Genomic DNA, 60,806 nt, shown 5'->3' on the forward strand with positions numbered 1-60,806 from the left:
AAAGGACCTGGCTACACTCATACTGTCCCTGACCGTAAACAAGGATCATAGAGAGAAAAGGACCTGGCTACACTCATACTGTCCCTGACCGTAAAGAAAAAAAAAAGTCTGAACAGGATAGAGAGAAAAGGATACAAACTGTCCCTGACCGTGTCTCAACACGGTGTCTCAACACCATAGAACTCCATCATTATTCTCAAGATCACCTCAGTCCACTCTGCGCGTAACCGGACAATATGCTTGGTGCCACACCTTTCGTGGACACGGACAGTTCTGTACGGGGACGGGGACAGTTCTGTTGGGTGATAGCTAGTGATTTTTTGGGGGGTTGCCATGGATTTCAAGCAGGCAACACCATCAGGTCCAAACCCAAAACAAGGAAATTGGAGGAGACAGGAGTGTTGTTGTTTTTCAGATTGATGGTCCCCCACCAGCAGTCTCTTCCAGACTGCACTCCACAGACTGCAGAGGAACAGATTGATGGTCCCCCACCAGCAGTCTCTTCCAGACTGCACTCCACAGACTACAGAGGAACAGATTGAGGACCAATCTGGAGGGAACCTTGCTGCTAGACCATAGGAACCTCTGAGGCCTGATGACAAAATATGCAGGTTATATACAGTGGGGAGAAAAAGTATTTGATACACTGCCGATTTTGCAAGTTTGCATACTTACAAAGCATGAAGAGGTCTGTAATTTTTATCATAGGTACACTTCAACAAAAAACAAAAATCCAGAAAATCACATTGTATGATTTTTAAGTAATTAATTTGCATTTTATTGCATGACATAAGTATTTGATCCATCAGAAAACCAGAACTTAATATTTGTTACAGACACCTTTGTTTGCAATTACAGAGATCATACGTTTCCTGTAGTTCTTGACCAGGTTTGCACACACTGCAGCAGGGATTTTGACCCCTCCTCCATACAGACCATCTACAGATCCTTCAGGTTTTGGGGCTGTCGCTGGGCATTACAGACTTTCAGCTCCAAAGATTTTCTATTGGGTTCAGGTCAGGAGACTGGCTTGGCCACTCCTGTGTCTTGAGATGCTTCTTACGGAGCCACTCTTTAGTTGCCCTGGCTGTGTGTTTCGGGACCTTGTCATGTTGGAAGACCCAGCCACGACCCATCTTCAATGCTCTTACTGAGGGAAGGAGGTTGTTGGCCAAGATCTCGCGATACATGGCCCCATCCATCCTATCCTATCCTCAATACGGTGCAGTCGTCCTGTCCCCAAATAATTATGTTTCCACCTCCTTGCTTCACAGTTGGGATGGTATTCTTGGGGTTGTACTCATCCTTATTCTTCCTCCAAACACGCGAGTGAAGTTTAGACCAAAAAGCAAAATTTTTGTCTCATCAGACCACATGACCTTCTCCCATTCCTCCTCTGGACCATCCAGATGGTTATGAGCAAGGGGACCTTGCGTGGGCTGCAGGATTTTAATCCATGACGGCGTAGTGTGTTACTAATGGTTTTCTTTGAGACTGTGGTCCCAGCTCTCTTCAGGTCATTGACCAGGTCCTGCCGTGTAGTTCTGGGCTGATCCCTCACCTTCCTCATGATCATTGATGCCCCCACGAGGTGAGATCTTGCATGGATCCCCAGACCGAGGGTGATTGACCATCATCTTGAACTTCTTCCATTTTCTAATAATTGTGCCAACAGTTGTTGCCTTCTCACCAAGCTACTTGCCTATTGTCCTGTAGCCCATCCCAGCCTTGCGCAGGTCTACAATTTTCCCCGATGTCCTTACACCCTCTCTGGTCTTGGCCATTGTGGATAGGTTGGAGTCTTTTTGATTGAGTGTGTGGACAGGTGTCTTTTATACAGGTAACAAGTTCAAACAGGTGCAGTTTATACAGGTAATGAGTGGAGAACAGGAGGGCTTCTTAAAGAAAAACTAACAGGTCTGTGAGAGCCGGAATTCTTACTGGTTGGTAGGTGATCAAATACTTATGTCATGCAATAAAATGCTAATTAATTAGTTAAAAATCATACAATGTGATTTTCTGGATTTTTGTTTTAGATTCCGTCTCTCACAGTTGAAGTGTACCTATGATAAAAAATTACAGACCTCTACATGCTTTGTAAGTAGGAAAACCTGCAAAATCGGCAGTGTATCAAATACTTGTTCTCCCCACTATATATATTCAACAATAGGAACAAGTCAACTCATACCAGTTCTATGATCATTCTGGGAGGACAAACACAATAATAATGTGTATTTGTATATGTTTCTGAACTTGGTTTCTGTTGCTAATGATCTGTTGTTGGATGGTCACAGAGTAATTGCATAGCAGCTTCTGTCATTTCTGAAAGTTTTTTTGTTTAGATTGGATTTCCTTGAACATATTTTCTGTCTGTTTTATCTGTTATCAATAGATGGTCAAGGTATTGATTATCTATTATCAATAGATGGTCAAGGTATTGATGATCTATTATCAATAGATGGTCAAGGTATTGATGATCTATTATCAATAGATGGTCAAGGTATTGATTATCTGTTATCAATAGATGGTCGAGGTATTGATGATCTATTATCAATAGATGGTCAAGGTATTGATTATCTGTTATCAATAAATGGTCAAGGTTTTGATTATCTGTTATCAATAGATGGTCAAGGTATTGATTATCTGTTATCAATGATTATTATATTGCCAACCGCCTGTCCTAAAGGCCACGGTCGTAGTAGCATAAAAACATGTGAAGGACTACAACCTGAGGAGACGGTTTGTCCTCACAGCTCCTACAGGCCCTGGTGTACGAGGATGAAGTGCAGGTGGACAGCACTGCTTGGTCCTGGACAGCAGGAGGAGCAGAGGATGATGGGAAGGTTCACCTCAAGCAAAGGCTCTTTGTTCTCTTTGTGAAGAGAAGCGCTACATTGAGGATGATGTCTTCACTGTCAAGATGTTCCACTCACAGGAGCAGGAACTGATCGTGGAGGAATAACAACATTACACAGAGCAAGATGTTCCACTCACAGGAGCAGGAACTGATCGTGGAGGAATAACAACATTACACAGAGCAAGATGTTCCACTCACAGGAGCAGGAACTGATCGTGGAGGAATAACAACATTACACAGAGCAAGATGTTCCACTCACAGGAGCAGGAACTGATCGTGGAGGATTAACAACATTACACAGAGCAAGATGTTCCACTCACAGGAGCAGGAACTGATCGTGGAGGAATAACAACATTACACAGAGCAAGATGTTCCACTCACAGGAGCAGGAACTGATCGTGGAGGAATAACAACATTATACAGGCAAGATGTTCCATACAGGACAGGAACTGATCGTGGATTACACAGAGCAAGATGTTCCACTCAGAGGAGCAGGAACTGATCGTGGAGGAGTAACAACATTACACAGAGCAAGATGGATTTTGTCTTGGGGCAAGAGTTGTCCTTGCTGGAAAGCTTGATGAGCTCCAGCAGGCAGAAGGACAATTTGAATTGTTCAGATGGGGGTTTATTGAGGACAGAAACTATGATGTGGAGGACATCCAGGAAGTGGATGATGACTATTATGATGATGACGACAACAACGATGGTGATGTTGATGGAGGAATAGATGAATGAGGCTGAGGGTGATGACTACAACAACGATGGTGATATTGATGGAGGAATAGATGAATGAGGCTGAGGGTGATGACTACAACAACGATGGTGATATTGATGGAGGAATAGATGAATGAGGCTGAGGGTGATGACTACAACAACGATGGAGGTGATGAATTGATGGAGGAATGATGGAGATGAATGAGGCTGAGGGTGATGACTACAACAACGATGGTGATGTTGATGGAGGAATAGATGAATGAGGCTGAGGGTGATGACTAGAACAACGATGGTGATATTGATGGAGGAATAGATTAAACCTATGACACAATGTTCTCACTACAGTTGAGGACTCTTACTGTGGTGGACTTTATTGGATAAATAGGTCTGTAGGCTTTTAGCTGGGGTTGAATATTCCTCAGTAAACTGGGGAAACAGCTTGATTGTGCTACTAGAGACTTGTAATGAGTAGAATAAGAACATATTTGATTGATCAGAAAGTTTATGTCCACATGCCAAGACATCAGGCTTTAGGTGAGCTTAAAACCTCAGTTTTCACTGTCTGAACGCCTGAAACACTACATGGGCTGGTTGAATATAACGAACTACTTTATATTATAACAGTTTATGTCCACATGCCAAGACATCAGGCTTTAGGTGAGAGCTTAAAACGCATCAGTTTTCACTGTCTGAACGCCTGAAACACTACATGGGCTGGTTGAATATAACGTTACTCATCATATAGGCCAGGCTACACATATTCACATACAGCAGACAGGCCTACAAGTTGTTGACATTTAAAGGAGATGTTCCTTCATGGAGACTCACAGTAAACACTACATGGGCTGGTTGAATATAACGTTACTCATCATATAGGCCAGGCTACACATATTCATATACAGCAGACAGGCCTACATGTTGTTGACATTTAAAGGAGATGTTCCCCCTTCATGGAGACTCACAGTAAACACTACATGGGCTGGTTGAATATAACGTTACTCATCATATAGGCCAGGCTACACATATTCATATACAGCAGACAGGCCTACAAGGATGTTGCGAATTTTCTTAGCTTTTTGTTAAAAATCGCGCAACATTTCAGCGCCCTGCTATTCATGCCAGGAATATAGTACATGCATATGATTAGTGTGTGTGGATAGGAAACACTCAGACGTTTCCAAAACTGTTTAAATCACGCCTGTGCCATTTACAGAACGTGCGTTTCGTCAAATAGTGCATGAAAATCTGTTCACTGAAAATGGAAAAATATATTCTTCCGCTACGACAGGCAATTGTTAAAAGTGAACAGAATTACATAGAGCCGAGTTTTCATTGGCTACAGCTTCCCCAGCTTGTCTAGAGTCACGTCATTTGTTGCGCAATTGATTCTTGGTCTAACCGAAACAAAGGAACTCCTTTCCTACTGTCCCCGCCCAGATTTTGGTTCGACTTTTTCAAGACAGCAATTTTTCCACAGGCAAGCTAATCTTTTCACATTGCCTCTTGAGGATTTTTATCGCTTATTAACGTGTACTAATACCTAAAGTTGCATTACAAAAGTATTTCGAAGTGTTTTGTGAAAGTTTATCGTCGACTTTTTGAATTTTAAAAAATGACGTTACGATATGAAACGCAGTTTTTTTTTCCGTTGATCACACAGTCTACATATAACGATATCTAGGCTATATATGGACCGATTTTGTCACGAGTGGCGCTCGGCGGTCGTCATCACCGGCCTATTAGCTGCCACTGATTGTCTTTCCTCCCCCTCCTTGTATGTTTATTGGTAGCACCTGTTTAGGTATGATTAGTTTGTCTTTATTAGACAGCCGGCCCGCCTGGTTGTTGTGCGGGATTATTTCAGTGTAACCTTCGGCTCTGTTGTAGAGGTACGTGTTAGTGCCTGGTCGTGACTTTTCCGTTGTACATTTTTCATTCCCTGTGTTTGGGGTGGTTACTATTGTGAGTACCCTGTGGTGCGTTGGTGCAATTAAAGACGCACAGCATTGCACTCTCTGTCTCCTGCGTCTGACTCCACACCCACGACACCAGCAGCATTACAGATTTAATCGAAAAAAAAGACCCAATAGTGATTATGGGACATCTAGGAGTGCCAACAAAGAAGATGGTCAAAGGTAATGAATGTTTTCTATTTTATTGTGCGGTTTGTGTATCGCCGAATATGCTAATTATTTTGTTTACGTCCCCTGCGGGTCTTTTGTGGTGTTACATGCTATCAGATAATAGCTTCTCATGCGTTCCCCGAAAAGCATTTTACAAATCTGACTTGGTCGATAGATTCACAACGAGTGTAGCTTTAATTCAGTATATTGTATGTCAATTTTAATGAAAGTTTGAGGTTTATCAACCTCTATGGTGGCGCTCTTGAGCATTTCTGCTGATTTGATCCCCACAGCGGGAGCACTTCTCTAACAAGATATAGGAAATGTTCCCCCTTCATGGAGACTCACAGTAAACATGGGCTGGTTGAATATAACGTTACTCATCATATAGGCCAGGCTACACATATTCATATACAGCAGACAGGCCTACAAGTTGTTGACATTTAAAGGAAATGTTCCCCCTTCATGGAGACTCACAGTAAACACTGCATGGGCTACATATGTCGGCTTAGTCTGAAATGACCTTTACATTTCGATGGCCTTAGTCTGAAATGACCTTTACATTTCTATGGCCTTAGTCTGAAATGACCTTTACATTTCTATGGCCTTAGTCTGAAATGACCTTTACATTTCTATGGCCTTAGTCTGAAATGACCTTTACATTTCTATGTGTCTCAGCTGGGATTCTTTCTGAATGTTCTGATTAATCCATTATTGTTGCTCCATCGTTCTTTCGTTGGAATCACAGCTACATTTTAGTTTGTAACGTGGGATTCTTTTAATGTATGTAACAACAGTTCTCTCATCAATAGCCAGGGAAACAACAGTTCTCTCATCAATAGCCAGGGAAACAACAGTTCTCTAATCAATAGCCAGGGGAACAACAGTTCTCTCATCAATAGCCATGGAAACAGCAGTTCTCTCATCAGTAGCCAGGGAAACAACAGTTCTCTCATCAATAGCCAGGGGAACAACAGTTTTCTAATCAATAGCCAGGGGAACAACAGTTCTTTCATCAATAGCCAGGGAAACAACAGTTCTCTCATCAATAGCCAGGGAAACAACAGTTCTCTCATCAGTAGCCAGGGAAACAACAGTTCTCTCATCAATAGCCAGGGGAACAACAGTTCTCTAATCAATAGCCAGGGGAACAACAGTTTTTTCATAAATAGCCAGGGAAACAACAGTTCTCTCATCAATAGCCAGGGAAACAACAGTTCTCTCATCAATAGCCAGGGAAACAACAGTTCTCTCATCAATAGCCAGGGAAACAACAGTTCTCTCATCAATAGCCAGGGGAACAACAGTTCTCTCATCAGTAGCCAGGGAAACAACAGTTCTCTCATCAATAGCCAGGGGAACAACAGTTCTCTAATCAGTAGCCAGGGAAACAACAGTTCTCTCATCAATAGCCAGGGGAACAACAGTTCTCTAATCAATAGCCAGGGGAACAACAGTTCTCTCATCAAAAGCCATGGAAACAACAGTTCTCTCATCAATAGCCAGGGAAACAACAGTTCTCTCATCAATAGCCAGGGAAACAACAGTTCTCTCATCAATAGCCAGGGGAACAACAGTTCTCTCATCAGTAGCCAGGGAAACAACAGTTCTCTCATCAGTAGCCAGGGAACAACAGTTCTCTCATCAATAGCCAGGAGAACAACAGTTCTCTCATCAATAGCCAGGAGAACAACATTTCTCTCATCAATAACTAGGAGAACAACAATTCTCTCATCAATAGCCAGGAGAACAACAGTTCTCTCATCAATAGCTAGGAGAACAACAGTTCTCTCATCAATAGCCAGGGGAACAACAGTTCTCTCATCGATAGCCAGGGGAACAACAGTTCTCTGATCAATAGCCAGGGAAACAACAGTTCTGTCATCAGTAGCCAGGAGAACAACAGTTCTCTGATCAATAGCCAGGGAAATAACAGTTCTCTCATCAGTAGCCAGGAGAACAACAGTTCTCTGATCAATAGCCAGGGAAACAACAGTTCTCTCATCAATAGCGAGGGAAACAACACTTCTCTCATCAATAGCTAGGAGAACAACAGTTCTCTCATCAATAGCCAGGGAAACAACAGTTCTCTCATCAATAGCCAGGGGAACAACAGTTCTCTCATCAATAGCCAGGAGAACAACAGTTCTCTCATCATAGCCAGGGAAACAACAGTTCTCTCATCAGGAGAACAACTGTTCTCTCATCAATAGACAGGGGAACAACAGTTCTCTGATCAATAGCCAGGGAAACAACAGTTCTCTCATCAGTAGCCAGGAGAACAACAGTTCTCTGATCAATAGCCAGGGAAACAACAGTTCTCTCATCAATAGCCAGGAGAACAACCGTTCTCTCATCAATAGCCAGGGAAACAACAGTTCTCTCATCAGTAGCCAGGGAAACAACAGTTCTCTCATCAATAGCCAGGGGAACAACAGTTCTCTAATCAATAGCCAGGGGAACAACAGTTCTCTCATCAATAGCCAGGGAAACAACAGTTCTCTCATCAATAGCCAGGGAAACGACAGTTCTCTCATCAATAGCCAGGGAAACAACAGTTCTCTCATCAATAGCCAGGGAAACAACAGTTCTCTCATCAATAGCCAGGGGAACAACAGTTCTCTCATCAATAGCCAGGGGAACAACAGTTCTCTCATCAATAGCTAGGAGAACAACTGTTCTCTCATCAATAGCCAGGGAAAAAACAGTTCTCTGATCAATAGCCAGGGAAACAACAGTTCTCTCATCAATAGACATGGAAACAACAGTTCTCTCATCAATAGCTAGGAGAACAACAGTTCTCTCATCAATAGCCAGGGAAACAAGAGTTATCTGATCAATAGCCAGGAGAACAACAGTTCTCTCATCAATAGCCAGGGGAACAACAGTTATCTCATCAATAGCCAGGAGAACAACAGTTATCTCATCAATAGCCAGGGAAACAACAGTTCTCTCATCAATAGACAGGGAAACAACAGTTCTCTCATCAATAGCCAGGGAAACAACAGTTCTCTGATCAATAGCCATGGAAACAACAGTTCTCATCAGTAGCCAGGAGAACAACAGTTCTATGATCAATAGCCAGGGAAACAACAGTTCTCTCATCAATAGCGAGGGAAACAACAGTTCTCTCATCAATAGCCAGGAGAACAACATTTCTCTGATCAATAGCCAGGGAAACAACAGTTATCTCATCAATAGCCAGGGGAACAACAGTTCTCTCATCAATAGCCAGGGGAACAACAGTTCTCTCATCAATAGACAGGAGAACAACAGTTCTCTGATCAATAGCCATTGAAACAACAGTTCTCTCATCAATAGCGAGGGAAACAACAGTTCTCTCATCAACAGCCAGGGGAACAACAGTTCTCTCATCAATAGCCAGGGAAACAACAGTTCTCTCATCAATAGCCAGGGGAACAACAGTTCTCTCATCAATAGCCAGGGAAACAACAGTTCTCTCATCAGTAGCCAGGAGAACAACAGTTCTCTCATTAGCCAGGGAAACAACTCTCATCAATAGCCAGGGAAACAACAGTTCTCTCATCAATAGCCAGGAAACAACAGTTCTCTCATCAATAGCCAGGGAACAACAGTTCTCTCATCAATAGCCAGGGAAACAACAGTTCTCTCATCAATAGCCAGGGAAACAACAGTTCTCTCATCAGTAAGAGAACAACAGGGAAACAACAGTTCTCTCATCAGTAGCCAGGAGAACAGGAGAACAACATTTCTCTGATAGCCAGGGAAACAACAGTTAGCCAGGAGAACAACTCTCATCAATAGCCAGGAAACAACAGTTCTCTCATCAATAGCCAGGGGAACAACAGTTCTCATCAATCATCAATAGCCAGGGAACAACAATCAATAGCCAGGGAAACAACAGTTCTCTCATCAATAGCAGAGGAAACAACAGTTCTCTCATCAACAGCCAGTTCTCTCATCAACAGGGAACAACAGTTCTCTCATCAATAGCCAGGGAAACAACAGTTCTCTCATCAATAGCCAGGGAAACAACAGTTCTCTCATCAGTAGCCAGGGAAACAACAGTTCTCTCATCAATAGCCAGGGAAACAACAGTTCTCTCATCAATAGCCAGGGGAACAACAGTTCTCTCATCAATAGCCAGGGAAACAACAGTTCTCTCATCAGTAGCCAGGAGAACAACAGTTCTCTCATCAATAGCCAGGGAACAACAGTTCTCTCATCAATAGCCAGAAACAACAGTTCTCTCATCAATAGAGAACAACAGTTCTCTCATCAATAGCCAGGAGAACAACAGTTATCTCATCAATAGCCAGGGAAACAACAGTTCTCTCATCAATAGACAGGGAAACAACAGTTCTCTCATCAATAGACAGGGAAACAACAGTTCTCTGATCAATAGCCAGGAGAACAACAGTTCTATGATCAATAGCCAGGGAAACAACAGTTCTCTCATCAGTAGCCAGGAGAACAACAGTTCTCTGATCAATAGCCAGGGAAACAACAGTTCTCATCAATAGCCAGGGAAACAACAGTTCTCTCATCAATAGCCAGGGAAACAACAGTTCTCTGATCAGTAGCCATGGAAACAACAGTTCTCTCATCAATAGCCAGGGAAACAACAGTTCTCTGATCAATAGCCATGGAAACAACAGTTCTCTCATCAGTAGCCAGGAGAACAACAGTTCTATGATCAATAGCCAGGGAAACAACAGTTCTCTCATCAATAGCCAGGAAACAACAGTTCTCTCATCAATAGCCAGGAGAACAACATTTCTCATCAATAGCCAGGGAACAACAGTTCTCTCATCAATAGCCAGGGGAACAACAGTTCTCTCATCAATAGCCAGTTCTCTGATCAATAGGGAAACAACAGTTCTCTCATCAATAGCCAGGGAAACAACAGTTCTCTCATCAATAGCCAGGAAACAACAGTTCTCTCATCAATAGCAGGGAAACAACAGTTTCTCATCATCAACAGTTCTCTCATCCAGCCAGGGGAACAACAGTTCTCTCATCAATAGCCAGGAAACAACAGTTCTCTCATCAATAGCCAGGGAAACAACAGTTCTCTCATCAGTAGCCAGGGAAACAACAGTTCTCTCATCAATAGCCAGGAAACAACAGTTCTCTCATCAATAGCCAGGGGAAACAACAGTTCTCTCATCAATAGCCAGGGAACAACAGTTCTCTCATCAATAGCCAGGGAAACAACAGTTCTCTCATCAGTAGCCAGGAGAACAACAGTTCTCTCATCAATAGCCAGGGGAACAACAGTTATCTCATCAATAGCCAGGAGAACAACAGTTATCTCATCAATAGCCAGGGAAACAACAGTTCTCTCATCAATAGCCAGGAAACAACAGTTCTCTCATCAATAGACAGGGAAACAACAGTTCTCTGATCAATAGCCAGGAGAACAACAGTTCTATGATCAATAGCCAGGGAAACAACAGTTCTCTCATCAAGATCAATAGCCAGGAGGAGAACAACAGTTCTCTCATCAATAGCCAGGGAAACAGTTCTCATCAGGGGAACAACAGTTCTCTCATCAATAACAGAGGAAACAACAGTTCTCTCATCAATAGCCAGGGAAACAACAGTTCTCTCATCAATAGCCAGGAAACAACAGTTCTCATCATCAATAGCCAGGGAAACAACAGTTCTCTCATCAATAGCCAGGGAACAACAGTTCTCTCATCAATAGCCAGGGAAACAACAGTTCTCTCATCAATAGCCAGTTCTCTCATCAGTAGGGAACAACAGTTCTCTCATCAATAGCCAGGGAAACAACAGTTCTCTCATCAATAGCCAGGAGAACAACAGTTCTCTCATCATCAACAGCCAGGGGAACAACAGTTCTCTCATCAATAGCCAGAGAACAACAGTTCTCTCATCAATAGCCAGGGAAACAACAGTTCTCTCATCAATAGCCAGGGAAACAACAGTTCTCTCATCAATAGCCAGGAGAACAACAGTTCTCTCATCAATAGCCAGGGAAACAACAGTTCTCTCATCAATAGCGAGGGAAACAACAGTTCTCTCATCAATAGCCAGGAGAACAACAGTTCTCTCATTATCTCTCATCAATAGCCAGGGGAACAACAGTTCTCTCATCAATAGCCAGGAAACAACAGTTCTCTCATCAATAGCCAGGGGAACAACAGTTCTCTCATCAATAGCCAGGGAACAACAGTTTCTATGATCAATCAATAGCCATCAATAGCCAGGGAAACAACAGTTCTCTCATCAATAGCCAGGAGAACAACAGTTCTCTCATCAATAGCCAGGAAACAACAGTTCTCTCATCAATAGCCAGTTCTCTCATCAATAAACAACAGTTCTCTCATCAGTAGCCAGGAGAACAACAGTTCTCTGATCAATAGCCATGGAAACAACAGTTCTCTCATCAATAGCGAGGAAACAACAGTTCTCTCATCAATAGCCAGGGAAACAACAGTTCTCTCATCAATAGCCAGGGAAACAACAGTTCTCTCATCAATAGCCAGGAAACAACAGTTCTCTCATCAATAGCCAGGAAACAACAGTTCTCTCATCAATAGCCAGGGAACAACAGTTCTCTCATCTGTAGCCAGGGAAACAACAGTTCTCTCATCAATAGCCAGGAAACAAAATAGCCAGGAAACAACAGCTCTCTCATCAATAGCCAGGGAAACAACAGTTATCTCATCAATAGCCAGGGAAACAACAGTTCTCTCATCAATAGACAGGGAAACAACAGTTCTCTCATCAATAGCCAGGGAAACAACAGTTCTCTGATCAATAGCCATGGAAACAACAGTTCTCTCATCAGTAGCCAGGAGAACAACAGTTATATGATCAATAGCCAGGGAAACAACAGTTCTCTGATCAATAGCCAGGGAAACAACAGTTATCTCATCAATAGCCAGGGGAACAACAGTTCTCTCATCAATAGCCAGGGGAACAAACAACAGTTCTCTGATCAATAGCCCTGGAAACAACAGTTCTCTCATCATAGCCAGGAGAACAACAGTTATGATCAATAGCCAGGGAAACAACAGTTCTCTCATCAATAGCCAGGGAAACAACAGTTCTCTCATCAATAGCCAGGAGAACAACAGTTCTCTAATCAATAGCCAGGGAAACAACAGTTAGCTCATCAATAGCCAGGGAAACAACAGTTCTCTCATCAATAGCCAGGGTTCTCTCATCAAACAGGGGAACAACAGTTCTCTCATCAATAGCCAGGGAAACAACAGTTCTCTCATCAATAGTTCTCTCATCAGGGGAACAACAGTTCTCTCATCAATAGCCAGGGAAACAACAGTTCTCTCATCAATAGCCAGGAAACAACAGTTCTCTCATCAATAGCCAGGGGAACAACAGTTCTCTCATCAATAGCCAGGGAAACAACAGTTCTCTCATCAATAGCCAGGAAACAACAGTTCTCTCATCAGTAGCCAGGAGAACAACAGTTCTCTCATCAATAGCCAGGAAACAACAGTTCTCTCATCAATAGCCAGGGAAACAACAGTTCTCTCATCAATAGCCAGGGAACAACAGTTCTCTCATCAATAGCCAGGGAAACAACAGTTCTCTCATCAATAGCCAGGGAAACAACAGTTCTCTCATCAGTAGCCAGGGAGAACAACAGTTCTCTCATCAATAAAACCAAATGAACAACAGTTCTCTCATCAATAGCCAGGAGAACAACAGTTCTCTCATCAATAGCCAGGGAAACAACAGTTCTCTCATCAATAGCGAGGGAAACAACAGTTCTCTCATCAACAGCCAGGGGAACAACAGTTCTCTCATCAATAGCCAGGGAAACAACAGTTCTCTCATCAATAGCCAGGGAAACAACAGTTCTCTCATCAGTAGCCAGGGAAACAACAGTTCTCTCATCAGTAGCCAGGGAAACAACAGTTCTCTCATCAATAGCCAGGGAAACAACAGCTCTCTCATCAATAGCCAGGGAAACAACAGTTCTCTCATCAATAGCCAGGGGAACAACAGTTCTCTCATCAATAGCCAGGGGAACAACAGTTCTCTCATCAATAGCCAGGGAAACAACAGTTCTCTCATCAGTAGCCAGGGAAACAACAGTTCTCTCATCAATAGCCAGGGGAACAACAGTTATCTCATCAATAGCCAGGAGAACAACAGTTATCTCATCAATAGCCAGGGAAACAACAGTTCTCTCATCAATAGCCAGGGAAACAACAGTTCTCTCATCAATAGCCAGGGAAACAACAGTTCTCTGATCAATAGCCAGGAGAACAACAGTTCTATGATCAATAGCCAGGGAAACAACAGTTCTCTCATCAGTAGCCAGGAGAACAACAGTTCTCTGATCAATAGCCAGGGAAACAACAGTTCTCTCATCAGTAGCCAGGAGAACAACAGTTATATGATCAATAGCCAGGGAAACAACAGTTCTCTCATCAATAGCGAGGGAAACAACAGTTCTCTCATCAATAGCCAGGAGAACAACATTTCTCTCAATCAACAGTTATCTCATCAATAGGGAAACAACAGTTCTCATCAATAGCCAGCCAGGGAACAACAGTTCTCTCATCAATAGCCAGGGGAACAAACAACAGTTCTCTCATCAATAGACAGACAGGGAACAACAGTTCTCTCATCAATAGCCAGGGGAACAACAGTTCTCTCATCAATAGCCAAATGAACAGCCAGGGAAACAACAGTTCTCTCATCAATAGCCAGGAGAACAACAGTTCTCTCATCATAGCCAGGGAAACAACAGTTCTCTCATCAATAGCCAGGGTTAAACAAAACAACAGAACAACAGTTCTCTCATCAATAGCCAGGAAACAACAGTTCTCTCATCAATAGCCAGAGGAAACAACAGTTCTCTCATCAATAGCCAGAAACAACAGCCAGGGAACAACAGTTCTCTCATCAATAGCCAGGGAAACAACAGTTCTCTCATCAATAGCCAGGGAAACAACAGTTCTCTCATCAGTAGCCAGGGGAACAACAGTTCTCTCATCAATAGCCAAATGAACAACAGTTCTCTCATCAATAGCCAGGAGAACAACAGTTCTCTCATCAATAGCCAGGGAAACAACAGTTCTCTCATCAATAGCGAGGGAAACAACAGTTCTCTCATCAACAGCCAGGGGAACAACAGTTCTCTCATCAATAGCCAGGGAAACAACAGTTCTCTCATCAATAGCCAGGGAAACAACAGTTCTCTCATCAGTAGCCAGGGAAACAACAGTTCTCTCATCAGTAGCCAGGGAAACAACAGTTCTCTCATCAATAGCCAGGGAAACAACAGCTCTCTCATCAATAGCCAGGGAAACAACAGTTCTCTCATCAATAGCCAGGGAAACAACAGTTCTCTCATCAATAGCCAGGGAACAACAGTTCTCTCATCAATAGCCAGGGAAACAACAGTTCTCTCATCAATAGCCAGGGAAACAACAGTTCTCTCATCAATAGCCAGGGGAACAACAGTTCTCTCATCAATAGCCAGGAGAACAACAGTTATCTCATCAATAGCCAGGGAAACAACAGTTCTCTCATCAATAGACAGGGAAACAACAGTTCTCTCATCAATAGACAGGGAAACAACAGTTCTCTGATCAATAGCCAGGAGAACAACAGTTCTCTCATCAATAGCCAGGGAAACAACAGTTCTCTCATCAGTAGCCAGGAGAACAACAGTTCTCTGATCAATAGCCAGGGAAACAACAGTTCTCTCATCAATAGCGAGGGAAACAACAGTTCTCTCATCAATAGCCAGGGAAACAACAGTTCTCTGATCAATAGCCATGGAAACAACAGTTCTCTCATCAATAGCCAGGGAAACAACAGTTCTCTCATCAGTAGCCAGGAGAACAACAGTTCTCTCATCAATAGCCAGGGGAACAACAGTTCTCTCATCAATAGCCAGGGGAACAACAGTTCTCTCATCAATAGCCAGGGAAACAACAGTTCTCTCATCAATAGCCAGGGGAACAACAGTTCTCTCATCAATAGCCAGGGGAACAACAGTTCTCTCATCAATAGCCAAATGAACAACAGTTCTCTCATCAATAGCCAAATGAACAACAGTTCTCTCATCAATAGCCAGGAGAACAACCGTTCTCTCATCAGTAGCCAGGGAAACAACAGTTCTCTCATCGATAGCCAGGGGAACAACAGTTCTCTAATCAATAGCCAGGGGAACAACAGTTCTCTCATCAATAGCCAGGGAAACAACAGTTCTCTCATCAATAGCCAGGGAAACAACAGTTCTCTCATCAATAGCCAGGGAAACAACAGTTCTCTCATCAATAGCCAGGGAAACAACAGTTCTCTCATCAATAGCCAGGGGAACAACAGTTCTCTCATCAATAGCCAGGGGAACAACAGTTCTCTCATCAATAGCCAGGGAAACAACAGTTATCTCATCAATAGCCAGGGAAACAACAGTTCTCTCATCAATAGCCAGGAGAACAACAGTTCTCTTATCAATAGCTAGGAGAACAACTGTTCTCTCATCAATAGCCAGGGAAACAACAGTTCTCATCAATAGCCAGGGGAACAACAGTTTTCTCATCAATAGCCAGGGAACAACAGTTCTCTCATCAATAGCCAGGAGAACAACTGTTCTCTCATCAATAGCCAGGGAAACAACAGTTCTCTGATCAATAGCCAGGAAACAACAGTTTTCTCACCAATAGCCAGGGGAACAACAGTTCTCTCATCAATAGCCAAATGAACAACAGTTCTCTCATCAATAGCCAGGAGAACAACAGTTCTCTCATCAATAGCCAGGGAAACAATAGTTCTCTCATCAATAGACAGGGGAAATGCTCAGCCTGACTGAGCTCCTCCAGAACAATCCTATGCACATCATTCATCACCACGGACACAGCGTCCGGCTGTTGACGCAGACAGGGGCACCTGTTTGACAGACAATATGATGCCATAGACTTGTCTGTAGCCAATTCCTCCCAAACTGTCACCATGTGCTTTTTAAATAGCTCTGCGTCTGTGAAGGGCATGTTGTGTTTGGTTAGAACCCAGATGCTTTAAGGAAGCACTTGTGACCTGTTGTTGTTGGGTCAGGCCATGAAGGAGGATTCTACTGCCGTGTTTGTAGCTTGTAGTTAATGCTTACATTTTTCTGCGTCGAGCCTCTGTCTGGGGAGGGAAGTCCACTTTGAAAGTACCATGCTTAAGATTCATAATGCCGACTGAGATTGAATTCTTTGCAAACAGTGACATTTTCATTGCAAACAAGACACTGGCTTGGCATTAGAGAAAGATGGTTAGATGAATGCATATCTCTCTGTCTGTTAGGAGATATATGGTTAGATGAATGCATATCTCTCTGTCTGTTAGGAGATAGATGGTTAGATGAATGCATATCTCTCTGTCTATTTGGAGATAGATGGTTAGATGAATGCATATCTCTGTCTCTTCCCCTGTGCTGCTCCACCAGTACACTGGGTTCCCCTGTGCTGCTCCCCCAGTACACTGGGTTCCCCTGTGCTGCTCCACCAGTACCCTGGGTTCCCCTGTGCTGCTCCCCCAGTACACTGGGTTCCCCTGTGCTGCTCCCCCAGTACACTGGGTTCCCCTGTGCTGCTCCACCAGTACACTGGGTTCCCCTGTGCCCCTCCACCAGTACACTGGGTTCACCTGACCTGCTCCACCAGTACACTGGGTTCCCCTGTGCCCCTCCACCAGTACACTGGGTTCCCCTGTGCCCCTCCACCAGTACACTGGGTTCCCCTGTGCCCCTCCACCAGTACACTGGGTTCCCCTGTGCTGCTCCACCAGTACACTGGGTTCCCCTGTGCTGCTCCACCAGTACACTGGGTTCCCCTGTGCCCCTCCACCAGTACACTGGGTTCACCTGACCTGCTCCACCAGTACACTGGGTTCCCCTGTGCCCCTCCACCAGTACACTGGGTTCCCTGTGCCCCTCCACCAGTACACTGGGTTCCCCTGTGCCCCTCCACCAGTACACTGGGTTCCCCTGTGCTGCTCCACCAGTACACTGGGTTCCCCTGTGCCCCTCCACCAGTACACTGGATTCCCATGTGCCCCTCCACCAGTACACTGGATTCCCCTGTGCCCCTCCACCAGTACACTGGATTCCCCTGTGCCCCTCCACCAGTACACTGGATTCCCCTGTGCCCCTCCACCAGTACACTGGGTTCCTCTGTGCTGCTCCACCAGTACACTGGGTTCCCCTGTGCCCCTCCACCAGTACACTGGGTTCCCCTGTGCCCCTCCACCAGTACACTGGGTTCCCCTGTGCCCCTCCACCAGTACACTGGGTTCCTCTGTGCTGCTCCACCAGTACACTGGGTTCCCCTGTGCCCCTCCACCAGTACACTGGGTTCCCTGTGCCCCTCCACCAGTACACTGGGTTCCTCTGTGCTGCTCCACCAGTACACTGGGTTCCCCTGTGCCCCTCCACCAGTACACTGGGTTCCCCTGTGCCCCTCCACCAGTACACTGGGTTCCCCTGTGCCCCTCCACCAGTACACTGGGTTCCCCTGTGCCCCTCCACCAGTACACTGGGTTCCCCTGTGCCCCTCCACCAGTACACTGGGTTCCCTGTGCCCCTCCACCAGTACACTGGGTTCCCTGTGCTGCTCCCCAGTACACTGGGTTCCCCTGTGCCCCTCCCCCAGTACACTGGGTTCCCCTGTGCTGCTCCACCAGTACACTGGATTCCCTGTGCCCCTCCACCAGTACACTGGATTCCCTGTGCCCCTCCACCAGTACACTGGGTTCCTCTGTGCTGCTCCACCAGTACACTGGATTCCCCTGTGCCCCTCCACCAGTACACTGGGTTTCCCCTGTGCTGTTCCACCGAACACTATCAAGCTAACGAACGTTGCTAAAAAAGTAGTGTGGACTAGAGCTGTTTTTCCCCACCAATCAACACACAGAGAAATAAACAAAGATTTATAATTTAGTAGAGATTTTGCTGATTTTATGAACTTAATCAGATCTGGAAAAAAATATTGTCACTGAATGTATTATGTACTAATCAATGTTGTTCCATTTGTAGTGTAGACCTCTTCATTGTGCTAATATTATATGATAATTATGTTCATTTGTAGTGTAGACCTATTCATTGTGCTAATATTATATGTTAATTATGTTCATTTGTAGTGTAGACCTCTTCACTGTGCTAATATTATATGTTAATTATGTTCCATTTGTAGTGTAGACCTCTTCATTGTGCTAATATTATATGTTAATTATGTTCATTTGTAGTGTAGACCTCTTCATTGACATGATGACATGATGACATGATGACTCCTTGCTGTCCCCAGTCCACCTGGCCATGCTGCTGCTCCAGTTTCAACTGTTCTGCCTTACTATTATTCGACCATGCTGGTCATTTATGAACATTTGAACATCTTGGCCATGTTCTGTTATAATCTCCACCCGGCACAGCCAGAAGAGGACTGGCCACCCCACATATGCTCTCTCTAATTCTCTCTTTCTTTCTCTCTCTCGGAGGACCTGAGCCCTAGGACCGTGCCCCAGGACTACCTGACATGATGACTCCTTGCTGTCCCCAGTCCACCTGACTGTGCTGCTGCTCCAGTTTCAACTGTTCTGCCTTATTATTATTCGACCATACTGGTCATGTATGAACATTTGAACATCTTGGCCATGTTCTGTTATAATCTCCACCCGGCACAGCCAGAAGAGGACTGGCCACCCCACATAGCCTGGTTCCTCTCTAGGTTTCTTCCTAGGTTTTGGCCTTTCTAGGGAGTTTTTCCTAGCCACCGTGCTTCTACACCTGCATTGCTTGCTGTTTGGGGTTTTAGGCTGGGTTTCTGTACAGCACTTTGAGATATCAGCTGATGTACGAAGGGCTATATAAATCAATTTGATTTGATTTGATTCATTGTGCTAATATTATATGTTCATTATGTTCTGACCCACCGACTTTAACTCAGAAAACAATTGTCCCGAAGCCAAACCTAGTTGACGAACCCTGTTTTATGGTATTTCATGGCCTTTACTGGCCAACTGCTGTTATGTTTATGATATACTATGGTGTTGTGTCACTAGACTTTGACCAGATATTATTACATCCAAAGATCAACTGAACCTAGAACATAGATACAGAGACACTTGTCATCAGGAAGGTTCTCTCTCAGCACAACGGAAAATATCTCAATGACTTGACATGTTCTGCTTGTGAATTCAGGCTACAAGGTAAGAATCTTCCCAGGGATTATTGTAAAGTGTGTAGAGAAATTCAATGTCTGGTGTTATTTTAGTATAGTGAATGACAGTAAAACACTCAGATCTAACAGTCCATTTCACCTGGGACAGCTACGTGACATTTCAATCATACAAAATGGCGCTAACTGGGTTTAGTCAAGTCACATTCAATAACATGTTGTTCATATAGCTAACTGGGTGTAGTCAAGTCACATTCAATAACATGTTGTTCATATAGCTAACTGGGTGTAGTCAAGTCACATTCAATAACATGTTGTTCATATAGCTAACTGGGTGTAGTCAAGTCACATTCAATAACATGTTGTTCATATAGCTAACTGGGTGTAGTCAAGTCACATTCAATAACACATTGTTCATATAGCTAACTGGGTGTAGTCAAGTCACATTCAATAACATGTTGTTCATATAGCTAACTGGGTGTAGTCAAGTCACATTCAATAACATGTTGTTCATATAGCTAACTGGGTGTAGTCAAGTCACATTCAATAACATGTTGTTCATATAGCTAACTGGGTGTAGTCAAGTCACATTCAATAACATGTTGTTCATATAGCTAACTGGGTCTAGTCAAGTCACATTCAATAACATGTTGTTCATATAGCTAACTGGGTGTAGTCAAGTCACATTCAATAACATGTTGTTCATATAGCTAACTGGGTGTAGTCAAGTCACATTCAATAACATGTTGTTCATATAGCTAACTGGGTGTAGGCAAGTCACATTCAATAACATGTTGTTCATATAGCTAACTGGGTGTAGGCAAGTCACATTCAATAACATGTTGTTCATATAGCTAACTGGGTGTAGGCAAGTCACATTCAATAACATGTTGTTCATATAGCTAACTGGGTGTAGTCAAGTCACATTCAATAACATGTTGTTCATATAGCTAACTGGGTGTAGTCAAGTCACATTCAATAACATGTTGTCATATAGCTCATATAACATGTTGTTCATATAGCTAACTGGGTGTAGTCAAGTCACATTCATATAGCTAACTGGGTGTAGTCAAGTCACATTCAATAACATGTTGTTCATATAGCTAACTGGGTAGTCAAGTCACATTCATATAACATTTGTTGTTCATTCAAGTCAATTCAATAACATGTTGTTCATATAGCTAACTGGGTGTAGTCAAGTCACATTCAATAACATGTTGTTCATATAGCTAACTGGGTGTAGTCAAGTCACATTCAATAACATGTTGTTCATATAGCTAACTGGGTGTAGTCAAGTCACATTCAATAACATGTTGTTCATATAGCTAACTGGGTGTAGTCAAGTCACATTCAATAACATGTTGTTCATATAACATATGATACGATTCGTATATTGTGGTTATTTAGTATCATAGTTCTAAATCATCTTTCAGAATATCAGAACATTTGTTGTTTTCTAAATTCCAATGAGCTCCTGCTTCCTGTGTAATTTGGTATGAAACCACTGAACAGACTTTTCTTAACATTAATATTATGAACTGAATTCAGTAACAGCATCATAATATCATACCTGTTGAACACACTAGAATGAGAGAAATTATTATAAGAGAAAGTGAGACATTATTATTATTAATAATATTACTATGTTTATATTGGTATTATTTGTATTAGTTATCTATTAATTATATCACCTGACTGTTTGGATGTGTCTGTTAGTAAATGTTTTATTTCTAAGAGATAATGCATCAAATAGAACAATTGACCTTCAATAATTAATTGTCACTGTGTTAACCACAACCAACATGCTGGATCTCTGTTTAGGGATCAGTGCTCTAAAATGAGTCTCTCTGGAGAGAAAGAGGAGGGGGGCCCTGCCTCTAAAAGGAATGTCTCTGGGGAGAGAGAGGAGGGGGGCCCTGCCTCTAAAAGGAATGTCTCTGGGGAGAGAGAGAAAGGAGGCCCTGCCTCTAAAAGGAATGTCTCTGGGGAACATGGCACCAAATCTAAGAGGTGAGAGGACCATTTGTTAAAGATTTTATGAATTGTTTATATCCAAAACACAATGTCCACCATCTTTTCACAGTTGTGTTTTTTCATTTTACATTTACATTTAAGTCATTTAGCAGACGCTCTTATCCAGAGCGACTTACAAATTGGTGCATTCACCTTATGACATCCAGTGGAACAGCCACTTTACAATAGTGCATCTAAATCTTTTAAGGGGGGGGTGAGGGGGGGTGAGAAGGATTACTTTATCCTATCCTAGGTATTCCTTAAAGAGGTGGGGTTTCAGGTGTCTCCGGAAGGTGGTGACTCCGCTGTCCTGGCGTCGTGAGGGAGTTTGTTCCACCATTGGGGGGCCAGAGCAGCGAACAGTTTTGACTGGGCTGAGCGGGAACTGTACTTCCTCAGTGGTAGGGAGGCGAGCAGGCCAGAGGTGGATGAACGCAGTGCCCTTGTTTGGGTGTAGGGCCTGATCAGAGCCTGGAGGTACTGAGGTGCCGTTCCCCTCACAGCTCCGTAGGCAAGCACCATGGTCTTGTAGCGGATGCGAGCTTCAACTGGAAGCCAGTGGAGAGAGCGGAGGAGCGGGGTGACGTGAGAGAACTTGGGAAGGTTGAACACCAGACGGGCTGCGGCGTTCTGGATGAGTTGTAGGGGTTTAATGGCACAGGCAGGGAGCCCAGCCAACAGCGAGTTGCAGTAGTCCAGACGGGAGATGACAAGTGCCTGGAATAGGACCTGTGCCGCTTCCTGTGTGAGGCAGGGTCGTACTCTGCGGATGTTGTAGAGCATGAACCTACAGGAACCTTGATGTTAGTTGAGAACGACAGGGTGTTGTCCAGGATCACGCCAAGGTTCTTAGCGCTCTGGGAGGAGGACACAATGGAGTTGTCAACCGTGATGGCGAGATCATGGAACGGGCAGTCCTTCCCCGGGAGGAAGAGCAGCTCCGTCTTGCCGAGGTTCAGCTTGAGGTGGTGATCCGTCATCCACACTGATATGTCTGCCAGACATGCAGAGATGCGATTCACCACCTGGTCGTCAGAAGGGGGAAAGGAGAAGATTAATTGTGTGTCGTCTGCATAGCAATGATAGGAGAGACCATGTGAGGTTATGACAGAGCCAAGTGACTTGGTGTATAGCGAGAATAGGAGAGGGCCTAGAACAGAGCCCTGGGGGACACCAGTGGTGAGAGCACGTGGTGAGGAGACAGATTCTCGCCACGCCACCTGGTAGGAGCGACCTGTCAGGTAGGACGCAATCCAAGCGTGGGCCGCGCCGGAGATGCCCAACTCGGAGAGGGTGGAGAGGAGGATCTGATGGTTCACAGTATCGAAGGCAGCCGATAGGTCTAGAAGGATGAGAGCAGAGGAGAGAGAGTTAGCTTTAGCAGTGCGGAGCGCCTCCGTGATACAGAGAAGAGCAGTCTCAGTTGAATGACTAGTCTTGAAACCTGACTGATTTGGATCAAGGAGGTCATTCTGAGAGAGATAGCTGGAGAGCTGGCCAAGGACGGCACGTTCAAGAGTTTTGGAGAGAAAAGAAAGAAGGGATACTGGTCTGTAGTTGTTGACATCGGAGGGATCGAGTGTAGGTTTTTTCAGAAGGGGTGCAACTCTCGCTCTCTTGAAGACGGAAGGGACGTAGCCAGCGGTCAGGGATGAGTTGATGAGCGAGGTGAGGTAAGGGAGAAGGTCTCCGGAAATGGTCTGGAGGAGAGAGGAGGGGATAGGGTCAAGCGGGCAGGTTGTTGGGCGGCCGGCCGTCACAAGACGCGAGATTTCATCTGGAGAGAGAGGGGAGAAAGAGGTCAGAGCACAGGGTAGGGCAGTGTGAGCAGAACCAGCGGTGTCGTTTGACTTGGCAAACGAGGATCGGATGTCATCGACCTTCATTTCAAAATGGTTGACGAAGTCATCTGAAGAGAGGAGGAGGGGGGGGGGGGGAGGATTCAGGAGGGAGGAGAAGGTGGCAAAGAGCTTCCTAGGGTTAGAGGCAGATGCTTGGAATTTAGAGTGGTAGAAAGTGGCTTTAGCAGCAGAGACAGAAGAGGAAAATGTAGAGAGGAGGGAGTGAAAGGATGCCAGGTCCGCAGGGAGGCCAGTTTTCCTCCATTTCTCGGCTGCCCGGAGCCCTGTTTCATCAGAAATTAAGGCTGATGGGTAAAATATTACTGTTTAGACATTTTACTGAGAACATCACAGCAAGATTAAACTAATATTATTCTCTAGATTCTCCCATTTTAATTTGCACCATAAAGCCCCACAGTGGAGGTGTCATAATACCCATAACACCTAGCGGTCAAACAGGGAAATGGTTCCAATAGTTTTATAGAGCCCCACAGTGGAGGTGTTATAATACCCATAACACCTAGCGGTCAAATAGGGAAATGGTTCCAATAGTTTTGTAGAGCCCACAGTGGAGGTGTCATGATACCCATAACACCTAGCGGTCAAATAGGGAAATGGTTCCAATAGTTTTGTAGAGCCCCACAGTGGAGGTGTTATAATACCCATAACACCTAGCGGTCAAATAGGGAAATGGTTCCAATAGTTTTGTAGAGCCCCACAGTGGAGGTGTCATGATACCCATAACACCTAGCGGTCAAATAGGGAAATGGTTCCAAAAGTTTTATAGAGCCCCACAGTGGAGGTGTCATGATACCCATAACACCTAGCGGTCAAATAGGGAAATGGTTCCAATAGTTTTGTAGAGCCCCACAGTGGAGGTGTCATGATACCCATAACACCTAGCGGTCAAATAGGGAAATGGTTCCAATAGTTTTATAGAGCCCCACAGTGGAGGTGTCATGATACCCATAACACCTAGCGGTCAAACAGGGAAATGGTTCCAATAGTTTTATAGAGCCCCACAGTGGAGGTGTCATAATACCCATAACACCTAGCGGTCAAATAGGAAAATGGTTCCAATAGTTTTATAGAGCCCCACAGTGGAGGTGTTATAATACCCATAACACCTAGCGGTCAAACAGGGAAATGGTTCCAATAGTTTTATAGAGCCCCACAGTGGAGGTGTCATGATACCCATAACACCTAGCGGTCAAACAGGGAAATGGTTCCAATAGTTTTTCCAATAGAAAACATGAGCTGGAGCACACCCAGATATTTTTTTATGTGGAGGTTCTAGCTAACGGCTAATAAACTATAAGATATAAATAATAAATTGAGTCGCACTCCATATACTGTATAAACTCCATATATAAACTCCATATACTGTATAAACTCCATATATAAACTCCATATATAAACTCCATATATAAACTCCATATATAAACTCCATATATAAACTCCATATATAAACTCCATATATTAACTCCATATATATAAACTCCATATATAAACTCCATATATATAAACTCCATATATAAATATATATAAACTCCATATATAAACTCCATATATAAACTCCATATATAAACTCCATATATAAACTCCATATACTGTATAAACATATATAAACTCCATATATAAACTCCATATATAAACTCCATATATAAACTCCATATATAAACTCCATATACTGTATAAACTCCATATAAACTCCATATACTATATAAACATATATAAACTCATATAATAAACTCATATATAAACTCCATATACTGTATAAACTCCATATATAAACTCCATATATAAACTCCATATATAAACTCCATATATATAAACTCCATATATAAACTCCATATATAAACTCCATATATAAACTCCATATATAAACATATATAAACTCCATATAAACTCCATATATAAACTCCATATATAAACTCCATATATAAACTCCATATATAAACTCCATATATAAACTCCATATATAAACTCCATATATAAACTCCATATATAAACTCCATATACTGTATAAACTCCATATATAAACTCCATATACTGTATAAACTCCATATATAAACTCCATATATATAAACTCCATATATTAACTCCATATATAAACTCCATATATAAACTCCATATATAAACTCCATATATAAACTCCATATATAAACTCCATATATAAACTCCATATATAAACTCCATATATAAACTCCATATACTGTATAAACTCCATATATAAACTCCATATATAAACTCCATATATAAACTAAACCATATATAAACTCCATATATATAAACTCCATATATAAACTCCATATATAAACTCCATATATAAACTCCATATATAAACTCCATATATAAACTCCATATACTGTATAAACTCCATATATAAACTCCATATATAAACTCCATATATAAACTCCATATAAACTCCATATATAAACTCCATATATTAATATATAAACTCCATATATAAACTCCATATATAAACTCCATATATATAAACTCCATATATAAACTCCATATATAAACTCCATATATAAACTCCATATACTGTATAAACTCCATGTATAAACTCCATATATAAACTCCATATATAAATATATAAACTCCATATATAAACTCCATATAAACTCCATATATAAACTCCATATATAAACTCCATATATTAACTCATATATAAACTCCATGTATAAACTCCATATACTGTATAAACTCCATGTATAAACTCCATATATAAACTCCATATATAAACTCCATATATAAACTCCATATATAAACTCCATATATAAACTCCATATATTAACTCCATATATGTCATGTATAAACTCCATATTGTATAAACTCCATATTAAACTCCATATATAAACTCCATATATAAACTCCATATAATTACTCCATATATAGCAAACTCCATATATAAACTCCATATACTGTATAAACTCCATGTATAAACTCCATATATAAACTCCATATATAAACTCCATATATAAACTCCATATATATAAACTCCATATATAATTGTGTTTCAGCATCATAATTACTAAACCAATGACAAACAGAGAGGGGTGTGTCATAATGTCATTAAGTCATAATTATTAAGTTAATTAGAATTAATTAGTGAAACTGTTTTAAAAAACGATAGTTTATAACATATTGAATATATTAGAATATATTGTACATCATATTAGCATCAACATACATTATTGTACATCATATTAGCATCAACATACATTATTGTGCATCATATTAGCATCAACATACATTATTGTACATCATATTAGCATCAACATACATTATTGTACATCATATTAGCATCAACATACATTATTGTACATCATCATATTAGCATCAACATACATTATTGTACATGACATTAGCATCAACATACATTATTGTTGAGTTCAATTTCACCTATTTAATTGTTCCCTATTTCAGTTCATGTTTTGTTCCATGTAATCTTTTGGTTCTTAATGCATAATAAGCATCATCACCAGGAGGAACATATTGGATGCTGATCTGGTCAGCTGTCGAAAGAAGATATCAATTTAAACAGAGAATTGTTCATCAGGGCCTGAGATCAAAGTCAATATTCACACCACTAGGGGTCAGTGTTTTTAGGATATCCAGCAAAGCCTCCCTTTGTTTGTTACCTCCTCTGTAGTAGTAGGATCTCCATGTTACCTCCTCTCCTCTAGGAGGATCTCCATGTTACCTCCTCTCCTCTGTAGAAGGAGGATCTCCATGTTACCTCCTCTCCTCTGTAGAAGGAGGATCTCCATGTTACCTCTCTCCTCTGTAGAAGGAGGATCTCCATGTTACCTCCTCTGTAGAAGGAGGATCTCCATGTTACCTCCTCTCCTCTGTAGAAGGAGGATCTCCATGTTACCTCCTCTCCTCTGTAGTAGGAGGATCTCCATGTTACCTCCTCTCCTCTGTAGAAGGAGGATCTCCATGTTACCTCTCTCCTCTGTAGAAGGAGGATCTCCTACCTCCTCTGTAGAAGGAGGATCTCCATGTTACCTCCTCTGTAGAAGGAGGATCTCCATGTTACCCTCTCCTCTGTAGAAGGAGGATCTCCATGTTACCTCCTCTCCTCTGTAGAAGGAGGATCTCCATGTTACCTCCTCTCCTCTGTAGAAGGAGGATCTCCATGTTACCTCCTCTGTAAGGAGGATCTCCATGTTACCTCCCCTCCTCTGTAGAAGGAGGATCTCCATGTTACCTCCTCTGTAGTAGGAGGATCTCCATGTTACCTCCTCTCCTCTGTAGAAGGAGGATCTCCATGTTACCTCCTCTGTAGAAGGAGGATCTCCATGTTTCTCCTCTCCTTGGTAGAGCAACATGCTCAACGCCACACTTATAGACCACCAGTGGGGGTTACTTGAAGAGGTGTGTGATGTGTTTTCTGATTGTAGAATATGCCAGTGCTTTTTCAGGATTGCTTACATTTTCTCCCAGTACTTGGTAAACTTGGTGTAAAAGACGGTTGTTGTTTTAAAGTAATTCCTCTCTTGGTTTTTGAGATATTTTCATCATTGCAGCATCAAGAGTTTTGAGTTTTGTCCTTGTAGCCTCTAGTCCTTCCTCTCATTTTGAATTTATCTGTCTTGCTTTTTGCATTGCTGTCAAAATCCAATCGTTTTTCCACCATACAGTTTCCTCTGGGGGAATTGTAGAAACACTGAAAATAAGGGATGTTTCGTGTAGGGTGGTTATTTTTTTAATTAACTAGGCAAGTCAGTTAAGAACAAATTCTTATTTTCAATGACGGCCTAGGAACAGTGGGTTAACTGCCTGTTCAGGGGCAGAACGACAGATTTGTACCTTGTCAGCTCCGGTGTTTGAACTTGCAACCTTGCGGTGACTAGTCCAACGCTCTAACCACTAGGCTACACTGCCGACCATGAAGCATCAGTTATAGGCTACAAGTAGCAATATGATGGACCATGAAGCATCAGTTATAGGCTACAAGCAGCAATATGATGGACATAAAATAGCATACAACTACAGACTATATGATTGCCATAATTTTCTAAAATGGTCTCTCATTAGAAATGGTCATTACTTTAGTTAGCTATATATCTCATATTAGGGCTGTGTTGATTTGGGAGAGCAAAAAAATAGTGATTATAGCAGGTATTGAACCCCGGGTAAATAATCACTAGTCAGAACCTCAACCTCAGTATACATTCATTATAAAAATCATCTTAATATCTGATATTGTGAATAAACAACCTCGGAGTGCGTCTTCCAGTCTCTAAAAATGGTCTCTCATTACTTTAGTTAGCTGTATATCTCATATTAGGGCTGTGTTGATTTGGGAGAGCAAAAAAATAGTGATTATAAATTGAATCCCATAATAATCAAGTCCCTCAACCTTAGTATAATACATTATAAAACATAATATTAATATCTCAACATGTAAACAACCTCGAATAGAAAAGACAAAGTGCGTCTTCCAGCCCTCCAATAAATTACATAATTCAACCCTCCCGGTTAGTTTACCTCAACATGCCCCCGGAGAAGGCAGAGTAACGACACAAGCTTTTTAGCGGGGCTGAGTTGACTATTAGCGAGAGAAGGCAGAGTGGCTCGATGCTGGTTGATAAATTTGACAGTGAATGTACCTGGAAAATATATTTTCTAGACCAGAGGTGACTAAATTCCTTTTCAGGTTTATTGATAATTGTTATATTAATGAAGTATCATTTCAAAACATGAGCATAAAACCAGGTAATAATAAACATGAATCATCATTATATTACTTCACAGTAATCTGTTAAATGCTTTTTCAGTCCTTCCTCTTGTGTTAGCAGTGTGGAAAGGGACAGAAAGAAGCACACAGGAGTTTTCCTGTGAGGGGAGTGGTGGTGTATCCAGGGAGAACTAAACTAATCTTCTGAAATGTCATTTGTGTTCTTAATCTGCCATCTATTGGAATTATGTCGCATCTGCAGTAGTACCGAATAATGTGTAATTATTTACTAAAGTAGTAATTACTCAGAATTGCAAAATACAAAATGTTCTAGTTCATTTTACCACTTACAAAAAATAAAAATAAAATAAAAATAACCATTATAGCTTAAAAACAGACAATTCAAATGACATCAACTAAAAACACCATACATTTAGATAATTAATTATATATTATGTATATTATATATACAGTATATCAAAAAAGTGAGTACACCCCTCACACTTTTGTAAATATTTGAGTGTATCTTTTCATGTGACAACACTGAAGAAATGACACTTTGCTACAATATAAAGTAGTGAGTGTACAGCTTGTATAACAGTTGTGTCCCCTGAAAATAACTCAACACACAGCTATTCATGTCCCTGGCAACAAAATGTCTAAGTGAAAATGTCCAATTTGGGCCCAATTAGCCATTTCCCTCACGCTGTCATGTGACTCGTTAGTGTTACAAGGTCTCAGGTGTTTGTAAGGCTTCCTTCTGGGACGACAGCCATGCAGACCAATTTGATGCAGTGTATGGCATATGGACCTATGAGGAAAATTACAGGCCTCTCTCATCTTTTTAAGTGGGAGAACTTGCACAATTGGTGGCTGACTCATTTTTGCCCCACTGTGTGTATATAAATATATATATTTTTTAATGAACATTATCTGCCAAAGCAAAGCCCTGTAGACAAAGAAGAGCTCTGTACCAAAATATTCAAAGGACATTTGCTCAAAAGTGACGTTACAAGTTTATCATCTTTCAAAGCAGAATGACTTTCTCATTGCACATCAACTGTAGTGTATGATATACCAAAGCTAATTTGCAAACATTTCTGTAAAGTGATATATAGCGTTTTGGTATAAAACTCTTCTCAAGTTTCCATATCTGAGCTCAGAGGAGATGAGAGATGTAATGTTTGTCTCTGTTGTGTTGAAGACCAATCAAGCAGGAGAGACCAGCCTCCCCTGTTCCCAGCTGTGTGTCCATGAAGAGTGACCGGTCTATGGATGCTCTTATATACTTTGGAGAGGGAGACTTTTCTACTGAACAAAGGTAAGAAGAACTCATGGGTCCTGGTCAGTGAGTTAAACAACACTGTCTCTAGTCATTTCTCCTCCCATTTTCCCATTTATTGTTGTTGTTTTCATAATCCATAGGCTAATCCTTTTGTCCATTTGCATAGTCCTAAAAAAATATTAAACAAACACAACATTCCCTCCCTCTGTGTGTGTGTGTGTGTGTGTGTGTGTGTGTGTGTGTGTGTGTGTGTGTGTACTCCCTGGATGAGGAGATGTAATCTCATGTTTTGTCCACAGAAACCAACAGGAGAGATCAGAGTCAGAGATTCTCAGTGGTCAGTCTTCCCAGAGTCATCAAACAGACCTGGCCTCCATATTCAGTGTATGTGGTCCTGTTATGTACATTTGTTTCTTGTTTACCTCAAGTAAAGTTGATCTGTCAATCATTCATTAATGTGTTAATGAGAAGCATTTAGTCTCTTGCTTAACTTATTTACTTTATTTATTTCAGTTGCTTGAAAAGAAAATGATGACATTTGTGAAGAACGAGCTGAAGCTGTTCAAGAGGAATCTTAGTCCAGAACTCCCAGAAGGCTTTGAGAGTCAGAAGCAGGATAAGGAAGTGGTGGACCCTGAAGATGAGAAGCAAGAGAGCAGTGCCAGAGAGGGGGCTCTGAAGATCACACTGCACATCCTGAGGAAAATGAACCAGAAGGAGCTTGCTGACACACTGGAGAAATGTAAGATCTGTCTGCCTCATGTTGAATGATGTTTTATAACATTTAAAAGCTGTAGCTAAAGTACAGCTAAAGTAGCTGTGTAACTCAATGATATTGTAGCAGCCTTAACACAACACCTAGTGACCTCATTAGTAGCAGCAGTGATGTGTTGTGGTGATTAATTTAGAGAGGAGAGAGAAAGAGAGAGGAGAGAGACTGATATTAATAATACCATCAATAATACCGATAATAATATAATAATAACAATAATAATAACACCAGTCTGGAATGGATTATGAAAACATTGATAGTTATTAAAACAGACGTTATATTAAAATCCTCTGTGTTATTTCTAGATTCAGATGAGCTTGCTGTGATTTGCCAACGTGAACTCAAATCTAATCTAAAGAAGAAGTTTCAATGTGTATTTGAGGGGATCGCTAAACAAGGAAACCCAACACTTCTCAATAAGATCTACACAGAGCTCTACATCACAGAGGGTGGAACAGGAGAGGTCAATAATGAACATGAGCTGAGACAGATTGAGACCACAACCAGGAAACAAGCAAGACCAGAGACTGCAATCAAATGTAATGACATCTTCAAACCCTTAACTGGACAAGACAAACTTATCAGAACTGTGCTGACAAAGGGAGTCGCTGGCATTGGAAAAACAGTCTCTGTGCAGAAGTTCATTCTGGACTGGGCTGAAGGAAAAGCAAATCAGGATGTCCAATTTGTATTTTCATTCCCTTTTCGGGAGCTGAATTTGATGAAAGAGGACAAACACACTTTAATTGAACTTCTTAATCACTTCTCAATGGAAACCAAACAATCAAGAATCTCCAACTACGACAAGTACAAAGTTCTGTTCATCTTTGATGGTCTGGATGAGTGCCGACTGCCCCTAGACTTCCAGAAGAACAAGATCTGTTGGGACGTCACAGAGTCAACCTCAGTGGATGTTCTGCTGACAAATCTCATCAGGGAAATCTGCTTCCCTCTGCTCTCCTCTGGATAACTACCCGACCTGCAGCAGCCAATAAGATCCCTTCAGGGTGTGTTGACCAGGTGACAGAGGTACGAGGGTTCAATGACCCACAGAAGGAGGAGTACTTCAGGAAGAGATTCAGTGATGAGGACCTGGCCAGCAGAATCATCTCACACATAAAGACATCAAGGAGCCTCCACATCATGTGCCACATTCCAGTCTTCTGTTGGATTTCTGCAACAGTCCTTGAACACATGCTGAAACATAAGAGAGAAGAGATGCCCAAGACTCTGACTGAGATGTACACACACCTTGTGGTGTTTCATACCAAACAGAAGAATGAAAAGTATTTTGGGAAAGAAGAGACAGGTCCACACTGGAATAAAGAGAGCATTCTGTCACTGGGAAAACTGGCTTTTCAACAGCTTGTGAAGGGCAATCTGATTTTCTATGAAAAAGACCTGAAAGAAGCTGGCATTGATGTTAATGAAGCCTCAGTGTACTCAGGATTGTGCACACAGCTCTTTAAAGAGGAATGTGGGCTGTACCAGGACAAGGTGTACTGCTTTGTTCATCTGAGCATTCAGGAGTTTCTGGCTGCTGTATATGTGTTCCTCTCATTCATCAACAACAATGAGAATCTAATGGCCAAAACTCAATCAAACGTCAGGAAACTTTCTGTGGGGAAAGCCTAAAGTTACTAAATTTACTGTCTACAAGAGTGCTGTGGATAAAGCCTTACAAAGTGAGACAGGAAACCTGGACCTTTTCCTCCGCTTCCTTCTGGGCCTCTCACTGGAGTCCAATCAGAAGCACTTACGAGGTCTACTGACAAAGACAAGAAGCAGCTCACAGAGCCATGAAGAAACAGTCAAGTACATCAAGGAGAAGATCGGGGAGAATCCCTCTCCAGAGAGGAGCATCAATCTGTTCCACTGTCTGAATGAACTGAATGACCATTCTCTAGTGGAGGAGATCCAAAGCTACCTGAGATCAGGAAGTCTCTCAAACCCAAACTGTCACCTGCACAGTGGTCAGCTCTGGTCTTTGTGTTGCTGACTTCAGAAAAGGAGCTGGATGTGTTTGACCTGAAGAAATACTCCAGATCAGAGGAAGGTCTTCTGAGGCTGCTGCCAGTGGTCAAAGCCTCCAGAGCTGCTCTGTGAGTAAATAAAATGACATATAAGAACTAATCATCAGGAAGAAATATTCATTATAAAATATTACGTATTGAATAAATGCATTGATTTTCACATTAGTATAACAATATGACCATACAATTCTAGGAGACGGAAGATGAATCTATATGTTGTTTGAGAGAATAAACCAAATGCATCTGCCATTGTCCTTCTACACTACTGGTGTTAAATTAACAGTGTGTTTGTGAAGTCATGATGATCTCTTTGTCAGGCTGTCAGGCTGTGGAGTCACAGAGGAAGGCTGTGCTTCTCTGGTCTCAGCTCTGAGTCAAACCCCTCACACCTGAGAGAGCTGGATCTGAGTAACAATGACCTGAAGGATTCAGGAGTGAAGCTGCTCTCTGCTGGACTGGGGAATCCCCACTGTAAACTGGAGACTCTGAGGTCAGTATTCCTGTAGTTGGTCAACAAGTGATAACTGTTCACCAGATCCACATGTGTTTACCAGACACACATAGTCCACACCATATGTGTTTGGACAGTGAAGCTTACAGTTTTAAATGTGGTGCTTTGCTAAATCTGATTCCTCACTGTCTGTCTTCTGACTGATACTGCTTTTTAAACTGGTCTGGTCAGTCTACTATAATATTTGTAATATGCATCTGTCTATCTGCAGGCAATACTTTGATCATTTGTTATTTTTTATGATGATACACTATTTTATGAATAGATATGAAAGGTTTCAGGACACTGATATATCTGAATATGTTGAAAAAATATACTGCCACTATTTTCACCACCAAAGAATAGCAGTGTGATTTTAATATGATTTGACTCTTTGCAGGCTGTCAGGCTGTCTAGTCACAGAGGAAGGCTGTGTTTCTCTGGTCTCAGTTCTGAGGTCAAACCCCTCACACCTGAGAGAGCTGGATCTGAGCTACAATCACCCAGGAGACTCAGGAGTCAGACTGCTCTCTGCTGGACTGGAGGATCCACACTGCAGACTGGAGAAACTCAAGTATGTAGAGGGTTTATGTCAATGTTCATATCAGACATGTTTGACTTATCAGGCTAGTTAAGACAAACATTCTGACCACCACTTGGACAAAGTTATATGCTGACTGTGTGATGTTATATGTTTGCGTGTCTCCAGTGTGTGTGTGTGTGTGTGTGGCCAGTGTGTGTGTGTCTCCTGTGTGTGTTAGATACTGACACACTGGACTCACACACAAAGGAAACACAAACTAGACACACACACAATGAACACACACATACTCACAGGACATTCTTACCAATGATTGACCCTGTGTGTGTGTCCAGTGTGCATGTGTGTGTGTCCAGTGTGTGTGTGTGTCCAGTGTGTGGGTGTGTATATGTTCAGGTGTATCCCTCAATGACTGTCTGTTCTTCTGCTTACCGCTACAGTGTGGAACATGGTGGAGAGAACAGAATGAAACCTGGACTTAGAAAATGTGAGTGTTGACTGCTGTGAAGAATATGACTAAGAATAAGTCTTAAATCAAGTTAAGTCAAAGTCAAAGACCTCCATCATTACTGACTTGGTCATATTAAATATCAGCTGTAGTTCTACAGAAGCAGAAATCAGGGACACCAAAGTTTACAAAGAGTTTATTTGACTGTGTGTGTGTGTGTGTGTGTGTGTGTGTGTGTGTGTGCGTGTTCATGTTACATTGGAAATGTGTGTGTGTGTAATTAATGGGAATAAGTGTGTTTTATATTACCATACAGTATAACATATGATCATTCAACAATTCTCAGGTTACCTTAACTTCTCCTTTTGATACCTAGAAACATCTACATTAAATGAATTAGTGAAAAGTGAGTTAACATTCTAATGTGAATGATGATGATTTCTAATATTGTGTCTGGTTTCATCCATCAGATGTCTGTGATCTCACACTGGACCTAAACACAGTAAACAGACTCCTCTCTCTGTCTGAGGAGAACAGAAAGGTGACATGGAGGACAGAGGAGCAGCCATATCCTGATGACCCAGAGAGATTTGAGGACTGTGACAGGTGCTGTGTAGAGAGGGTCTGACTGGGCGCTGTTACTGGGAGGTAGAGTGGAGTGGGAGAAGGGCTGTATAGGAGTGACATATAAAGGAATCAGCAGGAGAGGAGGGGTTAATGATTGTGGTCTTGGTTGGAATGACAAGTCCTGAGTCTGATGCTATGACAACCGTTACTCTGCCTCACAATAATAATCCCACTACCATAGACATCCCCTCCTCCAGCTCCCACAGAGTAGGAGTGTATCTGGACTGGCCAGCCGGCACTCTGTCCTTCTATAGAGCCTCCTCTGACACACTGACCCACCTGATCACATTCACCTCCACATTCACTGAGCCCCTCTATCCAGGGTTTGGGGTTTGGGATGATGGCGACTCAATGTCCCTGTTAAATAAAACCTGTAAATACATTGCCATGGTAACAGTGATACAAACACACACACACACACACACACACACTGGACACACACACACTGGACACACACTAGACACACACACACACACACACTGACACACACACAGACTGGACACACAAACACACAGACACACAAACACACACTGGACACACACACACACTTCCTATAATAGTGAGGACCTTGACACAGGACCTTGACCTTCAAATGAGGACACATCACTGATAGAAATGGAACACTGGACAACAGACACATCATTCCAGCACCAAGTGGACACAACCACAGAGGTGAAAATATTACAGAATATTCTGCAAATGTTGATGAAGACACAATCCACAAAACAACATGCAGTCTTTCCACAAGACACACTGGACAGTTATAGTGTGACGTTATGAGTTGACAAGTAACACAGAACATACACACTTGTTTTTATACTGTTTTAGATGGATCCTCTGTTTATCATCTTGTTTTATACTGTTTTAGATGGATCCTCTGTTTATCATCTTGTTTTATACTGTTTTAGATGGATCCTCTGTTTATCATCTTGTTTTATACTGTTTTAGATGGATCCTCTGTTTATCATCTTGTTTTATACTGTTTTAGATGGATCCTCTGTTTATCATCTTGTTTTATACTGTTTTAGATGGACTCTGTTTATCATCTTGTTTTATACTGTTTTAGATGGATCCTCTGTTTATCATCTTGTTTTATACTGTTTTAGATGGATCCTCTGTTTATCATCTTGTTTTATACTGTTTTAGAATCCTCTGTTTATCATCATACTGTTTTAGATGGACACTCTGTTTATCATCTTGTTTTATACTGTTTTAGATGGACCTCTGTTTATCATCTTGTTTTATACTGTTTTAGATGGACTCTGTTTATCATCTTGTTTTATACTGTTTTAGATGGATCACATCTTGTTTTATCTGTTTTAGATACATCATCTTGTTTTATACTGTTTTAGATGGATCCTCTGTTTATCATCTTGTTTTATACTGTTTTAGATGGATCCTCTGTTTATCATCTTGTTTTATACTGTTTTAGATGGATCCTCTGTTTATCATCTTGTTTTATACTGTTTTAGATGGATCCTCTGTTTATCATCTTGTTTTTTACTGTTTTAGATGGATCCTCTGTTTATCATCTTGTTTTATACTGTTTTAGATGGATCCTCTGTTTATCATCTTGTTTTTTTACTGTTTTAGATGGATCCTCTGTTTATCATCTTGTTTTATACTGTTTTAGATGGATCCTCTGTTTATCATCTTGTTTTTATACTGTTTTAGATGGATCCTCTGTTTATCATCTTGTTTATACTGTTTTAGATGGATCCTCTGTTTATCATCTTGTTTTTATACTGTTTTAGATGGATCCTCTGTTTATCATCTTGTTTTATACTGTTTTAGATGGATCCTCTGTTTATCATCTTGTTTTATACTGTTTTAGATGGATCCTCTGTTTATCATCTTGTTTTATACTGTTTTAGATGGATCCTCTGTTTATCATCTTGTTTTATACTGTTTTAGAACTCATTTATCATCAATACTGTTTTAGACATCCACTGTTTATCATCTTGTTTTATACTGTTTTACACAATAACTGTTTACATCTGAACAAACATACACACTTATCATCACATAAACTGTTTTACACTGGATCCTCTGTTTATCATCTTGTTTTATACTGTTTTAGATGGATCCTCTGTTTACATCTTGTTTTATACTGTTTTAGATGGACACTCTGTTTACATCTTGTTTTATACACACATCCTCTGTTTATCATCACGACATACACAGATCCACTTTATCATCACACACAGACACGCACACACAATGGACACATCATCTTGTTTTACACCCTGGACACACTGTTTATCATCAAGTTTTATACATTTTAGACACATACTGTTTATCATCTTGTTTTATACATGCTGGACCACTGTTTATCATCTTGGACACACACTGGGCACACTGTTTACATCTTGTTTTATACTGTTTTAGACACACTCACACACAAACTGTTTTAGATGGACACTTTACATCACATACTGTTTTAGACACACTGTTTATCATCTTGTTTTATACTGTTTTAGATGGATCCTCTGTTTACATCTTGCACACACATGGATCACACTGTTTACACTTGTTTTATACTGTTTTAGATGGATCCACACACTTGTTTTATACTGTTTTAGACAAACACACTGTTTATCATCACACTGTTTTAGAAACACACACATCTTGTTTTACACACATGGATCCTCTGACATCATCTTGTTTTATACTGTTTTAGATGCATCCTCTGTTTATCATCTTGTTTAATACAAGACTCCTTTGTTTATCATCTTGTTTTATACTGTTTTAGATGGATCCTCTGTTTATCATCTTGTTTTAACATTTTAGATGGACTGTTTATCATCTTGTTTTATAGTGTTTTAGATGGATCCTCTGTTTATCATCTTGTTTTATACTGTTTTAGATGGATCCTCTGTTTATCATCTTGTTTTATACTGTTTTAGATGGATCCTCTGTTTAAACAATTTCTTACAATAACACTGTTAAAATACCAATTTGATAATTTGTTGAGTGTTTTTTTTATGTTGAATAACAAATTGTACAATTATATATATATATGCTCCATAGTTGTACAAGTATACAAGGATATATTGTACTTTTCATAATTAAACATACTTGAAACAAGAAAAAGCATGTTACTTGTGAAAACAGTATGGTTATTGATTCTTCATTGCCTCTGCCAGTCACAGGTTGATGAATTTGACCTGGAGGCAGGTTGATGTTTGTCATGAATCTTGACCTGGAGGCAGGTTGATGTTTGTCATGAATCTTGACCTGGAGGCAGGTTGGCAGGTTGATGTTTGTCATGAATCTTGACCTGGAGGCAGGTTGATGTTTGTCATGAATCTTGACCTGGAGGCAGGTTGATGTTTGTCATGAATCTTGACCTGGAGGCAGGTTGATGTTTGTCATGAATCTTGACCTGGAGGCAGTTTGATGTTTGTCATGAATCTCGACCTGGAGGCAGGTTGATGTTTGTCATGAATCTTGACCTGGAGGCAGGTTGATGTTTGTCATGAATCTTGACCTGGAGGCAGTTTGATGTTTGTCATGAATCATGACCTGGAGGCAGAACTGTGTGATTTCCTCTAGATATGCCAGCTACAAAGTCAAAATTGGCTGTGAAAAATAATGTTGTTTTATGGTCTTAATTTAAGGGAAGGATTAGCAGTGTGGTTAGGATGGAGGTTAGGATTGAAATCTGATTTTTTTTACTTGTGTGTGTGCCACCTAGTGACCTCTTTGCTGAACTGCCTCCAGGGCAAGATTCATGACAATAAATGCCAACCTGCCTCCCAGTCATCCCGTCCTTCCTTATCTTTACAAGGCTGCAGAACATGCAAACTAGTGATGTGGGGGTTCTCTCATAACCCTCAGTCCCCAGGTGGGTAGATGGCAGGTTGAATAAAGAGAAGCTAGTGATGTGGGGGTTCTCTCATAACCCTCAGTCCCCAGGTGGGTAGATGGCTGGTTGAATAAATAGAAGCTAGTGATGTGGGGGTTCTCTCATAACCCTCATAACCCTCAGTCCCCAGGTGGGTAGATGGCAGGTTGAATAAAGAGAAGCTAGTGATGTGGGGGTTCTCTCATAACCCTCAGTCCCCAGGTGGGTAGATGGCAGGTTGAATAAAGAGAAGCTAGTGATGTGGGGGTTCTCTCATAACCCTCAGTCCCCAGGTGGGTAGATGGCAGGTTGAATAAAGAGAAGCTAGTGAAGTGGGGTTCTCTCATGAATCCCTATTCCCTCCATTGGAATAAACCCTCCCCATTCCTCCATTGGAAGTGTAAATGGCAGGTTGAATCCCCATTCCCTCCATTGGAAGTGTAAACTTCTTTATTGGAATCCCCATTCCCTCCATTGGAAGTGTAAACATACTTTACTGGAATCCCCATTCCTCCATTGAAGTGTAAACATACTTTATTGGAATCCCCATTCCCTCCATTGAAGTGTAATACATACTTTACTGGAATCCCCATTCCTCCATTGAAGTGTAAACATACTTTAGCCAAATACATTTAAAGTCAGTGTTTCACAATAACTGACATTTAATTATAGTAAACATTCTGTCTTAGGTCAGTTAGATCACCACTTTATTTTAAGAATGTGAAATGTCAGAATAATAGTAGAGAAATGATTTATTTCAGCTTTTATTTCTTTCATCACATTCCCAGTGGGTCAGAAGTTTACATAAACTCAATTAGTATTTAGTAGCATTGCCCTTTAAATTGTTTAAACTTGGGACATATGTTTTGGTTAGCCTTCCACAAGCTTCCCATAATAAGTTTGGTGAATTTTGGCCCATTCCTCCTGACAGAGCTGGTGTAACTGAGTCAGGTTTGTAGTCCTCCTGCTCGCACACACTTTTTCAGTTCTGCCCACAAATTTTCTATGGAATTGAGGTCAGGGCTTTGTAATGGGCACTCCATTACTTGACTTTTTGCCCTTAAGCCATTTTGCCTGGGGTCATTGTTCATTTGGAAGACCCATTTGCACCAAGCTTTAACTTCCTGACTGATGTCTTGAGATGTTGCTTCAATATACCCACATACTTTTCTTCCTCATGAAGCCATCTATTTTGTGAAGTGTACCAGTCCCTCCTGCAGCAAAGAACCCTACAACATGATGCTGCCATCCCCGTGCTTCATGGTTGGGATGGTGTTCTTCAGCTTGCAAGCCACCCCCTTTTCTTCCAAACTTAACAATGGTCATTATGGCCAAAGAGTTCTATTTTTTGTTTCATCAGACCAGAGGACATTTCTCCAAAATGTACGATATTTGTCCTCATGTGCAGATGCAAACCGTAGTCTGGCTTTTCTATGGTGGTTTTGGAGCAGTGGCTTCTTCTTTGCTGAGTGGCCTTTCAGGTTATGTCAATATAGGACCCGTTTTATCATGGATATAGATACTTTGTACCTGTTTCCTCCAGCATCTTCACAATGTCCTTTGCTGTTGTTCTAGGATTGATTTGTACTTTTCACACCAATTGTGGGTGTCATAGAGAATGATTTGAGATGGAGCTTCCGGTCTGCATTCCATATATAGTACACACACAGTACTATGTGGCTCTGGTAAATAGTATTGCCCTGTGGGGTGTCATAGAGAATGATTTGAGATGAAGCCATATAGACTAATCTCTCCTTTTCTTTCTCCGTTGCTTCACAGGAAGTTGTCATGGAAATTCTAACCAGAAAGGAAGAGAGAGACTGTAGATTCCTCCAAAGATTGGCAAAAAGGGATCTGGTTAATAATCACACAACAGGTGCAACAGTCAAAAGCCCATCAAACAAGAGTTGAGTCTCAGCTTTTATAGGAAAATACAAACTCTTTTGTTTCTGTGGGAGTTTAGCCGGTGTGTGAGGTCATGGTGGGGGCAGAGCGTACAAACAAGTGATAAATACCGTTTTCTTCTTTGTGCTGATAGAATTGTAGCTGCTCTTCCAGCTAGCCTCTGTTATCTTCATATCTCCACCAGCTAGCCTCTGTTATCTTCATATCTCCACCAGCTAGCCTCTGTTCTCTACATATCTCCACCAGCTAGCCTCTGTTATCTTCATATCTCCACCAGCTAGCCTCTGTTATCTACATATCTCCACCAGCTAGCCTCTGTTATCTACATATCTCCACCAGCTAGTCTCTGTTCTCTACATATCTCCACCAGCTAGTCTCTGTTCTCTACATATCTCCACCAGCTAGCCTCTGTTCTCTACATATCTCCACCAGCTAGCCTCTGTTCTCTACATATCTCCACCAGCTAGTCTCTACATATCTCCACCAGCTAGCCTCTGTTCTCTACATATCTCCACCAGCTAGTCTCTGTTCTCTACATATCTCCACCAGCTAGCCTCTGTTCTCTACATATCTCCACCAGCTAGTCTCTCTACATATCTCCACCAGCTAGCCTCTGTTCTCTACATATCTCCACCAGCTAGCCTCTGTTCTCTACATATCTCCACCAGCTAGTCTCTCTACATATCTCCACCAGCTAGCCTCTGTTCTCTACATATCTCCACCAGCTAGTCTCTGTTATCTACATATCTCCACCAGCTAGCCTCTGTTATCTTCATATCTCCACCAGCTAGTCTCTGTTATCTACATATCTCCACCAGCTAGCCTCTGTTATCTTCATATCTCCACCAGCTAGCCTCTGTTATCTTCATATCTCCACCAGCTAGCCTCTGTTATCTTCATATCTCCACCAGCTAGTCTCTGTTATCTACATATCTCCACCAGCTAGCCTCTGTTATCTTCATATCTCCACCAGCTAGCCTCTGTTATCTTCATATCTCCACCAGCTAGCCTCTGTTCTCTACATATCTCCACCAGCTAGTCTCTGTTATCTACATATCTCCACCAGCTAGTCTCTGTTCTCTATATATCTCCACCTGCTAGTCTCTCTTCATATCTCCACCAGCTAGTCTCTGTTCTCTACATATCTCCACCAGCTAGCCTCTGTTCTCTACATATCTCCACCAGCTAGCCTCTGTTCTCTACATATCTCCACCAGCTAGTCTCTGTTATCTACATATCTCCACCAGCTAGTCTCTGTTCTCTACATATCTCCACCAGCTAGCCTCTGTTCTCTACATATCTCCACCAGCTAGCCTCTGTTCTCTACATATCTCCACCAGCTAGCCTCTGTTATCTTCATATCTCCACCAGCTAGTCTCTGTTCTCTACATATCTCCACCTGCTAGTCTCTCTTCATATCTCCACCAGCTAGTCTCTGTTCTCTACATATCTCCACCAGCTAGTCTCTGTTCTCTACATATCTCCACCAGCTAGTCTCTGTTATCTACATATCTCCACCAGCTAGTCTCTGTTCTCTACATATCTCCACCTGCTAGTCTCTCTTCATATCTCCACCAGCTAGCCTCTGTTCTCTACATATCTCCACCAGCTAGTCTCTGTTCTCTTCATATCTCCACCAGCTAGTCTCTGTTCTCTACATATCTCCACCAGCTAGTCTCTGTTCTCTACATATCTCCACCAGCTAGTCTCTGTTATCTACATATCTCCACCAGCTAGTCTCTGTTATCTACATATCTCCACCAGCTAGTCTCTGTTCTCTACATATCTCCACCAGCTAGTCTCTGTTCTCTACATATCTCCACCAGCTAGCCTCTGTTCTCTACATATCTCCACCAGCTAGTCTCTGTTCTCTTCATATCTCCACCAGCTAGCCTCTGTTATATCCCTTCTTTCTTTTCTCTCCAAAACTCTTGAACGTGCCGTCCTTGGCCAGCTCTCCCGCTATCTCTCTCAGAATGACCTTCTTGATCCAAATCAGTCAGGTTTCAAGACTAGTCATTCAACTGAGACTGCTCTTCTCTGTATCGCGGAGGCGCTCCGCACTGCTAAAGCTAACTCTCTCTCCTCTGCTCTCATCCTTCTAGACCTATCGGCTGCCTTCGATACTGTGAACCATCAGATCCTCCACTCCACCCTCTCCGAGTTGGGCATCTCCGGCGCGGCCCACGCTTGGATTGCGTCCTACCTGACAGGTCGCTCCTACCAGGTGGCGTGGCGAGAATCCGTCTCCTCACCACGTGCTCTCACCACTGGTGTCCCCCAGGGCTCTGTTCTAGGCCCTCTCCTATTCTCGCTATACACCAAGTCACTTGGCTCTGTCATAACCTCACATGGTCTCTCCTATCATTGCTATGCAGACGACACACAATTAATCTTCTCCTTTCCCCCTTCTGACGACCAGGTGGCGAATCGCATCTCTGCATGAAATGACTTAAATGTAAATGTAAATGTTATCTTCATATCTCCACCAGCTAGCCTCTGTTCTCTTCATATCTCCACCAGTTAGCCTCTGTTCTCTTCATATCTCCACCAGCTAGCCTCTGTTATCTTCATATCTCCACCAGCTAGCCTCTGTTATCTTCATATCTCCATCAGCTAGTCTCTGTTATGTTCATGTCTCCACCAGCTAGTCTCTGTTCTCTACATATCTCCACCAGCTAGTCTCTCTTCATATCTCCATCAGCTAGTCTCTGTTATCTTCATATCTCCACCAGCTAGTCTCTCTTCATATCTCCACCAGCTAGTCTCTGTTATCTTCATATCTCCACCAGCTAGCCTCTCTTCAATATCTCCACCAGCTAGCCTCTGTTATCTACATATCTCCACCAGCTAGCCTCTGTTCTCTTCATATCTCCACCAGCTAGCCTCTGTTCTCTTCATATCTCCACCAGCTAGCCTCTGTTCTCTACATATCTCCACCAGCTAGTCTCTGTTATCGTCATATCTCCACCAGCTAGTCTCTCTTCATATCTCCACCAGCTAGTCTCTGTTATCTTCATATCTCCACCAGCTAGCCTCGGTAGAGTAGGGTAGGGTAGGGTTGGGTTAGGGTTGGGTTAGGTGTAGGGTTAGGTTACAGTAGGGTAGGGTACGGTACGGTAGGGTAGGGTTGGGTTAGGGTACAGTACGGTAGGGTACGGTAGGGTATGGTAGGGTAGGGTTAGGTTTGGGTTAGGGTTGTGAAAGGGTTAGGGTGGGGTTAGGATTGAGTTAAGGTTGGGTTAGGGTTAGGTTGGTTTAGGGTTGGGTTAGGGTTAGGTTAGTGTTGGATTCGTTTGAAACCTAGCATATGGATGGACATGAGTCTAAAGTTTGAGGATATATAATTCATTCTCTGTACTGACCTGATTGAGTCTAAGTTTGAGGATATATAATTCATTCTCTGTACTGACCTGATTGAGTCTAAGTTTGAGGATATATAATTCATTCTCTGTACTGACCTGATTGAGTCTAAGTGTGAGGATATATAATTAATTCTCTGTACTGACCTGATTGAGTCTAAGGTTTGAAGACATATAATTCATTCTGTATTGATGTGTTTTAACCAGACTTCTAGTCCTGTAAACAGAGAGAACAGGGTTAGGGTTGGGTTGGGTTGGGTTGGGTTAGGGTTGGGGTTGGGTTGGGTTGGGTTAGGGTTGGGTTTGGGGTTGGGGTTGGGTTGGGGTGAAGCCAGCATGGTGATGGACATGAGTCTAAGGTTTGAAGACATATAATTCATTCTGTATTGATGTGTTTTAACCAGACTTCTAGTCCTGTAAACAGAGAGAACAACATACATGGACTTGTGTTTAACACGGTTTCATGGATTTGAATCATGTTCATTTGTAGCTCTCTCTGTATGGCAGATTCTCAGTAGGTTTCCATGGTCCATTAACCTAACAGCCTGGCAGGTCTACACAGAGAGAGAGAGAGTGAGAGAGAGAGAGAGAGGTTTGGCTATTGTGTGAATCTTTAATCAGGATGGCTCATTCGGCAGGTCATAGTCTGTTTGTGAGAGAGAGAGGAGTGTGGAGACTGTAAAGGGGGAGACGGAGAGAGAGAGGAGTGTGGAGACTGTAGAGGGGGAGACGGAGAGAAGAGAGAGGAGTGTGGAGACTGTAGAGGGGGAGACGGAGAGAAGAGAGAGAGAGGAGTGTGGAGACTGTAGAGGGAGACGGAGAGAAGAGAGAGAGGGGTGTGGAGACTGTAGAGGGGGAGAAGAGAGAGAGGGGAGTGTGGAGACTGTAGAGGGGAGACGGAGAGAAGAGAGAGAGAGGAGTGTGGAGACTGTAGAGGGGGAGACGGAGAGAAGAGAGAGAGAGAGGAGTGTGGAGACTGTAGAGGGGGAGACGGAGAGAAGAGAGAGAGAGGAGTGTGGAGACTGTAGAGGGGGAGACGGAGAGAAGAGAGAGAGAGGAGTGTGGAGACTGTAGAGGGGGAGACAGAGAGAAGAGAGAGAGAGAGAGGAGTGTGGAGACTGTAGAGGGGAGACGGAGGGAAGAGAGAGAGAGAGAGGAGACATTATCACCACCTACCACTAGAGGGCGACTAATACACAGTTTTGTTAGTTTGTCATTTGTTCATGGTAAGAAAACAAATTGGGAAGATTTGGAAGGATTCTGTATGGAGGAATGGTCTAAGATCACTCCCAATGTGTTCTCCAACTCATAACACCTTTTAGAAAAAGGCTCAGTGCCGTTATCCACACAAGGTGAGGTATTGAAAGGGGTGTCAATGTTGACCCCGAACCTTTAGAGAGAAAAAATATTACTTGTTAAACACAATCTCTTTCTCTGAGCCATATTGTATTAGTAGAAAATAATTTAATTTCATAATTTTGTTTGAGCATAAAATATAGCTCAGTCTTAGAATGCTTTATTTTATACAGTCAGTTTTACAAATCTTTATCAAGGGTGTCAATAATTTGGGACCCCATTGTATCCTTCAAAGTTAGAGATATGTTGAACCTGGATGATCATAATGATTCTACATGTTATAGTATGAACCTGGATCGTCATAATGATTCTACATGTTATAGTATGAACCTGGATCATTATAATGATTCTACATGTTATAGTATGAACCTGGATCATTATAATGATTCTACATGTTATAGTATGAACCTGGATCATCATAATGATTCTACATGTTATAGTATGAACCTGGATCATCATAATGATTCTACATGTTATAATATGAACCTGGATCATCATAATGATTCTACATGTTATAATATGAACCTGGATCGTCATAATGATTCTACATGTTATAGTATGAACCTGGATCATCATAATGATTCTACATGTTATAGTATGAACCTGGATCCATCATAATGATTCTACATGTTATAGTATGAACCTGGATCATCATAATGATTCTACATGTTATAGTATGAACCTGGATCATCATAATGATTCTACATGTTATAGTATGAACCTGGATCGTCATAATGATTCTACATGTTATAGTATGAACCTGGATCATCATAATGATTCTACATGTTATAGTATGAACCTGGATCCATCATAATGATTCTACATGTTATAGTATGAACCTGGATCATCATAATGATTCTACATGTTATAGTATGAACCTGGATCCATCATAATGATTCTACATGTTATAGTATGAACCTGGATCCATCATAATGATTCTACATGTTATAGTATGAACCTGGATCATCATAATGATTCTACATGTTATAATATGAACCTGGATCATCATAATGATTCTACATGTTATAGTATGAACCTGGATCATCATAATGATTCTACATGTTATAGTATGAACCTGGATCATCATAATGATTCTACATGTTATAATATGAACCTGGATCCATCATAATGATTCTACATGTTATAGTATGAACCTGGATCATCATAATGATTCTACATGTTATAATATGAACCTGGATCATCATAATGATTCTACATGTTATAATATGAACCTGGATCATCATAATGATTCTACATGTTATAATATGAACCTGGATCATAATGATTCTACATGTTATAGTATGAACCTGGATCATCATAATGATTCTACATGTTATAGTATGAACCTGGATCATCATAATGATTCTACATGTTATAATATGAACCTGGATCATAATGATTCTACATGTTATAATATGAACCTGGATCCATCATAATGATTCTACATGTTATAGTATGAACCTGGATCATCATAATGATTCTACATGTTATAATATGAACCTGGATCATAATGATTCTACATGTTATAGTATGAACCTGGATCATCATAATGATTCTACATGTTATAGTATGAACCTGGATCATTATAATGATTCTACATGTTATAATATGAACCTGGATCATCATAATGATTCTACATGTTATAATATGAACCTGGATCATCATAATGATTCTACATGTTATAGTATGAACCTGGATCATCATAATGATTCTACATGTTATAGTATGAACCTGGATCATCATAATGATTCTACATGTTATAATATGAACCTGGATCATCATAATGATTCTACATGTTATAGTATGAACCTGGATCATTATAATGATTCTACATGTTATAGTATGAACCTGGATCATCATAATGATTCTACATGTTATAGTATGAACCTGGATCATCATAATGATTCTACATGTTATAGTATGAACCTGGATCATTATAATGATTCTACATATTACAGTATGAACCTGGATCATCATAATGATTCTACATGTTATAGTATGAACCTGGATCATCATAATGATTCTACATGTTATAGTATGAACCTGGATCCATCATAATGATTCTACATGTTATAGTATGAACCTGGATCATCATAATGATTCTACATGTTATAGTATGAACCTGGATCCATCATAATGATTCTACATGTTATAGTATGAACCTGGATCATCATAATGATTCTACATGTTATAGTATGAACCTGGATCCATCATAATGATTCTACATGTTATAATATGCCATGGCCTTTACTAGGCAAAGGTTAAACTGCTGTTATGGTTATTATATACTATGGTGTTGTGTCACTAGACTTTGACCAGATATTATTGCATCCAAAGATCAACTGTACCTAGAATATAGATACAGAGACACTTGTCATCAGGAAGGTTCTCTCTCAACACAACGGAAAATATCCCAATGATTTGACATGTTCTGGTTGTGAATTCAGGCTACAAGGTAAGACTCTTCCCAGGGATTATTGTAAAGTGTGTAGAGAAATTCAATGTCTGGTGTTATTTTAGTATAGTGAATGACAGTAAAACACTCAGATCTAACAGTCCATTTCACCTGGGACAGCTACGTGACAGTTCAATTATACAAAATGGCGCTAACTGGGTGTAGTCAAGTCACATTCAATAACATGTTGTTCATATAGCTAACTGGGTGTAGTCAAGTCACATTCAATAACATGTTGTTCATATAGCTAACTGGGTGTAGTCAAGTCACATTCAATAACATGTTGTTCATATAGCTAACTGGGTGTAGTCAAGTCACATTCAATAACATGTTGTTCATATAGCTAACTGGGTGTAGTCAAGTCACATTCAATAACATGTTGTTCATATAGCTAACTGGGTGTAGTCAAGTCACATTATAACATATTGTTCATATAGCTAACTGGGTGTAGTCAAGTCACATTCAATAACATGTTGTTCATATAGCTAACTGGGTGTAGTCAAGTCACATTCAATAACATGTTGTTCATATAGCTAACTGGGTGTAGTCAAGTCACATTCAATAACATATTGTTCATATAGCTAACTGGGTGTAGTCAAGTCACATTATAACATATTGTTCATATAGCTAACTGGGTGTAGTCAAGTCACATTCAATAACATGTTGTTCATATAGCTAACTGGGTGTAGTCAAGTCACATTCAATAACATGTTGTTCATATAGCTAACTGGGTGTAGTCAAGTCACATTCAATAACATATTGTTCATATAGCTAACTGGGTGTAGTCAAGTCACATTCAATAACATGTTGTTCATATAGCTAACTGGGTGTAGTCAAGTCACATTCAATAACATGTTGTTCATATAGCTAACTGGGTGTAGTCAAGTCACATTCAATAACATATTGTTCATATAGCTAACTGGGTGTAGTCAAGTCACATTCAATAACATGTTGTTCATATAGCTAACTGGGTGTAGTCAAGTCACATTCAATAACATGTTGTTCATATAGCTAACTGGGTGTAGTCAAGTCACATTCAATAACATGTTGTTCATATAGCTAACTGGGTGTAGTCAAGTCACATTATAACATATTGTTCATATAGCTAACTGGGTGTAGTCAAGTCACATTCAATAACATGTTGTTCATATAGCTAACTGGGTGTAGTCAAGTCACATTCAATAACATGTTGTTCATATAGCTAACTGGGTGTAGTCAAGTCACATTCAATAACATGTTGTTCATACATCGTATATTGAGGTTATTTTACAATTTGTATGTTTTTTATGTATTAATTGTAAGTCGTCTTTCAGAATATCAGAACATTTGTTGTTTTCTAAATTCCAATGAGCTCCTGCTTCCTGTGTAATTTGGTATGAAACCACTGAACAGACTTTTCTTAACATTAATATTATGAACTGAATTCAGTAACAGCATAATAATATCATACCTGTTGAACAAAACAACACACTAGAATGAGAGAAATTAATATAAGAGAAAGTGAGACATTATTATTATTAATATTATATATTATATTGTTATTATTATTATTATTATTATTAATATTATTATATATTATATTGTTATTATTATATTATTATTATTATTATTATGGACAAAAGGTGAAAAATATAAATCACGACTACATATTCATGTGATGCATTAAATCACCTGACTGTTTGGATGTGTCTGTTAGTAAATATTTGTTTTCTAAGAGATAATGAATAAAATAGAACATATGACCTTCAAGAAATACTGTGTTAAACACAACCAACATGTTGGATCTCTGTTTAGTTGTCACTGTGTTAACCACAACCAACATGTTGGATCTCTGTTTAGTTGTCACTGTGTTAACCACAACCAACATGTTGGATCTCTGTTTCGTTGTCACTGTGTTAACCACAACCAACATGTTGGATCTCTGTTTAGTTGTTACTGTGTTAATAACCACAACCAACATGCTGGATTTCTGGTTAGTTGTCACTGTGTTAACCACAACCAACATGTTGGATCTCTGTTTAGTTGTTACTGTGTTAACCACAACCAACATGTTGGATCTCTGTTTAGTTGTCACTGTGTTAACCACAACCAACATGTTGGATCTCTGTTTAGTTGTTACTGTGTTAACCACAACCAACATGTTGGATCTCTGTTTAGTTGTTACTGTGTTAATAACCACAACCAACATGCTGGATTTCTGGTTAGTTGTCACGGTGTTAACCACAACCAACATGTTGGATCTCTGTTTAGTTGTTACTGTGTTAATAACCACAACCAACATGCTGGATCTCTGGTTAGTTGTCACTGTGTTAACCACAACCAACATGCTGGATCTCTGTTTAGTTGTCACCGTGTTAACCACAACCAACATGTTGGATCTCTGTTTAGTTGTCACTGTGTTAACCACAACCAACATGTTGGATCTCTGTTTAGTTGTCACTGTGTTAACCACAACCAACATGTTGGATCTCTGTTTAGTTGTCACTCTGTTAACCACAACCAACATGTTGGATCTCTGTTTAGTTGTCACTGTGTTAACCACAACCAACATGTTGCATCTCTGTTTAGTTGTTACTGTGTTAACCATAACCAACATGTTGGATCTCTGTTTAAGGGGTCAGTGCTCTAAAATGAGTCTCTCTGGGGAGAGAGAGGAGGGGGGCCCTGCCTCTAAAATGAGTCTCTCTGGGGAGAGAGAGGAGGGGGGCCCTGCCTCTAAAATGAGTCTCTCTGGGGAGAGAGAGGAGGGCGGCCCTGCCTCTAAAATGAGTCTCTCTGGGGAACATGACACCAAAGCTCAAAGGTGAGATGACAATGTTGTTTAATTTCTTGCATGACACAATCATTTAGCCTACTCTTAATTATTGCCTAATATGTCATCATAATCTTGTTGTTTTGACTAATTCTGATCGTTGTTTCAAGAGGAATTTTGACAATATATCCGTTAAATCAACACACTCTTCACTGCTGTTCAAACCAAAAATTATTCTCTCTTGCTTAATATACGGAACCACTAAAGTTCTACATAGAACCCTTTATAGGAGGTATATAATATATATATAAACCTTTATAGGAGGTTAGGAAGTGTCTGAGTATACAGTATATATAGAACCCTTTATAGGAGGTTAGGAAGTGTCTGAGTATACAGTATATATAGAATATATATAGAATCCTTTATAGGAGGTTAGGAAGTGTCTGAGTATACAGTACATATAGAATATATATAGAACCCTTTATAGGAGGTTAGGAAGTGTCTAAGTATACAGTATATATAGAATATATATAGAACCCTTTATAGGAGGTTAGGAAGTGTCTAAGTATACAGTATATATAGTATATATATAGAACCCTTTATAGGAGGTTAGGAAGTGTCTGAGTATACAGTATATATTTAACCCTTTATAGGAGGTTAGTCTGTCTGAGTATACAGTATATATTTAACCCTTTATAGGAGGTTAGTCTGTCTGAGTATACAGTATATATTTAACCCTTTATAGGGCTCTTTGGTCAGGACTCTGGAGGTTCTTCTTCACTGAATTGATCTTCATTATATCCAAACACACTGGTGGTCAGGGAGGAAACTCTTTGTTTGAACGATGGTCCACTTCTACTCTGGTTGACTTCTTTACAATACAATACATTACAATACTTTTCAATACAACTTTGTCCATTAGTTACAGCAAACAACAAACATGTCTCTTCTGCAATTCTCTACTCTGAGATGTTTTGTGAACATGGACCCAGATTTCAAATTAATGTTTGTTTAACTTCTTGCGTCGAGCCATCCCGGATCCGGGATCGTGAATACAGCCTCAAGCTCATTACCATAACGCAACGTTAACTATTCATGAAAATCGCAAAAGAAATGAAATGAATCTATTTGCTCTCAAGCTTAGCCTTTTGTTAACAACACTGTCATCTCAGATTTTCAAAATATGCTTCTCAACCATTGCAAAACAAGCATTTGTGTAACAGTATTGATGGCTAACATTAGCATCAGAGTTTTGTCTTTCCAAGGCTGTCAATTCATTGCATAGTCGAGCATCTTTTCGTGACAAAATATTGCGCTTTAAACGGGCACGTCTTTTTATCCAATAATGACATAGCGCCCCCATAGGTTGAACAGGTTAACATAATCATAAAAAAATATGAATATTACTAGTTTAACCCACAGTAAAGGTTTAGTTATTTTGTGCCACCGTTCTGGAACTTCCTGCGTCCACATACAGAACTGTCCGTGTCCCCGTACGGTGTGGTGCCAAGCATGTTGTCCGGTTACGCGCAGAGTTGGCTGAGGTGATCTTGGGGAATAATTACAGAGTTCATTACAGTGTTGAGATGCACCGGAGTTTATTGTTCAATTTGCTTTTTTTTCTTTACGGTCAGAGACAGTATGAGTGTAGCCAGATCCTTTTCACTCTCTATCCTTGTTTGAATTTGTGGTTCACCGGATTTGTCATCATCCTCGAGACGAGGTACAGACAACGACCTGGTAGCTAGCCAAACTAGTCAGTACAGCTAGCTAAGCTAGCTAGATACTATACCAGCAGCATCCTGGTTATCCTAGCTACCAAATCAAATCAAATGTATTTATAAAGCCCTTCTTACATCAGTTGGTGGCTGTACAGGAACCCAGCCTAATACCTTAAACAGCAAGAAATGCAGGTGTAGAAGCATGGTGGCTAGGAAAAACTCCCTAGAAAGGCCAGAACCTAGGAAGAAACCTAGAGAGGAACCAGGCTGTGGGGTGGCCAGTCCTCTTCTGGCTGTGCCGGTGGAGATTATAATAGAACATGGCCAAGATGTTCAAATGTTCATAGATGACCAGCAGTGTTAAATAATAATTATCACAGTGGTTGTCGATGGTGCAACAGGTCAGCACCTCAGGAGTAAATGTCAGTTGGCTTTTCATAGACGATCACTCAGAGTATCTCTCCCGCTCCTGCTGTCTCCAGAGAGTTGAAATCAGCTGGTCTGGGACAGGTAGCATGTCCGGTCAGGGTTCCATAGCCGCAGGTAGAACAGTTGAAACTGGAGCAGCAGCACGGCCAGGTGGATTGGGGACAGCAAGGAGTCATCAGGCCAGGTAGTCCTGAGGCATGGTGCAAGGGCTCAGGTCCTCTAAGAGAGAGAAAGAAAGAATGTAAGAGAGAGAGAAAGAGAGAGAGAGAATTAAAGAGAGCATACTTAAATTCACACAGGAAACCAGATAAGACAGGAGAAATACTCCAGATATAACAGACTGACCCTAACCCCCCCGACACATAAACTACTGCAGCAGAAATACTGGAGGATGAGACAGGAGGGGTCGGGAGACACTGTGGCCCCATCCGACGATACCCCCAGACAGGACCAAACAGGAAGGATATAACCCCACACACTTTGCCAAACCACAGCCCCCACACCACTAGAGGGATAACTTCAACCACCAACTTACCATCCTGAGACAAGGCCGAGTATACAGCCCACAAAGATCTCGGCCACGGCACAACCCAAGGGGGCTTATTATATAACTGAAGTTTATTTAGTGCTTTACCACTACATCATCACCGGCTGCCTGCATTTATGGGGACCAATGGAGCTCCCCGGTTGTTTCTTCCACCTGTTAAATCCCGGTGATGCTTCTCCCTCTCTCGTTGACGGATGCTGGCCACCTCTGTCCGGTTCTCCTCTCTTCACTAGATGGACGGTAACTTTAGTGTTTAAACCCTCTGTGTCCAAGGACTGAACTTTTGAATATTATTTTCGTGGCGTCTCAGTAGGCTGAACACATGACATTTTCAACAATGTTTTTTTCTGATAAAAACTAGTTCATTGCATCCGCCATGGAGCCCAGTTTCATTATATAACATTACCTTATCTTATATTATGTCTCTAGTTATGAAGTAATCGTGAATAAACAGACCTTATTTAGGTTATTTTTCACCCTGCCAGCTCCTATTAGTTCTATTGAGCACCGTGGAATCAACTCACCTTCTGAACGTTCTATTCCCAGCTCATTGTTCTGCGTCACAATGCCAGCTCCTATTAGTTCTATTGAGCTCCGTGGAACCAACTCACCTTCTGAACGTTCTATTCCCAGCTCATTGTTCTGCGTCACAATGGCAGCTTCTCTATTGTATCAATGACAGCTGCCGGCATTAACGGTGAACACTGACCTCAGGTAACTTATTATACTGAGATGCAGTGCCTTAGACCGCTGACCGCAGGTAACTTATTATACTGAGATGCAGTGCCTTAGACCGCTGACCTCAGGTAACTTATTATACTGAGATGCAGTGCCTTAGACCGCTGACCTCAGGTAACTTATTATACTGAGATGCAGTGCCTTAGACCGCTGACCGCAGGTAACTTATTATACTGAGATGCAGTGCCTTAGACCGCTGCACCACTTGGGAGCCCATATTGGTTTCCAGAAAAAACTGTTCAAAACACATGTCTCTGTCCCAGTTTTCAAGATGTGGCCGATTTAAGCAGCCAGAAGAGATTGTTTTCATTAAGAATGATTTAATTGTTGTGACGATTTGGTGTGTCTGCTGGGTAATTTGATATGCATTGGAATCTTCATTCGTTGACATCGAATTGAGTGAATGCTGCGCAGGTTCATTGAGTTGCGAACCAAATGGATTGGTCTAGCTCATTGATTTGTAGATCTGACGCTGTTGCTACCTCACATTTTGAGCCTAGCAGGTGTTGCGAATGAGTTATGTAGTACCCACAGAAGGCAACAGGGAGGAGCAAGAGAGCTATAAACACATACTATTTTTTCGCATTTTGAATATTTTGTTCATCAAAACCTGTCTAAGAGCTGTCGTGTCTTTACTATCATTAAATGAAGACTTAGTTTTTATCAAAGAATCTCTGTAATTATTAAACTGATTAATCATGTAACTGTAATTAACTAGGAATTTGGGGCACCAAGGAAAATATTCAGATTACAAAGTTAGATTTTCCTAAAATAACTTTTCAGATATTTTATCTGATCAAATTAATTAAGTATTTTAACGTCGTAAATTGTTGCACGAACGTCTTCACTATGAGTCATCCATACATCAATTGTCTTAAACAATGTATTTACTAAGTAATTCACAGAAATGCATAAACAAACATTTGATAGTTACAAGGAAATGATAATGGAGTTTCCCTAGTGGGATAAACCGGCATGGCGGCTTGGTGTATAAAGGGGAAGTGGGGGTCAACTGAGATGAGACAACACACAGTTGATAATTATATTAATTGAAATGATAATCCTTTGCACATGAATGCTCACTCATTCGGGAACAATTGCAATCAATATATATATATATATGCTCAGTGTGTCGTCTTGATTGCTGTTTAAACGTTTTTTCTTTTGTAGAATTGTCCGTCTCTCTCTCCATGTCATGGTTAGAATGGATAGTTACATTTACATTTACATTTAAGTCATTTAGCAGACGCTCTTATCCAGAGCGACTTACAAATTGGTGCTTTCACCTTATGACATCCAGTGGAACAGCCACTTTACAATAGTGCATCTAGGTCTTTTAAGGGGGGAGGGGGAGAAGGATTACTTTATCCTATCCTAGGTATTCCTTAAAGAGGTGGGGTTTCAGGTGTCTCCGGAAGGTGGTGATTGACTCCGCTGTCCTGGCGTCGTGAGGAGTTTGTTCCACCATTGGGGGCCAGAGCAGCGAACAGTTTTGACTGGGCTGAGCGGGAACTGTACTTCCTCAGTGGTAGGGAGGCGAGCAGGCCAGAGGTGGATGAACGCAGTGCCCTTGTTTGGGTGTAGGGCCTGATCAGAGCCTGGAGGTACTGAGGTGCCGTTCCCCTCACAGCTCCGTAGGCAAGCACCATGGTCTTGTAGCGGATGCGAGCTTCAACTGGAAGCCAGTGGAGAGAGCGGAGGAGCGGGGTGACGTGAGAGAACTTGGGAAGGTTGAACACCAGACGGGCTGCGGCGTTCTGGATGAGTTGTAGGGGTTTAATGGCACAGGCAGGAGCCCAGCCAACAGCGAGTTGCAGTAATCCAGACGGGAGATGACAAGTGCCTGGATTAGGACCTGCGCCGCTTCCTGTGTGAGGCAGGGTCGTACTCTGCGGATGTTGTAGAGCATGAACCTACAGGAACGGGCCACCGCCTTGATGTTATTTGAGAACGACAGGGTGTTGTCCAGGATCACGCCAAGGTTCTTAGCGCTCTGGGACGAGGACACAATGGAGTTGTCAACCGTGATGGCGAGATCATGGAACGGGCAGTCCTTCCCCGGGAGGAAGAGCAGCTCCGTCTTGCCGAGGTTCAGCTTGAGGTGATGATCCGTCATCCACACTGATATGTCTGCCAGACATGCAGAGATGCGATTCGCCACCTGGTCGTCAGAAGGGGGAAAGGAGAAGATTAATTGTGTGTCGTCTGCATAGCAATGATAGGAGAGACCATGTGAGGTTATGACAGAGCCAAGTGACTTGGTGTATAGCGAGAATAGGAGAGGGCCTAGAACAGCGCCTTGGGGGACACCAGTGGTGAGAGCACGTGGTGAGGAGACGGATTCTCGCCACGCCACCTGGTAGGAGCGACCTGTCAGGTAGGACGCAATCCAAGCGTGGGCCGCGCCGGAGATGCCCAACTCGGAGAGGGTGGAGAGGAGGATCTGATGGTTCACAGTATCGAAGGCAGCCGATAGGTCTAGAAGGATGAGAGCAGAGGAGAGAGAGTTAGCTTTAGCAGTGCGGAGCGCCTCCGTGATACAGAGAAGAGCAGTCTCAGTTGAATGACTAGTCTTGAAACCTGACTGATTTGGATCAAGAAGGTCATTCTGAGAGAGATAGCGGGAGAGCTGGCCAAGGACGGCACGTTCAAGAGTTTTGGAGAGAAAAGAAAGAAGGGATACTGGTCTGTAGTTGTTGACATCGGAGGGATCGAGTGTAGGTTTTTTCAGAAGGGGTGCAACTCTCGCTCTCTTGAAGACGGGAGGGACGTAGCCAGCGGTCAGGGATGAGTTGATGAGCGAGGTGAGGTAAGGGAGAAGGTCACCGGAGATGGTCTGGAGAAGAGAGGAGGGGATAGGGTCAAGCGGGCAGGTTGTTGGGCGGCCGGCCGTCACAAGACGCGAGATGTCATCTGGAGAGAGAGGGGAGAAAGAGGTCAGAGCACAGGGTAGGGCAGTGTGAGCAGAACCAGCGGTGTCATTTGACTTAGCAACGAGGATCGGATGTCGTCGACCTTCTTTTCAAAATGGTTGGAAAGTCATCTGCAGAGAGGGAGGAGGGGGGGGAGGAGGATTCAAGAGGGAGGAGAAGGTGGCAAAGAGCTTCCTAGGGTTAGAGGCAGATGCTTGGAATTTAGAGTGGTAGAAAGTGGCTTTAGCAGCAGAGACAGAGGAGGAAAATGTAGAGAGGAGGGAGTGAAAGGATGCCAGGTCCGCAGGGAGGCGAGTTTTCCTCCATTTCCGCTCGGCTGCCCGTTGCCCTGTTCTGTGAGCTCGCAATGAGTCGTCGAGCCAAGGAGCGGGAGGGGAGGACCGAGCCGGCCTGGAGGATAGGGGACATAGAGAGTCAAAGGATGCAGAAAGGGAGGAGAGGAGGGTTGAGGAGGCAGAATCAGGAGATAGGTTGGAGAAGGTTTGAGCAGAGGGAAGAGATGATAGGATGGAAGAGGAGAGAGTAGCGGGGGAGAGAGAGCGAAGGTTGGGACGGCGCGATACCATCCGAGTAGGGGCAGTGTGGGAAGTGTTGGATGAGAGCGAGAGGGAAAAGGATACAAGGTAGTGGTCGGAGACTTGGAGGGGAGTTGCAATGAGGTTAGTGGAGGAACAGCATCTAGTAAAGATGAGGTCGAGCGTATTGCCTGCCTTGTGAGTAGGGGGAAGGTGAGAGGGTGAGGTCAAAAGAGGAGAGGAGTGGAAAGAAGGAGGCAGAGAGGAATGAGTCAAAGGTAGACGTGGGGAGGTTAAAGTCGCCCAGAACTGTGAGAGGTGAGCCGTCCTCAGGAAAGGAGCTTATCAAGGCATCAAGCTCATTGATGAACTCTCCGAGGGAACCTGGAGGGCGATAAATGATAAGGATGTTAAGCTTGAAAGGGCTGGTAACTGTGACAGCATGGAATTCAAAGGAGGCGATAGACAGATGGGTAAGGGGAGAAAGAGAGAATGACCACTTGGGAGAGATGAGGATCCCGGTGCCACCACCCCGCTGACCAAAAGCTCTCGGGGTGTGCGAGAGCACGTGGGCGGACGAAGAGAGAGCAGTAGGAGTAGCGGTGTTGTCTGTGGTGATCCATGTTTCCGTCAGAGCCAAGAAGTCGAGGGACTGGAGGGAGGCATAGGCTGAGATGAACTTTGCCTTGTTGGCCGCAGATCGGCAGTTCCAGAGGCTACCGGAGACCTGGAACTCCACGTGGGTCGTGCGCGCTGGGACCACCAGATTAGGGTGGCTGCGGCCATGCGGTGTGGAGCGTTTGTATGGTCTGTGCAGAGAGGAGAGAACAGGGATAGACAGACACATAGTTGACAGGCTAGAGAAGAGGCTACGCTAATGCAGAGGAGATTGGAATGACAAGTGGACTACACGTCTCGAATGTTCAGAAAGTTGCTTACGTAGCAAGAATCTAATTGACTAAAATGATTAAAATGATAGAGTACTGCTGGGGTAGGCTAGCTGCGTTGTTGACACTACCTAATCAAGTCGCACCGTTGAGTGTGAAGTTTCTACAATGCTGCTTTTCGGGAGCTAGCTGGCTAGCTAGCAGTGTTGGTTACGTTCGTTGCGTTAGGAGAACGACAATAGCTGGCTAGCTAACCTAGAAAATCGCTCTAGACTACACAATTATCTTTGAAACAAAGACGGCTATGTAGCTAGCTATGTAGCTAGCTACGATCAAACAAATCACACCGTTGGGACTGTAATGAAATGAAATGAAAAAGTGATACTACCTGTGGAGCGACGCGGAATGCGACCGGAATGCGAAAGTTCTATTCAGTAGACGTTGGCTGGCTATTGGCTAGCTAGGAGTGTCTCCTACGTTAAGGACGACAAAATAGCTGGCTAGCTAACCTCGGTGAATTAAGATAATCACTCTAAGACTACACACTCTAAACTACACAATTATCTTGGATACGAAGACAGCAAAGACAACTATGTAGCTATCTAATACTACACTAATCAAGTCGTTCAGTTGAGTGTGATAGTTACTACAGTGCTACGGTAGCCGGTGAACGTATGCTAGCTGGCTAGCTGCTAGGCAGATAGGAGGGCGACGAAATACGATAATAACGCAATTATCACTCTAAGACTCCACACTCTAAGCTACACAATTATCTTGGATACGAAGACAGCAAAGACAACTATGTAGCTAGCTATGTAGCTAGCTAACACTACACTAATCAAGTCGTTCAGTTGAGTGTGATAGTTACTACAGTGCTACGGTAGACGGTGAACGTGTTGGGCAGATAGGAGACGACGAAATACGATAATTACGCAAATATCTTTGATACAACGACGACTATGTAGCTAGCTAAGAAGAAATTGCTAAGATTAGACAAATCAGACCGTTGTACTATAATGAAATGTAATGAAATGTAATGAAAAAGTTATACAACCTGCAGACCGAAGCGCGGATGCGACCGGATCGCTCCAACCCGGAAGTTCACAGTAACATTAATTCATGTCGTTATAGAATAGATGTTTGGTTGTTGTCGGTCTTCGCGTTCAATGATACCGAAATCCTAGCTGCAGACTAGTAATTAATATCAATATCGATAGTCTAAGAGTTTAACCACGTGGGATGGTTATAAGATTCAGCAGTCTACTCAAAACTTGGGCTGGTCTGCAACCTTTGTCCTCTCGTAATTGAGGGAAACATGGTCTGTTGAGAAATTCTCAAGGTGGGGTTTTATTTGCAATTGCAGAAAAGGGCCTGTCCCAGGATGCCCGACCCTAACTGGGCTCATGGGATAGTATCATCCTCACTCGTTCATCTTATACAACAATTAGATGTAAACCTCATATCTGAGGCTATTATATAAACAGCGTTATGGTAATGTGGCCCCACCGTCTTCCATGAGCCCCACAAAATTGCACCAAACGGACCAGTTCGTAGCTGGATTCTTCACCGATCTTTTATACCTTCTCCGGAACATAAATGTTGTTCGGACCTCAAGTTCTGTGAGGTTGAAGAAATGAATTTGTTCTCTATGAAAATTCACTCTGTCTCTATACTGTGGCCATACTAGAGCCTCTCTGACCACAGCAGCCTAGTTGTAGGAGACAGAGAGAGGGGGCCCCCGCTGTACCCAAAGAGGGCAATGTCATG

General features: G+C 41.9%; 1 pseudogene; it reads left to right on the forward strand.

The window, feature by feature from the left end:
- Positions 1-18,742: 18,742 nt before the first annotated feature.
- LOC135564806 (NLR family CARD domain-containing protein 3-like) lies at positions 18,743-35,171 on the forward strand (annotated as a pseudogene).
- The last annotated feature ends 25,635 nt before the right edge of the window (positions 35,172-60,806 follow it).

This window comes from Oncorhynchus nerka, linkage group LG26 (genome assembly GCF_034236695.1).
Source record: "Oncorhynchus nerka isolate Pitt River linkage group LG26, Oner_Uvic_2.0, whole genome shotgun sequence".
In the NCBI taxonomy this organism is placed as follows: Eukaryota; Metazoa; Chordata; class Actinopteri; order Salmoniformes; family Salmonidae; genus Oncorhynchus; species Oncorhynchus nerka.